A 67,607-nucleotide genomic window follows, 5' to 3' on the forward strand; every position below is an offset into this window, starting at 1 on the left:
TTAGAAGCTCCATTAGTTCCTCGAAGCCAGCTGCCGGGTTCAGATGGATGTCTGTGCTCGGGTGTTTGATGTCCATTCATCCATAGCCTCACATCTCTGCCTCTGTCTCGCAGCCTCGCCTGACGCTGGGCCTCATGGGGCTGGAGTGAGCGCAGCTGCCCCAAACTGTTAGATAAAGTTGTGCTTTACCATTCTTGCCCCTGCTGTTGCCACAGCACCGCTGCTGCTGCTGCTGCTGCTGCTGCTGCTGCTGCTGCTGCTGGTATCGCTGGTGATTCTGCAACCTTCCTCTGTTTTCTTGTCTTTTGCTTGTTCAAGACCAGCAGGAGTCTAATATTGTTAAATGTAAAATTACCAAATGTAGATGTGGGAGAGTTTGAAGGATGGGAGTTTACTGATGACAGCTCATGCCTTCTTCTGAGCTCTTATCATCTCCAGGTATTTCACAAATTACTGATAACGGTTTTTTTCTTCGTCATTTTTCTTCGCAGCCACTGTTCATCCTCCTCTTCATCATCGTCCTCCCTCCCCCTCTCCGGGACAACTCTGGGAATGGGCCAGCGCCTTGCCTGGGTGCATCTCTCCACCCGGTGGTGTGGCTGGCGTCGTGCGAGAGTGAGGAGGGCAGCAGTCAGGTCATAGAGCCGGCCCACCACCCCCTCTCTGCTCTCGCCACTTGCTCGCTCTCGAGTGACTTTTGACCTTTGACTCAGCCGTGACCCCGCCTTGACCTCCAGCCAGCCATGCCCTTCCGACTGAAGCTGCGACGCACGCGGCGCTACAATGTCCTGAGCAAAAACTACTTTGTGACACGGATCCGCCTGCTGGACAGCACTGTGATTGAATGCACTCTGTCGGTGGAGAGTACGGGACAGGAATGTCTGGAGGCGGTGGCCCAGCGGCTGGAGCTACGGGAGGTTAGTCCTTTAATGTGTGAGACTCTGAGATGTGTACACCAACTTTCCAGAGCATCTTTTTTTTTGTATTGATTCTTATATTTATGTCACAACACTGTGTATAATAGGTCATCAGCTATATAATTATTGGTTGGACTTATTTGTTTTGACACGGTGTTTGCCACGTGTATTCCCCCCCCCCCCCCCCCCCCCCCCACACACACACACACACCTCCTCATGTTGGTCCTCCTACCCTCCGTGGTCCCTCTCCCGCAGGGTCCTTGTTTGTCCCTAATGAAGCATGGCTCCCTCTGTCCCCTTTTCATTGCAGAAGAAAGAGATACTACTCGTCCACTTGTCCCAGTTCACTCCTCCTGTCCATTCTCTTTGTGCTTCGTCCTCCCTTTGTGTCCCGCATCGTTCTCTGCAGTGTCACTTGGGGTGTGATGGCCGGTGAAACTCAAAAGTTCAGATTGGGTCACAACTTTGAGGTCACCTTTTTGAATTATATGAGGGAAAGTATTTTTTGACTCAGCTAATCACTTTGCAGCTTTGTCTCTATTCAATAATTAGAATAGTTCATTAACATTTGAGAAAACATTACCTCTTGAAAGTTACACCCTTTAACACTATTTGTGATAGAGTTTTAAGATAAGCTGTGGGAGATGGCTCTGTATGAATCATAAACAACCACAGCCTCGTACGCCACTGTTTTTAATAACGGTTAAACCCTTCAGTGGATTCCACACTCCCACTCCGAGATGCAAACACAAGAAATCCTTTGTTTCCTTAATATTTCACCCCGCTGTCTTTTCTCACTCTTCTCAAATCAAAAGCAGAGTGCATGCGTTGCTTGCTCTTATCTGTTGTGTGTGAAACTTCGCTATGTCCGTGGATCACAGGCTCTACGTGTGCGTGAAGAGTCATTGATGTCAACGTGAATGCCGAAGTGTGCGTTACTGCCCACCGGAGGTGCAAGGAATGCAAGCGAGCGGAGCAGAGGGGCAGTGTAGTGCATACTCACACGGTGTTGTGGTATTTACCAGGTGTCAGTGATGTTATAAATAAGGCGCCGTGACACCTCAGGTTGAGCAGCTGTCGGCTGTGTGAATGCACCTGATCGGTGTGTGTCCATCCGGATTGGTTGGTTTTCATCTTCATTGATGTATTTCTGAAGCCCTCACGTGTTTCTGTGTCTGCTGGCGTGCAGTGGATGGTTGTTGAGACGTGTGCGTCCTGGTGCAGCTGGAGCTTGAAAGTTCCAATAAAAAGAGTCAAATGAAACAGGCGTGCGCAGCTCTTTGTGTAACACACAGACAAAAAAAGAAGAAAAATATATAGTTAGCGGGCAAATACTTCAAATTTGTTATTTGAATCGAATTTTTAGAGTAACTGATTTTGATCAATTTCAAAATTCTGGTTTATTCTTGGAGTGCAGGTATAACTCCCTATTAAAATTTCCTTCACTTTCAGTAGAATGGATCGAATGAATGACTTGATGAAAAGCAGGAATAGGTGCAGGTATTTCAGGTGCTTAAGAACTTTTTATTGACTAAATGTTCCCAAATGTATTTCCTATTCCTTTCCCACTTCTCTCTGTTTGTCCATTATTCACAATTCCACTCTCCTCCATCTTTTGTTTGTTTATGCAATCATTTACGTTTGCTTTTTATTTCTCCCACCATTCAAAAATATACACGTGAGGTTCATTGACGAGACGAGATTGTGTGAGTGTGAGACCGCTTGTCTCTCTGTTTGTCTTGTGATGCGACCTGTCCAGGGTGTAAGCTGGGATTGTCTCCACCCCACTATGACCCTGACCTTTTTTTTTCATCCGGGCCTCCCGGTGCACTGCACTCACCGTTTTCTCTATCTTTTCTCGCTCTGCCCTCGAAATCTAGACCCATTTTTTTGGGCTGTGGTTCCAAGGAAAGACCCAGACCCCGGCGCAGCGCTGGGTGGAACTGGAGAAGCCCCTCAAGAAGCAGCTGGACAAGTTCGGCAACGAGCCTCTTCTCTTCTTCGGGGTCATGTTCTATGTTCCCAATGTTTCCCGGCTAGAGCAAGAAGTCACCAGGTAAGGAGTCACAGTCAGTGTGTACAGTGAATTCACTTTATATAACATTTATTGAAAATTTTCAGCCATATTTTCTTGATACCTTTTAGGATGTTGAAATAGAAAAAAGTAGCCTCTGTTTATAGAGTACGTAAGGGTTGAGCTGTCAGTGGCAGCAAATCTTTTAAAAGAATAGTTCATCAGTCAGAGAAAAACTCCTCTTCTGATTGACGTCATCAGCAGCGGCCACTCTTCATATGTGCGCATGTGGATTTGCGGGGGTATCTGGGAGGAGGCCACACAGGGGTCAGTGTTCAGCGGACGGTCCCACACAGACTCGCACTCCGCTGGTCTGCCTCACACCGAGCCGCTGAATTTGTGGCTTCTGCCTCACTGGATGTAGGAAAAAGGTCGATCGCAGGTCACAGCTTGACGTTTTTGACGGCAAAGTTAGTTTTAGTGTGCGCGCATTTGTCAGCGTGTTAACCACTTAACCTGATGAATGTCAGGATTTCGGAGGGGGCAGGATGAGACATGAATGTCTGGGTTTAGAGTGGAGACAATGAAATAATCATGAGGTAGGTTTTTGGCTGAAGTTTTTTAGGTCTGCAGGTTTGTTATTCGGGAGCTGTGATCTGCTCCGGTAAAGGGATGGTATTCCAGGAATCCCCTGTGGGCTTTTATGGTGTGTGTGCATGAGGGTTATAGGGTTGAGGGGGTTATGATGGGGGGCTTAGAGGCAATTTAGGAAACAATGGTCGTCTCTTTTTCTTAAGCCCCCTCTCCTTCTCCTACAATCCCTGTACATGGTGTCACCCTTACTCCTTATTATCAAGAGCACTTCTCCTTATCTTTAGTCCCACGTTTTCGCTCTCTTTGTCAGTGTCCCTTCGTCCTCTGTCTCCTCTCTCTCCCTCCTTCTCTCCTTCTGTTAGTCAGGAATGTTGGCACGGCCGTCCAGCGTAGGAGGCGGACCACACATTCCTCCCAGCAGAAGTGCTGGGGGTAAAAGGGGTTGGGGGCGGGGGCGGGGGGGGATGTCTGGTTTACAAAACACACACACACACACACACACACACACACACACACACACACACACACACACACACACACACACACACACACACACACACACTCCCCCAGGAATCCTCTCCAAAGCCAGCTGCAGCCCTGTCAGAAGAGCGTGCTACAATACACCGCATTGTAAGAACACATACGTTCCCCGAGGCAGATCTTTGTCTTTTCTTCCGCACGTCGAGCTGAAAACAATCTCTCTAACATTTTTAATTTTTTTTTCTAAGGAGTTCAAAACATTTTTTATTACCCATTACCACCCATCTGGGGTTTCACTCAATTCATAATCTCACCTATAGTCTGGAAAACACGGTCAGGACGGACGCCGCTCATCTTTAAAATGTATGTGATTTATTGTCTGTGAGTTGATTTGGATCCCAGAGAGGTGGATCTTTCTTGTCTGATGGAGAGGGGGAAGGGAATGATGCGGAGGACTGATGAGTGAGGTGAAAGCAGACAAGTGGGAGCAGAGAAAGTAAAAGTTTGGCGGTCGGACTTGGTTTTGGTTTTGTACCTTCCTATGTTTGCGGTTTAAACGTCACGGCTGTGTGCCTTTGTGCTGGAAATTATACCTGTGTGAACACAGAAAAGACTTACGATGGTGTGAAACAGTGGAAGGTGATTATAAATGGTTACATTGTTAAAGAAAAAGGAAAGTCATTGAAAAAAATGGCTATATATATATATATATATATATATATATATATATATATATATATCATTTCATTGCTACTTACCTAAGAACATATGTCTTTATATTTAGCACTACTGAGATATGGTCTTTGCCATTCATCTAATTTAGCTTTAACTTATCACATTTTTCTTTTCATAATACCAGCATTTAGATACCAGCAGAATCCAGCAGAAATCCTCAGACAGCCCGGTGAATCATAATCAATTATAAGATCATAAAAGTGTAACTTTGTAGCCAGAAGCTTCGAGTTTATCTCTGACAAGTGAACGTATGGAGGAAGTAATGCGAGTTGGATGATGTGGTCTCGTCTTTTGAAGTTCAGCGTTTGACTGATATGTAACCTGATGCCGGCTCTCCTTTTCTTTGCGTCCATCCATTCATCTGCTTCTCCTTCCTCTTTTCGTCCTCGGGGGGGGGGGGGGGGGGGGGTGCAATTGTGGTGCATCTCAACAGATTAAAAATGCAAAGTTTATGACATCCTGCTTTCTTGTGATCTTTAAATGTGAAGATAAAGTGTTTCACATTTTATTTGTTTTTCATCAGAAATTTAAGGCAGAAAGCCTTTTTTTCTTTCTTATCTTAGAAATAGGTTACGAGAGTGAGATTCATTTGTTCACTTTTTTGGTTGAGCGTACCAACGGTCGACTATCTGGCCATACATTTGTAAGTAAACATTCAGTACCTGCGCTCGCCACATCTCGCAGAAGGAGTAAAGAGAGGAGCTTGTGTGTGGCTGGAACCTTCTGTTCGCCGTGTGTGGCTGATGTGAAGGAGGGGAAAAGTGGCTCCGAGGGGGAAAGTGAGGAGCCTAAATGGCAAGCTGTTGACCGGAGCAAGGCCAGCTGGCCTCAGCAGCCCCCGAGGCTAAGAGCAGCAACAGCCTTGAAATTCTAGCTTTGTTCAGCTAGTTATCGCCAACACACACACACACACACACACACACACACACACACACACACACACACACACACACACACACACACACACACACACACACACACACACACACGTGCACACACAGCTGTACTCAGTTGTGCCCCTTGCTGATTCAACACATTTCAAAGTGAAATCCTCCTGCCTCCCACACTAACCGTCTGGACCCACCATCCCGTGGGCTGAGGGGGTGGTTAGGGTCATACCACATACACACACACACACACACACACACACACACACACACACACACACACACACACACACACACACACACACACACACACACACACACACACACACACACACACACACACACACACACACACACACATACACAGACACACACTCACACATTCTCACATCCATGCACATATGCTCACAGGCTTGATGTCCCGGCCACTTGGACATCTGGCAGCATGTCTTGAGCGGGGTTTGGACATGCGTGGGCATATAAAGGGGCCCTTTGTGCCTGTGAGGCAGCCTCGACTGCCCTGCTATGGTGGAAGGCACATAAACTCCCCGCAAGGAAAGCGCCACCTCACGTCTCAGTTTGTGTCATGTGTTTTTGTAGCACCTTCCGTCAAAGCATTGCCATGCCATCCGGACATACGTGCCTCTTCTTTGCGCTCGAATATGTGCAGGCAGGCCACATAAAAAGAAGTAAAACAGGAGGATATATTTTCACCCAATAGCATGACAGCCCTTTACCCTCAAAGCGTATAGGTTTTTTTTTCTATTAAGTTCCTTTTTCATCAGAAAATCTGATTTATCAAACGCACTGTATTCAAGGTTAAATTCATAGGATTTTCCTTGTTCAGGCACGTCTCTACCAGGCTGCATATTTGTCTTATTACAGTATAATAATGTGACTGTTCCAGATGGTTCGGAGGTTTGCTCAGAGCATTACGTTTTCTTTTTTTTTCTGATGAGACAGTTTCAATGATATTGTTGAGAATTTAGGCTATTGTTACAGAAGAACCGTTTTTTTCTTCTTGTGGTATTACTGGATCAAAATGAGAAGTTTCGAATTATGACGTGTCCTACCTCAATCACACGAGTAGTTTTGCAATTTGGGAAAAAGAGGAGTCTCATAAACTCCACATGACTTTTCATTTTCTCCATTTAATCTAAAATAACTTCCTCTAATTCCCAATCTCAGAGCAGCCATTAGCAGGTGACTAATGATCACCGTGATGACTAATTCGGGTTTGGTTGGTGTCACGCCTAAAGAAACTTTCCACCAACCGTGGGCAGAGAAATAGATGTAATCATTAAGTAGGTCATGTAAACTAAAGATGGCAAAGATTATTTTTAGAAAATGAAACAAAAACAAATTCCTTACATTTAGAAAAACACTTGACTTTATCATCCCTACAAGTGTTAATCAATACTCTAAACGCAGAATTGCCTAAAGTAGCAACATGAGAAAATAGATGCAAAGACTTGAGGATTGATACGCTTAAAACACTTGGGTCTGAGATGTTTTTAGAGCAGTTTTCTACGCCTGTGGATGTGGTAATTGTGTTCAGAGGTCGAAGAAGTTTGTGTTGTGGGTCAAAACCCAACAATGTTGGGAACTGCTTGTCTATAAGTTGTGTTTGTGGCTTTTTTTATGTAACGTGAACGCTCCCGTGAGACGCACTTTGAGACTGCCTTCTACCCTCACGCTTTTCACTAGTTCGGTGTTATTTCAGCAGTTGACCATCCGCTTCACCACTTCTGGCCTCGCACATGTATAAACACCAGCATGGTAATGCATTGAAACGTAGAATGGGAACCAACCGCTGACAAGCTCAACATTTCCCCGGACCCCATACGGAGATTGCTGGGAAAACATGGAGTGTTTGTAAAAACAAAGTCCACAATCATTTGATGGGTTTTTGTGTCCCGTGAGGCTCCTCCCTTCGCCTCAGACCGCATCAGGCCCCGCCCCTTCGCTGCAAGACTTGGTGGTTGGGGTTGGCTAATTAGAGGGTTGCCACGGGAACGGAATGGCAGCTTAGCCAACGGGTGTAATGACAGGGTGAGGGAGGAGGGCGGGGTCAGATTATAGGCCCGGGGAGTACGCTGAGAGGAGCTCAAAAAAGAAAAGAACGTGAAGAAGTTGGGGGAGAGAGACAATGTGAAGGAGAGTATGAAACATGGAAGATGTGGAGCGGTAATGGAGGGAATGAAATTTGGAGTATTTGCGAGTGTAGGTGCCTTAAAGTAGGAGTGAATGACTAAGCATGTAAATGTTTCCACATTGATGTCTGGTTATTTTGGCATGGATTCCGAGTCTTTTGGACTCTGTGTTGGCTTATGTGTGAGTGGACGTCAGAAGAGGTTTCTCACAGCTCACATTGGGAAGACTGGGTCTGTGGTCGCCATGGCAGCAAACAGGAAACGGTGTGCGAGTTTCTTTTGCAGCTGAGCCCGGTCACCCTGACAGTTCCCTCCTTCCTCCTGTGTGGCCACTCACATTCTCCAAAAAGACAAACATCCAGCTGGACCACAGCTAAAAGTGGACAAAAGGCAGCTTGGAAACTTTAGGAGCTCGGCGTATTTCAGCGCCTCGGTTTTTGGGACCGTTCACCACATTTTGTTAGGTTCTGTAAATGGGCTGAACAATCTGAGCAGTGTCATCGTATCGGCTTACACTTGGTGAAACCTCCGCTGGCCAAAACCACAGTGAAATAAGTCCCAGTTTACTGCACATTCACACAGCAAATTATATTGCTCCTCTTGTGTCCTGCTTGTGTTGATTCAACCTAAGATTAAACTTAGTCCGTGGTGCGTCAGCCGCATGTAACATGATTTGTTTTCGCTCAAAATTCAAGAGACTAGTAAAGTCATATTGTTTAGCCTCTGTTGGTATACGTTTGGCATTCCACTCGAGTTAAAAATGAGTCACTGCTATTGCAAATAGAGGTGATTCACTCATTCCTCACTCCTGCAACAGGCTTCTCTGGCATTGTTTTCAGCACTAATGCTGTTGCCAATACTGTCTTGACGCACTCTTTCTGCTGCACAGACCAGAAGCAGAGAACTACTTCTCCTCTGCGATGTCTCAGTGGATGTTTGCAATCTTTCAGTTGCTAATGTTCGATGCCTCCGGCGCAGCCCTCCCCACTGTCTTCAGATAAATGTGTCAAACTTAAACCCCCTAATGTTTTCCAAGTCGATTCCGCATAACCGGTGTTCAGAGACAGTGAGGCGAGCTGGAAAAATAACCTTAACCGCCAACCAAAACTGGTGAGTTTTGCAAAAGCTAAGCGTGCCTGTTCCACCACCCACTTAGTCAGATGTTTTGTGGTTTAGCTTCTTGAAAGAATGCACAAAAATACAGTTTGATATGCAGAAGGAAACTGTACGGCCGTGTCGCAGCTCCGCGAGGCTTTGAACTAAGTGCCAGCATTTGCTAATTAGTGCAAAGTACAACTGTGACTGAAAGAAATGTCATTTATCTTGCAACTTGAAGCGGTGTGTTGTGTGTTAGATGTTGGTGCAACGAGGAAAATGAAGCTAAAGGGGCGACCGAACTCCGGTTTGGATATGGGCCAAGACACCATACTACAGACTGAGGAAAAAGGGAGTTATTGATGAGACGATATTTCACGGATGAGCAGAGAGAATTAACAACACGCCGCCGGTATGCAGCAGGATGTTGACAGTAACTTAACAGCTATCGAGGACAGGTGGGAAAGCGCGATGAATTTATGACCTCCGTGCAAACATCTTGTGTCGTTTTAGGTATCGTCGGACATGTCGTACCACACATGGTACTGACAGTTGTCCTCTGCCATTTTGAAGTGTATGAACAGAAATTCACACTATAATAAATGTTATACGAAGCACACGGTGCCTGCATGGTTTGTGACAGGTTTCTGGATGATGGTGTTTATTATCAGCGGGAAAAGAATTTATGTCATTAAACTTGTGTTAATGTTTCCACGATGTAAAGTGAAATAAACCTGCACATGCTGTCACACTGCTCTGCATATTGCAGAATGTTTAAAATGGCAACAATCTTTTTTTGTCCTAACCCAGTGAATGAGTGAGGGAGGGAGGGAATGTGTTTTATGATAACATGTAATTGTGAATCAGATATTTACTCTGTGTATTCTGTGTATTTCTGCTTGTCTGATGTATCTTGGTGTTGTATGTACTGTTGTCTCCTCTTTTACCCTCTGAAAAGCCCTTCCAGGGACGAGAGTTGCAAATTAGTGTCACGCTATATACTCTATGTGCAACACAACAGATTTTTTCTATGTATATTGCACTGTCCCTGATAAATAAATAAATTGAAATTGAAATTGAAATTGAATTCATAACAAATAAAATCTTGTGACAATATTGTATCTGAAATGAATTATTTCATGTAAATGAATTTATTTTCTCTGTTATTTATTGGGTATCAACACTTATCGTTTTCCAACAGGTATTATTATAGAGGAAATCTCACAATGACTTTAAAGTATCACGATAATGTCATCTTGTGATTTAATATTATTGACCTGTGGTTATTCTCACCTGTGCAAGGTAACTGTTAGTCTTCGCTTTAACCTGACCTGTTTGTCTTTCTTGCACGCTTGCTGTCTTGGCAGGTATCAGTATTACCTTCAGGTGAAGAAGGAAGTGTTGGATGGACGTCTCCACTGCACCGTGGAGCAGGGAATCAGACTAGCTGGCCTAGCAGTACAAGGTGAGACACGCGCACACACGTGAACAAACATCCCATGGGAATACTCAACCAAAGAGAGACAGCACACGAGAGGAGTGAGCATAAACTCACACTTTCCCGGGTCATCTTGACTCCACTACCTTATATGGCTGCATACCAACGGGAGAACCCAGTCCACTCCAGTTCCTCTGGTATCAGTCCTAACACATGCACATACACACACATTCACACACACATCCTCTCCTGCTTGTTCCTGGGTGCTGTCTGTGTCATGGGGAGAATGTAAACAGACAGTTAGCTTATCGCCAGCTCCAAGGTTAGGCTTAACAGCATCAGGAAGACGCTTATCTGTCGGGAGGCAAGAATCCTCCACCAGACCTCCTTTTGTCCGACAAGCAGCCGAGCGGTACTTATGTACTTGGTACAAGTCCTATCTGGGCAATTGGGCATGTAATGGAGCTAATTGTGAGCGTGGGGCCTTGAAGACATTTCTTTTATTAAATATGGAACAATTCGACGTATTTCTGAGCAGTTACACCAAAACAACAGGGAGCATTACTTTCTTTCTTTTTTTTTTTTAATCTATTTACTTCAGTGTTTATTGGTCCAAGTAACAAACTGATTGAAGATTGGCTTTCCCAACAATAAGGCGATCACAAATGGGTTCTATCTTTGCTCTCTCACTTTACACTGCTGGTGAATTTCGGTGCATGTTCTCTCTCTGCAGTTTCCTCTGAGTACTCCCACAGTCCAAAACACATGTCTTTGAGAGTAATTGGTGACTCTAAATTTCCTGTGTCTGTGTGTGTCCGTGCGCACGCGTGCGTCTTTGTGTGTCTTTGCCCAATAATGGAATAGCGCTGCCTTCGCCCATATTGAGCAGGGTCTAGAAGGTAAAGCGATATATTAGACGAATGGATGAATTGGTACTATTTCCTATTAGCTTTAAAATTAGCTATGCATTTACATGAAAATCTTTTTTACAATTCAATGGTGGAACACAGCAATCATTAACATTATGACCATCGACTTCAAAGGTCATTGAGACACATGGGAGTTAAAAGCTGCCCCCATAGTGAGCCGATCCAACAGAAGAGCTGACGTAGAATCAACTGAAGCAGATGTTATTGCTGGTAGATTAGTAGTAGAGCCCATACTTTCACCTTTCGGAACAGGTTTGCTTTAAAAATGGGTGAATGCAGCTCCAATATTTCAGTTGTGGAGTATTTAGTTTCTAAAATTTCACAATGGCTACAATATAGAAAATATTGCACTTTTTTTTTTTTTTCTTCAAATTCTTTGTCTAATTGTTTGTACACGTTTGTGTTTCTCAGCCGATTTTGGAGACTTCACTCAGTTCCTGTCTCAGGACTTCCTCAGGGAGTACGTGCTCTTCCCCGTGGTAAGCCCTCGAATCTCGGCTCTTCAAATTTGAGTTGTGCGTCTGGCTCTGTGTTTGTGAGCGTCTCCATGTATGTGCTGCCTGAAGGCACACATTCCTGTGTCATTTGCGTACCTCCTCCCTCCGCATACCTGCCTGACAGGCAGCAGATAGAACCAACAGGTAAACATCTCTGGCAGAGATTAAAATCAAGCGGATACAAAGCATATCACATAACTCTTAACTGTTTTTATTCAGAGTTACGTGACGTTCTTTAGTCTTCAACAGGTGTCTATTCAGTTTCAATTCTCATTTAGGTGTATTTAATTTTTCTAGCTCTCGTCTTCATCTTTCACTTATCTGTCTTGTTTTTCTTTCCGTCTCTCAGAACTGGCCTAATGGAGACGAAGTGTTGGAAGACTGGACCCAGAAAGTTGCTGAGGAGCACAAAAGTCACTGGTACTGCCGGCTAAATCGTACACACGCTTGTGAATGTGCAAATGAAAGCGAGAGCCACAGTACCAGGCACTGCGTCTGTCTGTTCTTTCCAGTCGAATGCAGGCCGCTGAGGCAGAACTGCTGTACATTAAGGAGGTGGAGAAACTGGACGGCTTCGGCCAGGAAAGCTTTTCTGCTAAGGTAGATCCATCACGTCATCCTCAACCTCATCACAACTCCCACAGTTTGATTTGTAGACTTTACTGCAGGGGCGGGCAATTCATTTTCCCGAAGCAGGGCACATAAAAAAAAACAGGACTACTGTGGAGGGCTGAGGCAAAGGCACTACACCATGCTGCTTTGTAACATTTGTGCCTCTCAAGTTCTTGTTTTTCTTTGTCTGTTTTGTCTGATAATGGTTCCATTGTAATCTTTCTACACGGTGAAGGTGGGTGACGACGTGCCCGCCGGCATGAACTATTCATATGGAAAACATAAAGCTGCAATTTCCCAAATAAAGACAAGGCAGTTGTATTACATGCTTAATGTCCATTGTGTGGATACAGGGAATCCATCTGCTATCCATCTGCTGAATTTCTTGTAATGCTGACAGAAAGAAATTCATGCAATTTCTATTTTTGCAACTTCTCTAACATATATCTTCCATACAAAACACAATTTCAATGTACTGGAGAAAATGGAATGAAAGAAAATAAAGACAGCAGGATCTCTTTTGTGTGGAGGGTGGAGTAACTCACAAATATAAAGCTCCAAATAGAGGTCCAAGGATGCGTCTAATGACGTAGTTTACAAGCTGTCATTCCTCTATTGGACTTTATGGTTGGAAGCTGCATCGAGCTGGGAAACCGATGAAAGGAGAAGGGATTGGGTGGCAAATTGCTTTCTTCATAAATCAGATCAGTTGTTTAAGTTACACAGATAGAATATTAGACTATTGTACGTGATGCATTACAATGTTTCTTTTTCCAAATGGATTAATATATTTAATAGCCGTGTTTCGCTTGAAGTCACTTGACAGGCTAAAAATATACTGTGGTGTTTCCATACTACCCCCCTCTGATCTTTTTTTTTTCCCCACAAAATTTACCCTGACCCTGATTTTTTTTTCTCTTCCATCCCACAGGACAACTACACCAATGATCTTTTTATTGGTGTGTCTTTCATTGGAGTGTTTGCAAAACACAGAAATGGCAGATCCATCATGCACCACAAGTAGGCTTCTACTCACTGTAGTGAGGCAAATCCAAGCAAATCAATACAAGTGAAACAACTGAGCCACGGCCGAGGAAATGTTTTAATCTTGTTTACATTTTTGTGTGTTTCCGTGCGTGTGACAGGTGGAAGGACATCGGTACCATAGCACACAACAAATCTGCCATCACAGTGGAGATAACGAGCAGAGACGACACCATCATTTTTCACATGGTGAGTGTTTAGTCTGCATGTGGTGGCTGCAGACGCCCACACTCGCGTGCTTGATACAAGGTTTATGGTGGGAAGTCAAATCCTTAGGTATTCCAACAATGAGACAAACAGATTCAGACTTGAGTTTACTATGATTGCCGCTGCTGTGTTACTTTAAAATGCGCTCGTCTTTCCCTCTCTGTGTATTTGCATCCACAGGAGGATATGGAAATGGCCAAGTATGTTGCTCGTCTTTTCACGGCCAGACACAAGTTCTACAAACAGAACAAGATCTGTGTGGAGTAAGTCTCAAGGCCGCACGGCAAGGCCACACGGCAAGGCCATCAGGACACCAATACGTAGATTCTATGTCAATTAGTTTTGCACATTTTAAGGAAATAATATGACAATGAGACAAATTGTTTGTCCGCAAAGCAACGACTGAGAGTTTGTGTCCCATATTAACTTACTGTGTTTTCACTTTTTCAGGCCCACTCACTCACCTGCGCCGATTCGGAGGCGACCCACCTGGACCCATCGCCTGTCTCTGGTACAGCTGGAATCATTTATTTGTGGTTTCACACTAGTTTTCCATTATTGCTGGAGAAAAAGAGACTTTGGGAGGGAACACAAAAACAGCCAGAGTTACAGATGTGATCCCAGTGGAGGCAGCTTCCAGTTGTACCATGCAGCCTTTGGTTTTAACATGCGTTGGCGGCGTGGCAGGCGTTGTTGGAAAGTTTTTGCAAGGGTGTTTCTTGGTCTGATTTCCGGTGCGACAAAGAAGGCAGTGATTTGTGTGTCTCCCTCCCTGCTGGCCAGACAATGGCTTGGCTAAATGAGGTACAATAGACGTTCAGTGAGTCCACTGAAGTGCTCAGATGACTGGACTGACGGCCACGGGGCCGCTTCCTTTCATCTGTTTTGTAAATGTGACAATAAATGCAGGAGGCGTATTAACTTTACACTATAATGTAAATATCTTAAGAAATCAAGTTATTGATCTACAGTTTTACATTTCTCCTGTATTGCTATTAATTCTCATTGTCTTTGTACGTTCAGCCACGGCCCCAGTCCTGTAACTTCCAGTCCGCGCATTCGCAGTACGGAGAACATTATCAGGACACCCAGAGCTCTCAAGGTACGAGTAAAACCGATTCACACGGTCACATTCAGATTCAGTTTCCCACTCTCCTTCTGAATACTTTAACCACAGCTGCAGATTTTTCTCCCTGACAATAACTTAAACACTCGAGTTCAGCTAATTGTGTCTTTCCCATCAGGCGTGTGACTCACTGCCCGTTTGCATTTTAACAATCTCCCGACCAATTAGAGCTCTACATTCGGGGTGCAGAGTGGTGACCTCATTTCTGCCTCACTCTTTCATTGACTTGTTCACACACTCAGAGCCCCCGCTCATGTCGGCTTGACAATAAAAGGGAGCAAGTGGAAAAAAAACGTTTTTGGGTGTGCTGCGTTGCGTGGGTGTGAGCTCATGCTGGAGTGTGACCTCAGGCATCGCACTCCGCCGCGTTTGAGATTATGTACGTTCGCCTCCATGAGCGCTGGAGATAGTTCTCACACAAGATAATACGCTCCCCAGTGAGATCGACACAAGTTTCTCAAAGATGCTTCATTAAAACAGGGAGCAGCAGTGATCATTTTTAACGCCTTGAGGGGTGTCACAAAGAGTTTCCTATGGATTTCTAACAGTTTGAAAAAAGTTGCTCAACAGAACTATAAAACATAACTTCATTGCACCTCCTTTCTTTCCATTTAATGTAATTACATCATATTTTTTTTAAATGGTCTTCACCATGATGGCCATTGTGTGGTAACATAAAGCAAATAATGAAGGGGTGTCAAATACATTAGGACCAACGACACTGATCGCAGTAAGATGTAACAGTGAAAGCTTCCACACTGTGACGATGAGCAAGTCTTGCGCTTGACAATCGACAGGCTTTTGCCAACAATGTTTGAAACAGATTCTGTGTGAGTGCCATTAAAAAATACACAGGGTTTGTGGAAAAGTCAATTGAAATTCGCAGCTGTCATTGTTCAACATAAACATGTGCCGCTTCTACATGGACAAAATCGAAGAAAAATATGACACAAAATACTGAAATTGGTAAAAACGCAGGGCATAAATAATTTAAAGGTGCTTTAAATTTTTGATGACTCTTCTTTTTACATTCTCCATCCTTCTGTGGCTCTATAGACAGCATCTTCCATGACGACCCTTACTACAAGTCAGAGACCAGCCTGGATCGCTGCCAGGTGGATTTTACCTTCCGAAACGGCACAGTGCCCAATGGCAGCATGTACAGCAGCCCCAGCCTCAGCTCCCTCAATCGTTCACAGACTTTCATCCCACCTTCACCCATGTCCTCCAACCTCAGCATCCCGGGCAGTGAGCTCATGCGCCCCGACTACATCCCCAGCCACCGCCACAGCGCCATCATCGCTCCATCCTACCGCCCCACGCCCGAGTACGACGCTGTCATGCGGCAGAAGCGACGGATGCTCCCTGCTCACCATGACCTCCACAGCCAATCGCTGCGCAGTCTGAACATTAGCAACGCATGCGCTTACCGCCAGCCCGAGGCTCTGGTGTACAGCCAGCCAGAGATGAGGGAGAGGGGCCCTTACCACGGCCTTGGCCCAAGCCCTGGACCTTACACTCCACAGGTAGAGGTGGATGATCATTCTATCAGTTTCTGCCATTACATTATGTGTGACTAACTTATTTGTTTTATTTCTATCTATCTTGCAGATCAGTTACAGTAAGCCAGTGTCCCACGGCCCCCATCAGGGATTACCTGCCAGCAGCCAGGGCCACTGTCATTCACCCTGTGTCAATGGAGGCGGGGGCAGCGGTGGAGGTGTAGGAAGCTCCATCTCTCACACTGTCAGCACACCAGAGCTGGCGAACACCAAACAGCAGGGGGCAAATCTGGGAAACTACGCAGCTACAGCTAATATGCTGAGGAACCACATGTCCCGCCCTCCTCCGCCTTACCCTTCTAGCTCCTTCCGCCCAGCCACTAGCACACCCGACCTGGCCAGCCACCGCCATCGCTGCATCGGGGGCAGCAGTCCCGAGCTGGTTACTCGCATGGTGCAGCTCTCGGTGAAGACCTTCCAGCCGGACAGCTCGGCTGTGGTGCACCAGTCCCTGCAGGAGGTTAGTGAACCATTAACTGCAGCCGCAAAGCACCGCTCCACCCTCGGGAAGAGACACAGCATGGAAGTGATCAGCAGCATGAGGGGCGGAGGAGGGGCGATGGAGGGCTTAGTTATGAAGGGTATTAATGCTCCTCTTCATCGGAGGAATACTCTCAGAGAACACGTGATGCCATCACAGCCTCAGCCCACTTCTCAGCCTCAGCCACAAGCACCTCAGTCACAACCCCAACCCCAACCTCCACCTCCGCAGCCCAAGGAGATGCCCAAGCAGATGCCTGCCCAGAGCACACCTGAGGTTTCTGTGACACCACCTGCAGCAGTGGCATACCAGCATCAAAAGACTCTTTCTAATGCCACCATGCTCATACACAGCAGCGAGAGTGAAGAAGAGGAGGAGGAGGAAGAGGAGAGGCCCGAACTAGATGTTCAAATCCCTGGTCTCAACGAGGACATCAGCATCAGCGCTCAGCTCCAGGCCGCTCTGGCCAAACTGCCCAACAAACCCCCCCCAGAGTACCCCGGACCCCCCAGACCTCCTGGCAATGCTCAGATGCGCTCCCACACCCACAGTCACAACCACCACCACAGTCAAGGACCACACGGCAGCCAGGGACCAATGGACCCAACCCAGGCCCATGGCTGCACTGTCAGCACGGGGCAGAGCCAGAGTGCCGGAGGACCCGGGGTTTGTGGGAATAGTGGTGGTGGTGGTGGTACAGGGAGTAGTGGTGGGACACTGACCCGAGGGGATCAGAGCGGGGTCAATGGGGCTGTTTTGGGCCCTTCCATTTCAGAACCGGACCTCACCAGCGTGAAGGAGAGAGTGAGGAAGGAGCCCGTCAAAGAGCGGCCGGTGTCGGAGATGTTCTCCTTAGAGGACAGCATAGTGGAGAGGGAAATAGCTCAGAGGGTAAGAGAGTCCTTCATTTTCCTACATTCAATGACCTTTAATCATATAATGGGACTTTTTTTTTTTTTTTTTTTTTTTAATCATACCTACATGTTTGTTATTTTCTTCAATGACATTATATCTACCAGCAGGTTTCGACTAAACTTAAAAATCATCTGTCTATGATAAAAAAAAAAAAAAAATCCTTATTAAACTTGTATTCTTTTAAATTGAGCAGGTGTTTTTTGGTTTAGTAAAATAATTCAGTCACATTGACTGAGAATATGTTTGGGCAGCATTTTTCTATTTAACATCACGTCTTGCACGAATTAATAAGATTACAACTGAGTGCATTAAACAGACAGCTCGTGCTGGACAGTCTCATGGTGAGGTGAGAGAGAAGGTTGAGACGTTTGGTCCTTATGGAGTAGAGATGATAGAGGTGAAGGCAGAAGGATACTGACTATAGGGCTGCCTGTAACGTTCATATTCAGTGTGGGAGATAACTTAAATGCGAGTGACGTGAGGAAGGCTGAGGATATTTACTATATATTATTCATTTCTTAACTATAAGTGATTCAGCATAAATTCTTCTGTGAAGACTTACAGGTGTAATAAACACCATACTGGTACTGGTTTGCATGCTATAGTCTATTGTTTGCGAGCTACTTTTATCGCTCCTGATTAACAGTAATCTGGGGTTCAGGACCTAAGAGGGTAGCACTAGGCTCCGAGTTCCCCCAGGCAGCTGAAAACCTGACAAATCCCCCAGATTATTCTTTGGGTTGGGTGTTTTTGTGTCGGTTGGCTTCCTGTTAAGATGCAAACATTTCGGTACAATTCCAGGACTTCTCACGGTCCATGATTGACGGTTAAGTTTTTGAAGTGTGATTTCAGTTCATGGACCTACACAAATGTGCCAGGTCCAAAGCCCGTTTTCCCCCTGGTTTTGTCTTATATCGAGAGGGTACCTCCTTTGACATCCCAAGCTGTTGTTTTGCCTGCCCAACAGGGCAGAAGGAGGCAGAAAGGGGAAGGGCGGAGCTGTCCTGGAGGTTTAATTGCATCAGAGATTAGGAGAGGTAATCCTTGGAGGCAGGACGGACTGTGCAATGTGGGTCAGAGTGAGAAAAAGGTCCAGGATGACAGAAAGGGTGTACATTCTGTAAAGAGAAGGACACTGAGGAGGTAGGTGGGAATAAAAAGGGGGAAGTAGGAATTTTTATTTTTTTTAAATGAGCGAGGACGGACAAAAGCGGGATTGAAGGCAGTGCGATAGATAAGTCTTTGTTAATAGGCTTTGTCGCGTGGGCTTGTTATTTCACACCTGTGGACCCATTACTGGGGAGGGGGGTGGAATAAAGTTTACCCTTCAAACAAGACACACACACACAAACACAAACACACCTGCACAACAAATTCTCCCCTCCCACTTTTGCCTGCGCGCACTGTGCTCAGGCCGTGGCGGGTCAGTCAGTCTTGCCATGCTGCCAGTAGCTGTAACCGTGACACCAGGATGTTCCTCTTTCTTGAAGACGCTGGAGAGACAGAAGATGTCTGTGGACTCCATGAAGAGACCGTTGATGATGGCCGCCCTCAACGGCCTCTACGTGGCTCGGATGCCCGTCCCTGAGAGTCCGGCGGAGGAAGGCGCCAAGGCAGCTACTGACGAAAGGGTAAGATGCCTCAACAGAGTTTATAAGATTTCAGAACTTTCAGCTTTGGTTCAGGATGGATTCTTTGTGAGATTGAACAACTGGTCTACTTATACAGCCATGACCCTATATTACTGTAGGTAGTTTTTTTTGCCTCTAACACAAGATGCAAGATACATGAGATTGTTCAATTTATATGAACAGTATTATCAACACATTGTGCAGATTTTGTAGATTTGGCATTTGTGCGTAAACAAAGAAAAAATAAGCCTTTTAAAGTGAATTTAACAAGTACTGAAAACTCTAAACACGAATATTGTGAGAAAATTCCATAAACAAATTACACGTTTGTAATTTTTTACAAATGGATGAAGTGAAAAGATCATTTTACCCCGATGGATGTCACCGTAAAGCTGACAAACCGCCTCTGATAATCACATTAAATGAATGAGTTCCATCTCCCAGGCTCGGTCTGTTTGCTCCCTTTTTGAGTGTGGAGGTGTGAAACTCAGCCTTTGTCCCGACTGTTGCTAAGCTAACGGGGGCAAACCCTAAGTGGGCTGTGGAACGTGTGGCATGGCGGTGCTTATCGCCTCTGAGCCCGCTGGTATGTTAAGAATGTGACCCATGAGAGAGCGAACGAACTGCAGAGAAAGAGGGGCCGAAAGAGGAGAAAAAAGAAAAAAAAAGAGAGAAAGAGAGACGGCTCTCTCAAACATGACTGGCCTAATAAACATGTACCCCCCCCCCCCCCCCCCTCCAGGGTGAATAGCACCACTGCTGCACATTGTGCTCTTTTACAGCTGCGTTGATGCACCGTAAATGATCAGAATTCCTCATTGGAGATGACGAGGAGTTAAACAATGTGCCGCCTAATTATCATGAGAATCTTTGGATTCCTGGGCTCTAAGTAGTCCGAGATATGGCGGAATGTAAATGAACACAAGTCCTTTGGATCCTGAAAAGGAAAAACCTCTGAATGCTGTGTTGCTTGGTAATCAATCTCCCCCTTATTTTGTCCTTCCGTCCTCTTTCTCCCTCCAGTGTAAGACCTTGGAGTTGAAGCTGGAGGAGGAGCGGGTCTTCACCGAGTACGAGCAGGTGCCCAAGAAGAGGGCCGACTGCGTGCTCACGACGGCAACGTTGCCCGAGAACACGGAGCGCAACCGCTTCCGCGACGTCGTCCCATACGAGGAGAACCGAGTGGAGCTGGTACCCAACAAGGAGAACAACACGGGCTACATCAATGCCTCGCATATAAAGGTGCGCCAAGGGAAACACATCATTCTTGATTTTTTATTTTATTTTACACATTATTTTAGCGAGGCAAACTCCAACCTTGATCTTGTTTAAAGAAAGTGGATCTGGCTGTTGGCTTGAACAGAAATTTTTTTTTTCCTTTACTCTTTTGAGGTTCGAAACCTGTGGCATCAGGAACGACATAAAAACTTTTGTCAAGTTAAACATAAGGGAACCAAAAGGTGTAATTCAATAATCTGCTAATCGAGTTCACACTGTGATAACTTCAGAGTTATCACACAAACTCAAATATTTTCAACCTTATTGGGTTTTTTTCTTTTATTACTTTACTTTATCAATCATAGAAATGAAACATTCAGGGTTTTTCCAGTATTTGAATATATTAGAAAATCTGATATTCACAATTTTTGACATGCACCTGTATAGAGATTTTCTATACTCTTATGTCAAACGTGGAAGTTTTCTTATACCTTGACAAGCTAAATGTTCTGTAATATAACTTGTTTTTTTTTGAACTGGAGTGATATTCATATCATGTTGTTAACCTTGCTTCATACGACAGATAATGGAAGTTTCGGATATGAGGAAAATACAAAGAAAAGAAAAAAACAACATAAGAATATTTACAAGTAATAAAAGTTGTATTTATTCACACATTGTTTCTTAAATTACATTTGCAGATTCAAGTTCATCCGGCGGTTAATCTGAGTTACAGTCTGAAACTGTTTTAGAACACCCACATCACATAAGCTAAATTGAAAGAGAGGGTGTAAACTGGATGCGTTCAGTTTTCCTCTGGCCTTTGTTGTGGTTGTTTCTATGCAGGCGAATGGCTTGAAGGAGAGGATGAAAGGCTGCTATTGAAGGCTGTTTGGGCCTTTAAGCTCCCAGAGCTCGTGGAATTCCCAAAGAATGTTGTCCAAACTCAAAACCCTCTTAAGCAACCTGAGTTGCTCTCACTGGCTCTCTGTTCATGCCTTCAGTTGCAAACAGTGTGTCTGTGTGTGTGTGTGTGTGTGTGTGTGTGTGTGTGTGTGTGTGTGTGTGTGTGTGTGTGTGTGTGTGTGTGTGTGTGTGTGTGTGTGTGTGTGTGTGTGTGTGTGTGTGTGTGTGTGCGACGGCGTGTGTGTACGTATGAGTTTCCACTTTGCCCGTGTGCCTAATTGCAGTCCGGTGTGCGAGTGTGATCGCCAGAGCGGCACGGAATCGCTGCGTATCGCGGCGTAACCCTCTTACTTTCCCTGTCATTTAAGGTAGCTGCCGCAGAACAAAAGGCCTTGTTTATTCTTCATCCGTCTCCTAATACAGCGTTTACGGTCACGAGGCGGCCCGAAGAATCAGCTGAGACGTGCTCATTATGTAATGTCTCTGAAGCTCGTGAGGTTGGAGTGAGTGGAAGGTGGAAAACGTTGCCGTGCTGTGTGAGGCCTCGTGGGTAACGACCAGGGAAAACTGAAGAAAAGCAGTAGAACAGATCGTGGAAAAATAAGCCCTGAAAATGAGGTGTTTGTACTGCCCTCTAGTGGCAGATGTCATTATTGTCAGCAAACGTCACGTGAGACAACCTAGAAACTATAAACTATTTATTGCATTTGCATTCATTTTTCACTGTCGTCAGTATTGTTGGTGAAGAAATCTGTTTGTTTACACATCTGTCGGCTGACTTTGCACAGCGGCCTCTATAATCTCCACTAATGGATTTATTATGCGTGTTTGTTTTCCCAGGTTATGATCAGAGGGGAGGAGTGGCACTACATTGCCACCCAGGGCCCGCTGGCCAACACCTGCGCTGACTTCTGGCAGATGGTGTGGGAGCAGGGGGTCAGCGTCATCGCCATGGTTACCGCCGAGGAGGTATACACGCATACCTGATCACACGCACGGCACAAACAGAAGTGTTTTTCTCTGTGGGCAACAGTTGGTTTTGTGAGATATGGAATGACAGGGAGGGTGCGTGTGTGTGTGTGTGTGTGTGTGTGTGTGTGTGTGTGTCTGTCTTTGTGCTTATGTGTTTATATGTTCCTCTTCTCTTTTTTTCCCTCAAATCATTTCTTTTTCACCCCTTCATCCAGGAGGGTGGGAGGTCCAAGAGCCACCGCTACTGGCCCAAGCTGGGCTCCAAACACAACTCGGCCACACATGGCAAGTTCAAGGTGACCACGAAATTCCGCACAGACTCGGGCTGCTACGCCACCACGGGGTTGAAGGTCAAACACCTGCTGTCTGGCCAGGAAAGAACGGTGTGGCATCTGCAGTACACGGACTGGCCCGAGCAGGGCTGTCCCGAATACGTGCTGGGATTTCTCTGTGAGTGACATGTCGTTAAAATTTAATGAAGAATTTATGTATGTTTTTAAGCATTACATGCAGGATTGGCACCATTCCTCACTCTGTCTCCCTGTAGCCTACCTAGAGGAGATCCAGTCGGTGAGGAGGCACACAAACTCCATGTTGGACACCTCGAAAAGCTTAAATCCACCTGTGGTGGTGCACTGTAGTGCTGGAGTGGGCCGAACCGGAGTGGTAATCCTGACTGAGCTCATGATCAGCTGCCTGGAGCACAATGAGGTGTGTGTGTGTGTGTGTGTGTGTGTGTGTGTGTGTGTGTGTGTGTGTGTGTGTGTGTGTGTGTGTGTGTGTGTGTGTAAAGCTGAGAGTTTTAATTCGCTGTTTAACATAATTTAGATGCTATCCGTATAATTACATTTAAAACAGTAAAAGGTGATAATTTACCAATGCTTTTACATATAAAGTCTACATAAATCCAGAGCCACTGTGTATTTAAAACGTGTATTTAAGAGGAAAGAATACTTAGCATATAATTTAACAGGCATACATGCACTTGTATGTATTTTCCAGAGAATAGATTCATTCTTTTTCATCGTTCACCTTCAAAAAGAAAGTGAACTAAATCACTACGTTAACATGGAACTAACATTTCCCCCGCTTTTTGATTCAAAGTGTGATCTTCTTCTATGAAGTACTATATTACCTGATGCTGACACCCGTCCCTCTCTTTCCTCTTCCTCTCAGCCGGTGGAGGTTCCCAACATGCTGTCGGAGCTGCGGCAGCAGAGGATGCTGATGGTGCAGACCATCTCTCAGTACCAGTTTGTCTATCAGGTCCTCATCCAGTTCCTCAAGAACTCCCGTCTCATTTGAACCCGGCTGCCTGACCTCTGACCTGACGCGACGGGGCACGACAGATAACAGCGGTACTTTACAATACCACGAGGGCTGTGCAGCAGTGGGACACGGCGCACTGTCGATGCAGCGATTCATGTCACGTTTACTATGCGAGAGTTTATGTTGACGCAAATTCTAGTGATTTCTTTTGGAACAAAATCACCTGAAGGGAGGAGAGGATTTGTGTAGGCCTGTACAGAAATCAACTTTTTTTTTTTTGCAAATCAGTGTATTAACACACCACTCCCATTTTTATTGGTCCTTGTGTGCGGCCTCACCTGCAACTGTGAGTGCGTGTCTCCATGTCGCATGTTCTCAAGAATTCCTAAGAAGTTTCTTGAGGGGTAAAAATCTCACTTTCAGTTTTTAAACTTATTTCCTGCCTGCTACATTTGTCTTTTATATCTAGCTATTATTAGAAGTGGCATTATGCTGCATGAACAGTAGGTGGCAGCAGTATTATGACTATACTCCGTACTCTGAAAGAGTTTGCCAAACAAAAGTATTCTTTGAATTACTGTTCTAAAATGTTCCATTATTTTTCAACTGAGTATTGAATAATACAGCAAGTATTTACTTCAACATTGTAACAAATGTTTTTTGTTTCTTTTCCTTCTTTTATTTATTCCTTCAACGGCTGTGGTCACCTTTGCCAATGGCAAGCATGTCAATCTTCTGATCTTGTCTTAATTATTGTTTTTTTTTGGGGGGGGGGGGGGGGGGGGGGGGGTGTTCCTTGCAATTTTTGAATTTTCTTTCAAAAAAAAAAAAAGGTCAGGATCGAGACATTACTACTTAATTCCTGTTTTCACAAATACACTCAAACTCCGACACATAAATTCACAGTACGTTTTAGTAATTGTTTTGTAGTAACACAGCTTCTTGTGATCAGATTTATTACACCGGAGCATTTCAACATTATCAACGTGGTGGTCCGCACTACAGAAAACTCAATGGTAATGTCACTGTTTGTACAGGGAGCCAAACAAAAACAAAAGACAGTGCCGATTCACAGTAAACACTGTATCATTGTGCCTTATCGTAACTGCTGGGCTGATATGCCTTCACTTTGTTCTCTCGAGATCTCTGCTTGAATTTGATGATTTTTGTTTGTTTGTTTGTACCTCCAAAGATGAAATCTTTAAATCAGTATTTTTTTTTTTTTTTCTTAAGGGAAAAATGTCAACATGTTAGATCTTTAATCGAGCTCTCAGGTGGGGATTCAACAGGAGAACGCTGATGAGGTTTATTTCTAAAGGACAGAAGCAACAGAGTTTTACTTTCTTTTCTTTTTTTGTTGTAAGCAGTCTGGTGCAGATCCACTCGCCTGCTTGTGATGCCACCTTCCTGGATCCTGTTACATTCTTTGACATGTTACTTCAAATATACATTTCTACTTTGCTCAATCAAAATGTCAAACATATTCAACATAAATGTGTACATACAAGGCATGTGAAAAAAACATGGCTACAAGTTTTATATATTTTCTTTCCTTGACTTGGTACCCTTAAAATACCGCAACTTAATAAACTATGCATGCTTTTTTTTTTTTTTTTTTATATTTCAATGTATATATTCTCAGATAACTATAAGCTTTATGCTTTCTTTACATGTAAGTGTTTTGTTGCACTTATTTTCTTTCTCTGACAGTATTTTCTCACACAGCATTCCACTGTTTGTGTATATTTAATTCTTCCCCTTATGTTTTTTTTTTTTTTTTTTTTTTGCCAAAACACCCAAAACACCTTTCAAAGAATGTGTACATATTTTTTGTAAATGCATTTCAGTGCATGAAGTCTTTTGTTTTCTCTCCCCTGACATGTATGAAGCTGTTGTACTTGCTTATTATGCAATAAAGCCTTATTTTCTTTAAAACTCCGGCCTCGGGATAATTGAGTTACAAAATTGGTATCGCATGGAATTGAGAAGGTTTTCACTCACGGTATTGGAGATCCTAATTGGTATAGAGCCGTAACAAAAGGTGGCGATTCAAACAGCGGCCTGCCCGTCCATTGTGACACCCGCAGCAGCTTTAACAGGCACCCTCGTGGCGAGGCAGCTGTCCATCCTCCCTGTCAGGAACCTACTTGCAAAGACGCCCTGCGCAAACATTTGTAAACAACTCGACTGATGGATTACACAGGCCAGCTGACACGTCAAGCACTTCTAAAAATCACAAACTGATTCAAATTGTTCACGAGCCTCCCGAACAAGCTTGTGGTTAAGATGATCATAAAAGAATGACTGGTTTAAAAAAAAAAAAAAAAAAAAAGAAGCAAATTCCTTGTACATCACACTGGTGTAAAAACAAAAAGAAAGTTATTTTTACAAACCTCGGCACATAAACCAAGAATGCTCTTCAGCTTCACTTCAGGACTAAACAAGAAAAGGTGTCCTCCGCGCTATAAACTTCTTAATCGGGAGTGTATGCAGTCCCGTCGGGATGAGCAGTGTTTTTTTGTTGGGCTTCATTTTTGCTTGATTTCCTTTTGCAGTTCTTCAAGGTAGAAATGATCCTTGCCGTGAGCCACTTGCATTATAGACATTGCCTATGTGCACACAAGCAAAAATACTTGAGAACATTTCAGATCATGTAAACATGTGTCCTGTCTGAGCACTAAGTACAATGTTTTTTTTATTTCAGTGTCATGTGAAAGTAAATCATGGAAACCTTCTTGAGAGCACTGATGCCCGCCGAGCGCTTCTCCAGGTTCATGTACAGTCTGCCCAGCTTCAGGTACATTGAAGACACATTCAAGGAGTAAGGTGGGTACAGCTGGCTGCGTTGGACAGAGATTACACAGACTTAATTCTCTCAAATAACGTATGATATCACAACATAGCCAAACATATAGCATTTTAAACCCTTTGTTATCCCTTTTCTTCACATTTCTTTCAAGATACAACTAATACATGAAAGGCATCAATATAGTAAATAATTGTTTTAGAAACTGAGAGGAGTTATGAAAGTACACACTAGTGCTTTATATTACCTTAACTTGTGTTTACCCAAAAGCATCTCCTCGGAGTGCACCAGTACATTAAACCTACAGTATACCCAATTAGTCAGTCATACGGAGAGGACTGTCATTAGAATAACACATTAAATTGCACAATGCGCTCAATAGTGTATAAGATTTGGTACCAAAACCATTTGCAACAATTGACTTTTATTTTATTTGAGAACTTTTTTTGTTTTTGCCAGAAAAGGTCAAATACATCAGATTTTTATCTGTTTTCATTGTAGGTAAATGCTATGAGATTGTGTGTATATTAAATTGAAAAAACGATCTAGTATAATTCAAAAACACGGCTGGATTATAATGTTTATATTGTCATTGGTGTCCCTGAAAAGGTTAAACAAGAAACCCTAAACCACCTATGTGATGCTAAAACTGTTTCCTTTTCATTTCACTTCATCTGATCCGAGAAAATGTATAAAACTTGTGTGTTTTCATAATGTTTCTCGGTACCTGTAAGGTTTGATGATCTTCTCCCCATAACTGACGGCAAGATCTCCGTCCTGCAGGTAGAGACAGACCCCCATGGCCTGGTACATCATGTGGAGCATGTACACATTGGAATCTGCAAAGACGCTTCCCATCTGCTCCAGGCTCTGTTCACACATCTCCAGCAGCTCACCGGGAGGTACACACACAGAGTTAAGGCCGCACCGATACGAGGTGTGTGTTAAAATAACATCCTGAACTGTTTGCAGTCTGTTTGCTTCAGAAACAATAAACTAACACAGAAGTCTTTGATAATTATTCTGTCGGTTCCTGTTCTTAAAGATAAGTGAGGATGAACCGCACATTACAGGAGGTACGAGGGATTCACTGGAAAAGGATATTTTTGATATGTTTGCAGGCTCTGAACTCTCTGATAGTTTGCCTGGCGTAGCGCGTCATGTTGCTGATGACGTCCGGCTCAATGGGGTCACTCCGCTTGCGCACTTTTAACTTGATTTGATCCTACAGAGAGGGGAAAGGAGACACAGGGGAAAACTGAGCGACAAGAAAGGAGAAGCGATTATTACACAGAAACCTGTCCTAGATTCCTTTTTTGCTCTCGTTTAATGCCTCAGCTTAAAAATCCAAATTGTGTGTTAGGTTGGGTACCTAAAATGTTAAAATATCTCCTTGCCACAGTATATAACTTGAGGGATATAGTATTTCTCAAAGCCCAATAAAAACAAAACAGATAATTGGTACTCACTTTTGACTTGGATTTACACTCTTTGCAATTGCAGGTGAAGAAATAAGACTCTCTGAGCCGGTTATTGCGGTCCTCAGTTGGATAGAGGAGGTCTATGTAACTGATGAGCACCTAGAAGTAGAAATCACACACAAAGAAATTCATATTAAAGCTTTCTGGTAGGAAATCAATCTCTCATTTTCTCCGTCATGCCTTCAAGCTTTCTTTCTTTACATTCCAGTCACACTGTACCAGGGTCCACTTCCATCCACTCAAGGCATTTCTATTTTTTTTGCCTCATTCCGACCTGCAGCGACGTTTGCCCGACTTATCGAGCTGGATGTTATGTGGCCATCGTGACGAGGGGAAAGGTGAAATTATGTGGCATCCAGTTATAAAGTGAGACACACACTTGGTGTGCTTGGCCTTGATACACTCAGATGTTGCTCCAGGGATTGAAGGATCATTCAAAATAGATAAACAAGAAGCTAAATTATTTTGACTATTTAATGTTTTATTTTGGAGAGTTTTACCACCGGATGCCCTTCCTGACACACCCAGGGCAGTTGGTTGTTCCGGGTTTCACAGCAGTGACCAGTCTGCAGGGGAATTCAGTTACAAGCTCCCGACTCCGGCCTCCAATCCCTCTTTCCCCACTGCTGCATATGTTTTTAAAAAGACTGAACACTTGATATCTGTCGTTCTCTCTCACTGTTATGTCAGACTGATCACATCAGAAGGGAGCCGAATGTGATTACAACAGGTTTCACTATTTGTCCAAACAAAGCAGGTCCCTCCTACACACATGCTTTAAATAACATTTAAAAAAAAAAGAAGCAAAAAAACAAAACAAGTGAACAAGATCCAACCCCCTCTAATGGCAGCTGTCTCTTTTCCTCACTTCATCTCCAGGTTTCATGTCCCGCACAGCTCGAACCTCGGCCGAAGTCCCGTTATATGTGACTATGACGCTGGGGAGACAGCTGTGGTTTATTAGTGCCACACTGCAGGGAGAGAGAGAGAGAGAGAGAGAGAGAGAGAGCAGTCCTCTTTACCTTCCCCTTTCTCAATCTGAGTCAGACAGGCAGTAGCGAGCTCCATCACTGCTCACAATAATAACAAAACTTGTATTAGCAGCATGCACTGACTTCATTCAAAGGGCACTCTGGAAATATGTTTGTGACCTTGTTTTTACCTGGGTGGCAGACTGGGAATAGCTCGACAAAGAGCTGAGAGGGCAAATTCATTTTCACACAGCCATTTGTAAAACTGGATAGCCCTGGTATGGCAGGCAGCTGATTCTCTACCACTAAATGAAATACTGTCTTCTCGACCTAATAGTCAGGACCTTTAACCCTAACCCTAACTGTTACATGTTACTCTGAACACCAACTTTTAAAGCACAAACCAATGCTGCTAACTGCTATAAAGTTCCTGTTTGGATTTAATTTGTCTGTCTTTGTCGAGAATGTTTTTCATAGAACAATAAATAAAATCTTTCTTAGTATTCTTACAAGGACTAGTTGTTAAAAACCATCAAGAGATTTTAACAACTAGTCATAGTAAGAATACTAAGAAATGTATGCCTAAACTAAATGCACAGGTGTTAAAATAAGCACATAGATGAGAAATAAACACACTGACACGCTGAACACCATATAATCAAATGGGGATGAGTGTAAAGAGTAGAGTGCACTGTGAAGTATAGAGTACCTTGCTGTATTCCTCGTGCTTCTCCAAGCATCTCATAAATTGTGCTCATGTGGGTGCATGTGTGAATTTTCCTTCTTACTCTGGGTAGACGGCAGTACCCATGTGGGACAGTTCGTCATCCTCTATTGTGAAACCATTACAGGCGACCTGTTGAATCAGGCACACGTGAGAGTCAGACGTATAGGGAAGATTTGTGTGTGTGTGTGTGTGTGTGTGTGTGTGTGTGTGTGTGTGTGCGTGTGTGTGTGTGTGTGTGTGTGTGTGTGTGTGTGTGTGTGTGTGTGTGTGTGTGTGTGTGTGTGTGTGTGTGTGTGTGTGTGTGTGTGTGTGAGAGAAATACCTGGGAGAGGAGAATTTGCAGTTCTTTGTGCTCGGGCAACTCCAAATGCTTGGAGTAAAAGCGATATAGTGCAGCAATATCTCCCTCTCTTATCTGTTTCTGCTCATTATCTTCATCCTCCACATCTGTTACAAACAAAACGGAGGTGCATTAGGATTTGATTCGGTTATTCAAGTGTTAGTCTTCCTTGACATTGTAACCAGAGTAAGATGCAGTTTATTGCTTGGCGTGGAGATTGTTGTTATCGTGCTTAAGGTGAAAGATAAACTACAAGCTTTCTTCGCACAAGTAGCAAGAAATAAAAAGTTCCTGTTTACCAATCAAAGACTTTGTCTGTCTGTTTACCAAGTGGAGATCATCTACGTGATATCAACGTACTGCAGCTGTGGCTGTGGGATCTTAACATGCGTGCAGTACAGACCCTGAAGACGTGATTACGCACGTGACTGCATCTCCCCTACGAGCAGGATCCTCTCAGAGGCACAGCTTTCTTTCTGCATCTTCTGCAGAAAAGAAATGCGCGATGAAATGAAATGACCTTGCACACAGAGAAACACTGTGTGTACACGCGTTTCATTTCCTGTCCGACCTTCTTGGCGAGGATCCGGGCCACCAGGCGGGTCATGTCAGACGGGCACCAGTTGTCTCCAAAGGCAATCATTGCAGAACACTCTAGTTTGTGCATGACCCAGTCCGCTTTCTACACGCACACACACACACATACATTAATACTACAATGGAGATATGTGTCTCCATCTCTTCGGTCTATTGGCAGTCTATTTCCCAGGACAACAGAAGGCCAAACAGTTGGCGAGTCTGAAAGGGCACCACCAGCTGAAGCGTTAGGCAGCATGGAGGAGTGTCCACACCGAGTTAATCTGAGGCAACACTCGCTTGTTTACCGCCTCGAGATGCAAATCAGTCCCTTCCTTGAATCATTTAAACTTATGAAGAATATTTTTCAGTGGGCAATTTAAAAGGACAGACTTATTATCTATAATAGACAAAAAAAAAAAATGTTGTTCAATTTAAAACCTTAACACAGGGGTCTCAATCGCAAATGAGCTGAGGTCCGCTCACTGTGCTCGAGTAGTATAAAAAAAAAAAAAAAAGTGTTTTTTCCCCAAACATTAGAAAATGACAAACAGTTGGTGATGATCTTTTCCGTAATTGGTAAATATCTCCCTGAAACATGTCATTGAACTCACAAATAAAGAAACTGGTATCTTTTCGTGGCCAGACACCAAACAGCACTATGTGCTCATCTTTTTATTGGAAACAGGATTTTTAAGACAATATTTTCTCCTTATGCTATTTCTTCTTCTGCAGTTGATGAGTGTTTTCACATGTTATTGGCATTTTTTAAGAGGCTTGGAGTTTTGCACAAGAAATTGCTATGTTAATCATTGTGTGTGTGTATAATGTAAATCCTATCAGTCTCATCTCCCCGAACATTTAACAGCACATTTCTGTGCAGTAACATGAGGCTCAACTTATTATCTGTCTCTTAAGAGTTAACATATAGTCAACATATATGATTTGTACTCATAATTAATCAGTTCATGCACTAGTATACATGCAGCTGCTGTTGAAAAAGAAATTATCAGCAGAGATCCTCACAATAATGTTTACTTCCTGTGAGTTTGTTTTTTCTCTTCCTGCCTGTGGGGATCATACCTGACACTTCACATTGCAGTAGAATGCTTTCTTGCACTTCCCACATCTTGCCAAACCCTCCTTCCTGTAAACGACACAAAGTCAGTTATTGTAAAAAACTTTCCTAACAAACCTTCACTCATACTAGTACGATTGACACCTACGGACAGAGAGAACAATGCTCGTCCGTATTTATTGTGAGTACACAAGCATGAAGAAATCTGAAGGGATGAAAACGTATCTGCATATGGTAGTGTAAGGTCTGCATACAGACATTTAAACATCCAGGTTCATAATGGGATGCAGAAACAGCAGTTGCTCGAGGCCTGCTGTAACTGATAGCAATGAAGGGCTTCGAAACATTCTGTGGTATTAATAGAGCTGACCTTATGAGAGACCAGCTGTCTTTCGAACTAAGCGAAACAGTAAAGTCCAACAGTATGTTTCTGAGACCCGTCATTAGTTTTTATCACATTACGATCAAATCAAACTGAGTGGTCGCTGTAAGTGGCGGCATAACATGACAGGTGATTAACCAGCATATTGAATGCGCCACTGCCACCCTGACAGATACCACAATAATAAATCCAGCATCTTGAAGAGTGAGCACTGGTGTCTGTGAAGGTGGGAAGGTATCCAAAGACAGCACACAGTTGTTATTTCAGGGTGACACTTTGGTGTCATCTTATCCAGCTTTGGGTCGAATACATTTAATAATGCCTCATTTTAATCATAAAAGATATCTGGTAGTGAATCCATTTAAAACACAACCAGAAAAATTACTTTTTCAAGTGATTCTTAGTTCATTTGTTCATTGGAGACATATTGGATTACGAAATAGGCCTCTGAGATCTCTTGGGGCTGTCAAGGATAACTTACAAAAAAATAAGGCATATCACAAATAAGGTGACCTCAGTATAAATTATCCATGAGACCCTCACAGCTCCCTCCCAAGTTGGTGTGACTTGAGTGCTGGCCACTTTTTAAACTGCAGCTATGAGTGAATGGAGAAGACATCTCAGACAAACCTCAGCAAACGTGTGTCCGAGTTGAACTCATGCACGTGGAGCTACAGACAACTCTCCTCAGGATTACTACAAATCTGGTTTAATAAATAAAGGATCATATTTGAAAGAAATGGCTTTGGATTCATATTTCTGTACCTTCAAAATAAAAAAGCATGGGAAATGATCACATGAGGCTGGATATTGAAACACACCAAGTCAACGTGCGCCAGTGACCGTGCGTAAAGAGCGCACGTTTACCTGGTGAAGCAGTTCTCGCAGTAGCAGCCGCGCTCCTTCACCGACAGCACGTAGGAGTACGCCGGGCAGGACAACAGCAGCTCCCCGACTTTAAACGACCTGGTAACGCGGAGACCTCGTCCCTTTTCAGGACTGTCGAACCTCTCCAGTCCCTGGATGCTTCCCGTCATTGCTCCTGCTTCACCGGGCCGCCAAGAGCGAAAGAGTCCGAGGACGGAGAGGAGAAGTGGGATGTGGCCGCACAAGTGTTTAGTGTCTGGGCGTCAACTTTCCATTAATAGTCCACAGCAGCACCCCAAGCTACAGGAAGGTGGGCACTGATATTATTTTTCATTTCTTCAAACGGAAGGTAAATCCATCAAAAGCACCCAAAGTGTCTGAGACTTTTACACCTGGTCAAATATGTTCAGTGAAATGGGTTATATGGCGGGTTCTAATAGCAACACCCACAAATTCAGTTTGTTTCATTCAGTAGATTCCTCTTGAGTGGGTCAGACTGGTTCAATAGCCCTATAATAATCTTTAATCTTAAACTTTAAAGTTTTTCTTTATTGTGGTGCAAAGTATACGTAATAAAAATGCCTATATTTTCACAAATTCAAACAATTACCGTACTGCAATCTCATTATTAAGCCAACTTTAATGGGACCTTCTAGCGCAAAATACAGTGAAGCATTCAAACGTTTGTTCTATACCTGTTTGCTATTCTTAGGAAATTAGTAAATATTTTCATTGAACTTTTGTATAACTTTACATGTTATGCATTCACATGGCTCTATGGTCAGTTCTACACCTTAAAGTACTTAGCTCTATGCAGAACAACAGTACAGTATACTCCGGTTGAACCTTTCTATAGATCTGTTTTTAACATGGTGAAATAGAGACTCACACCACAATGGTGGCGTTCCCCTTAAACATCTAGACATTTTATTTTTCATTAAGTGTGACCACAAGCTACATTCATGATGCATAACCAGTTTAGGTGCCTTGAAAACTATTTATGTCCACATTTTGTTACATTACACCCACAAACTTGGATGCCATTCATTAAGATTGTATATGATAGAACAACATGAAATAGAGTGTAAACACTGACCATAACGTCCCCACCAAGAGGCATGGTGGAGGCAGCATCATGCTGCAGAGAAGCTGGTCAAAGTTAATAAGAGGATGGGAGAAGATGAGAGGCAGGACAACAACCTGAAACATACAACCACAAATACAACCGGATGGTATCAATCAAAGCATGATCATGTGTTGGAATAACTCAGTCCAAGTCCAGACCGAAATCTCAGTGGAAATCTGTGGCAGGACCTTAAGGTTGATTTTCACAGATGTTCTCACTGAATTTGAACTATTTTCCAAAGAATAATATGAATATTAACAATATTTGAGCCTCTAATGGTAGACACATATTGTAAAAAAAACTGGTAACTGGAATTGCTGCTAAAGGACCACAAAATATAGACTGAGAAGACAGAAATACAAATGCACGCCACACTTTTTTATTTTATATAGAATTCTGAAAACTGGTATGATTGATTTTTCAACACACTGTAGTTCCATAACATTCTAAGCTTTGATATGAATGATTTAAAATTTTAGATCTGTCAATTGTTTGAGAAATAATGACGCTTTTGGGAAAACTCTCCTCTAAAATAGTCATATTTCCAATAATAATTGTAACTGTAAATGTTACAGCAGGTAAGTTGTCCAGAGTTTACCTCGCCTTTGCCCATAGTGAGCTGGAATCAGCTTCAGTCCCGTCTGGACCTAAATTGGATAAAGCTGCTTAAGAGTTATACAGATTGAAAGATGGATCAAGGGCCGACACGTGGAAGAAATTAAAATCATTTTAAATTAACTGGTTACAATAATATTGAAAATACAACCATAGCAAATGTTTTGAACATCACAAACACTTGGATGTAAAGAAAGATGAACTTAAAATGCATTAAGGGCAGTTTTTAAAAACACCACATCACATTATGTTGTTTATGTTCATTGCAGGTTGGAAGAACTTCTGCAATTCTACATTTCTAGCTGCCGACTGGCTTTATCATCCAACACGGACGATCAGTTTGAGACAGGTAAGGCAGAATCTCACCTCTGTCCACATGGCAGAGCATCAAGGAAAGTACAAAACAAATATCAATAAAACCACTGCAAATGTTTTCTTTCATTCCAGTCAGCTTTCACAATCAAACTGGTCGTATCTGCATATCCCCTGTTCAAATAGCGAGGAGACTCACCAGAAGAACTCAACCTGACCCCAGATTGCACAATTCCCACGCAGACAGCTCTGAGCTTGTAAATCAGGAGCATTTAGTTTGTCACAAATATGTTTATAGACACCTTTCATATAAGTACTCACTTTTCAAAGAAACATTGTTGTATTTTGTGTGTGTTGATAAAACCCGACGTCAAGAGGAAGCAAGTGAATCGACCTCTTTGCTTTGGGCACCGGTTTTTTTTCACAGTGTTCAAAGATTTGATGGAAGATGTTACGAAATATGTTCTTTATTGAGTTTCCCTTTTTTTTTTTTTTTTAAAGAGACAGGGAACCTTAACTCAGCCTCATGACTGAGTCTGATAGGAAATACAGTGCCAACAGAATTTTGACAGACACAAAATTGTTTTTTTTTACTTTTTGCATCGTCCATGTTTAGGAATTTAAGAGGATGTAATGTCTCCTCTTTGATCATCCCTGCAACTTTTATAATCAAAAGAGCCATTTTCACAATTTTCCACCAAATAAAACTTGTCTTGAGCCGCAAAACATGCTAATGATCTGAAATAAAGAAAAAAAACTAGAAGAATAGCTATACCTACGAAAAACATGGTTGCATTAATTATTATATTTTTAACTGTTGTGTACCTGAGTATCCTGAGCATGAGATATAAATTAAAGATAGGTGAAGGCTGTTTTAAGTCCTGTTTGATTTACTTTTGGGATCATATTCCATCAGATTTTCTTCATGGACAGACATGAGGTTATCACCTCAAATATGAGGAACTTTAATCAAATAACGATTAGATTTTGTAATGAAAACGCTGAAGGTCCCCTCTGATAGTGTTGCAGTACTTCTGCCGCAGTTCAATAAGGCCATCTGGTGGTAAAGGCTTTAAACGGTTGACGCTCGCTCTGAGGTGCAGGATAAAACTAATTATTCAGCTGTCTTTTGATTCATCAATGAAGTCATACAACATAAATTCTTTTCTTTTGGAAATTTCAACAGCACTGATTCTAATCACTCAATGCTCCATGTATGATGTAGAATCAATGATAAGAGTTGTGAGGTTGTTAGAAAGACCCCTCAGGTTGTAACCCGGAGTGTGGTTTTGTCACATTGTGCCATCATGTGGGTATTTACTGTAAGTGCATCCGTTCCAGGCCTCCTTCATGCAGGGTCACATTTCACAAGTCACCTTAGGCACTGACAGTTTATTATAATATCGGTTCACGTTGCCGAGCGAGCTCCTGTGGGGCGACTCCTGATCTCCCCTCGCAGATGTGTGCAGCGACGGCTCGGATCTTGAGTAAATTGAAATATTTTATAATCAATTGTGGAAACGCGTCACACATAAATTCACACGCACGCACACGGACGCACGGAAGCACGGAAGCACAAAACACTGTAAAGATTTGCCCCCTCATCTGTATCGGAAGGCTTTATCCAACCTTGCCCTAGTTTACCCCGATTTATTATAATTCCATTTTTCCAGTCTTTCAATCTAAAGATTTGTTCCTCCTCGTTTTTTAATAATGTGCAAGCAAGGCAGACATGTCCCTGGGAGATTATGTGGTAGTCTCTGGCGTCTCGTCTTGATTACATCAGAGGAACCTGATTTGATTTGGAAGAAACCCTCTTGTTGCGGCGCGCGATCTCTTTAGACCTCCCTGTTGTGCTGATTTCTTGCTTTGTCACAGGGGATGATCTTGATGAATATGATCTGAAAAGAGAGGGAGGCAGCGAGGGATTAGGTGAAAGGATTATAATTTCCAGTGATGAGAAATAATAAGAAACAATAAATCCTAAGTAGATTTAGTTCTCAAGAAAACCCTGTTAGGCTAAATCAAAAGGTAAGAGGCAGGACAGCGGCCTTTGACCTGACCTGTTTGCTCTGAGATGCAGTCAATTCTTGTTTTTGTCTCACAAATTTACTAAAACTTAACTGATGATCAAGACACTGATTTAAACCTGAACGTATGCCATGTTTACTTTTTGTACGGGCAGAGTTTTAATCATGTTAAGAACAGATGAAAGAGATTTCCTGTCATAGAAAAATGATAATGTAATACAGCCAGTCTGCAGGATGAAGCCCAATGCTTCATTTCATGGGTTTTCTTTTGGTCCTCAAGTAAAAATATATACTCAGTTTGACCTACTCAGCTCTAAAATAATGAAGCTGCTGCTTTTCTTTGTCGTATGCACATAAGCACTTATTTTCATTAGGGTTGAAAACAAGAAATATATATATTAAAAGAATGTTTCATTAAGAATATATTGACAGGATATGAACATGTCAAGTGCAAAAGATGCAATAAACGACACCAATGAACCTCATTCAAATACTAGTGTGGTTGATATAGTTTGTGTGCAGCTCACACACCTTATAAACATATGAGAAAAACTACGGTGGTCAAGAGACGAGCAAGAGGCTCTGGAGTAAATCTGTGGTTCATTCGTCTATTCTGGCTCCTGAAGGATTCTATTGTTGCTGTTTAACCAATTCTGTGGAAGACGACAAACTCCTGGAGTAGAAACTGGTTTTGAACTAATGAAATCACAGAATACTGCTAGAAATATTCTATTTTATGTCTATTGATATTAAAACTTGTATAAGAAAACCAATATTTATTTATTTTTACCATGTCAACACCATGTCAAATTATATCAGATTATATAGATTATTAGCAGATTACAATTCATGAATTCTTTGTGCTTGGATTTTTAATGTATTTTAAAATCAATGATAATAAAATAAAATGAAATGGAACTTTTTTCGGAGTTCATTTAAATGCTTTTTTTTTTTTATTCCCTTAATTATCATTATAACCCCTCTGGATAATATTTTGGCAGTGTAGTACAAAACAACAAACAAAAGCTTGATGTTACATAATAGTATATTAGTGTATGGTGCGACTGAATGTTGGCCTGTACGTTAATTTAACATTGTTATGTGCAAATTTTTATATTATTTCTTTTCTTCAAAGTCTCCTTGATAGGTTAAGAAAATAAAACAAACAAAACAAAAACATTACAATTCTATATGTTTGGAATACAACGCTTAAAACGCGTGACACATTCACATATAGAGACTTTGCAGACTTGAGCTGAGTTGTTCCTGATGTTAACTCATTCGTGGTCGGCAGTGTCTGCTCCTGTATTTCAATCAGCTTAAGTTGAAGAAAAAATCCAGAGCGATCACTGTAACCAGAACTTTTGCCATCTCAAAAATCTATCGCCACATTGTCAGAGAGCTTGTTCCCCTATCCAGTCTTTGACGATGAGACTCTATGGGCTGTGACCTCAAAAGACACGATATGTATAACGTACGGCCACGCTGCTGATGGATATATGGAGTACATTGGAGACCTCATAAAACAGCAGCTGCTAATGCCTCTGTGCTATGAGGTCGTCGACGAGGGTTGAGTGTGAAATCCAGTGTGGTTAAAGACCTTTCCCACTTTTGGTCTTGTCGTTGCCGTGGACCGCCGCCTCCTCACCTCGTATTCATGACCTTGTCATCGCAAGCTGTTCCCATCCTGCTGCGCTAAGTAGGGGTCAACAGCAGGACACGGCCTCGGAGCTGGACAGTGCCGCGTGTTTGCATCAAGAGAAGAGAGTGGGGACAGTGTTTCAGGAGTGGATAAATGCCAAGACCCTTATGTAATTGTCCTTATATCCCTCCTGAGGGGAACTGAGGCAATATAAAGTAATTCCACATTCTTCCTGTTGAACTCAGTGACTGAAGCAGTGTCATCCCGCCTCGCCCCTCGTCAGCCTGTTAGGGAGCCAAGCCTTAAGCCTTAACCCCCCCCCCTTGTCTCCACTCCTGACTTGGGGGAATGCAATGCCTGCCTGCCTACTCGGTCGTCTTAGCCCTGTGGGCTTTGCAGGCGCGGAGCCTCGTCTCCCACTGTTTATTCATGTGTCTTTGCTTTGGCTCGGGCCCTGTGCTGTAGGCCACCGTGGGCTGAGTGGGGTCCGCTGCCCTGTGTCACCCACCTAAGCTCTGCTTTCACTGGAGGGCTTAGCGCCTCACCCCCGCGGCTGCTTTATGAGCAGACAGCTGGGCTAATCTGTCTCCCTCTTCCCGTCGCTGTCTTCCTCTTTCTTTCTTCTTCTGTCTTGCTTTGTGGCTCCTTTTGGCTCCTTTTGGTCGTCTGTTGTCTAATTTAGTCTCACGCCTTTCAAACACACTGACACTGTTTTTGTTTCTAAACACGCGTGTACGCGCGCGCACACACACACACACGCGTACACACTCAGATTTAACATTTGCTGACACAACATTTCTTATGAGTTTTTTTTTTTTTTTGCACTGTGCACCTGCTGCACTGCCACACCTGTGGCTGGGTGACCTAAACTGATCCCAGACCAGTGTCTCGTCGATCTCCATTACAAGTCGTAACCTCTGAGTTTAAGGAATTTAAAGACCCTGAACTTGAACAAATACTGTATATCTTTCATTTGCATACAAACGGCAAATTGTACATTATGAAGTTAGGAGAACAAAAACAAATTGCTCTGGCAATATGTTTAGCATAGCTTAATGATTCTTAAAATGTTTTAAGTGTACAAATATGATTATAGCTTTTTACAAATTCAAATTTGTAGATTTCAAACTTAAATATTATTGAATTTGTATTCTAACATGTTATTCATGGTTTCCTCAACTTGTTCTATCTATCCACCTGTTTTATAAACTCACCGTCCCACAGTTTAGTAGATTCACCTGTTCAACTATCCATTAAGGCAAATAGCCAATCGGCCGATCACATGTTAGCACCGCAATGTGTTTAGGGAAGAAACATGATTGACGTTATCAAGAACATGTAATAGTTGTTGGTACCAGATAAGGTGGTCTGACCAACTCAAAAACTGCTGATCTAACGGCACAACAAACTCTTGAGTTTGTAGAAAATAGTCAGAAAAAGACCGAATATCCAGTTCTTAATGCTAAAATACCTTGTTGATGCCACAGGTCAGATGACAGAGCAGATGGGTTCAAGACGATAAAAGGCAACAGCATTTCAAATAACAACTTATTACATCCAAAGTGTGCAGACGATGGTCTCTGACCACACAACATGTGGAACCTTTGACATGATGGGAAACGGCAGCAGAAGACCACAGCGGGTGAAACTCCTGTCAGACCAGACCAGGAAACTGAGGTTATAGTTCACTATTGGCTCGGCAAAAGAATAAATGTTTCCCGGTCTGAATATTTATTTCTGCTGCAACATTCGTGTGAGAATTTGTCATAATTTTCTGAAAACAAAAGGTCAAGGTCGGTCGTTGCAATGCTTGTCTAACGAAGTAGCTGGTGATTGTATATTTCACTTAGTATTGATAGTTTAGTTATTGTAGCTGTCATGTCACATGCATGGTTTACTTGTTTTTTTTGTTTTTTTTACTGTATCAATGTTGTTACTGTTTGTTAGCCTTTAATTCTACTATTACTAAATTACTACTTAATTGTATTACTCAGTCCCTGGTGGGACATGTTGAACTCTGCACAAACAATGTCATTGAAGAAAAACAAAACAAACAAGGAATTCTTGATTTGTGATTAAAATGGAGATATTTTTTCATGTCTTGGGAAAAATGTTTCTTGGGATGTGGAAAAATAGAAATTATTAGGAAAAAATATGCAATTATTAAATCAAGAAAGAAAACCCCTCACTATTCATTGATATATATTCATTTTCACATCTAGACAGCCATAGACTTGACTGTGTTTTATCGGGTGATCCTCTTTGTTGTGGTTTTCTGTTTAATGTTACTGCTACTAATTACTCATTTGTGATTGTTAATGTTTGACAGGGATATATCACCATTTATATTCAGAATAATTCCTTGTCGTTGAATATTCTCTAAGGTGGCGCCGATAAAGTGTCTAAATGAACTTGACTTTAGTTTAACCTGTTGTCATCAACTGTTACAGTCATTTCTCCACATTACAGAAAGTACATCAACTCTGCTTTTCTCGCATCAATTCTCCCTCCCTCTCTCTCTCTTTCTCTCTCCTCCATTCTTCTCCCCTCTTCCTCTTCTTCTCCTTCCTCCTCCTTTTAACCTCCTTCTTCACTCCCCTGTCCCCCTTCATCCGTCCTGCTAAACTTAGAAGTGACAACAGTTGCAGGGTGACAGCAAGAGCTAAATAAGACCAGAACAATAGCCCCCCCCACCCCCCCTCTTCTCCTCCTTTACCCCCCCTCCTTCATCTCCCCCTTTAATAGACTGCCATTGTTCTCTGCCTCCACTGCTGCTCTTTCAGGGAGTTTGTTAGCTATGCTAATGAAGGTTGGGCTTGTGCGGGTTTAGCGGATGGGGATTTGATGCTCTTTAACTGGGCACTTTTAGAAAGGAGAGGCGATCATAAGTGGGCGGCTATTTACCACCAGTCAAATGTCACAAGCGTGTGGATGTGACACAGACGTGGAGGTACAGAAGGGAGCTGTTACATTTCCCAAACACTTTCTGAATTCCTGACAGCCATTATAGTGAAGGAGAAAGTTCTTTGAACGGCTGCTCAAGAAGGTGTAATGCTGCCCCTCTAATGCGCGTCGTGCTGTATGTGTCACCGTGCCAGAGTCCTTGCAGGAAAAGAGTTTAGTAAGACAAGATGCTTAGACTAAAGTTAAGTATAGTGCAGTCAGTCATCCAATCAGTCAGTAAGTCTGAAAATAGCCCGGCCGATGGCTCCTTTGAGCTTTCCTCTAAGAGGAATTCTCTTTCTCCTTGGTGTATTAATAGTGCCTGTGCATTGTTTCCTACAGCACCACTGCTGCAATCAAAGGAAGTTGCCCTGCCAAGTATACAGATATTTTCCTTTGTCCCTATGTTTAGCCGGCATGTAAGAGTCAGATATGTGTGTTTGTGTGTGTGAGTGTGTGTGCAACTGTGCACAGATGAAGGTGCTGAGGCGGGTCTATGACCAAGTGTGCATGTTCGTGGGGATTATGTCAGGATGTCTGTGTGTTTATGTTTGTTATCATCTACGTATGGTGATACATCCTTGAATTGTTTGTTTGTCAGTATGAGTGTGTTTGTATGCTTGAAGACTGTGTGACCTTTACTTTAAGAAGTCTTTCGTCTCTTCTAACACTGAATGTATTGGGAAGCTGTTTGGTGGAACACACTTTGATATGAGGTACAACTCGCTACCGCTGTGTCAATTAAGGCTGCAACAATTCATTGGTCTGGATAATAAAGTCGGTGTAAAGTGAAAACACTGATCTGTATCATCAGGCGTTTATGTTGAGATTCCTATTATACATGTGTCACCACATTCATCGGAGGAGCCGTTCACACAGTGGCAGCCGCCTCTCGCCGGGCCAGACATTGAAGTGGTTAGTCACTTAACACATCATTCAAAAATCCAAAAACAAATATTGGGATTCACATTTGGAGGGTTCAGGTCCCCAAGTGTGTGAGTGCTTGTAATTCAGACTTGGAAAACGCTCTCCCACAAAAGTAAAGTAAAATACTTTCACATGTTTAGGTACCAAAACGAGGACATTATGATTAGATTAATGAATGTTCTATAGATTCTATAACTGCTTATGATGAATATTAATATTAATCAATATTTAATAATTGGTGTTTTTAATAGAAACCATTACATGGTGTTGTTTTCTGTGACCCTTTATATTAAGTGTAAATAATGCTCCTTACCAAAATACAACTTCAAGTTTTTTGAAGTACCAGGAGCAATCAGTGAATGCAGAGTTTGCATATTTTCTCTCTTTGTGGGTTTAATTTTATGAAAAAGAAATAGCCTTTTTTTGCTTTTTAACATTTATGTAAAAAAACAAAACATTGACAAAGTAACTGAATATCATACCAAAATTCTAGTAATTTAGATTCATCCTGAAAATGTGTCCATGAATTCATCGGATTTGACTCATCGCAGTTGGAAGTTTGTATAGTTTGATTGTGTATGAGTTGAACAAGTCACATGAATAAAGGCTAAGTCATAGTGACATAAACCTTTGTAGATTGGGGAGCAAAGATTTGGAAAGGAACACATCCAGAAATCTTCTTATAATATAATAGTATATAAATAATAAATAATATAGTGCTTACAAAAACTGTGTAACCATATTAAAATAACAGTTTGCAATAAAATGAATGAATCACTTAGGTTTTTTTTATCCAAAATATAAAGCGACTAGAGTGAAAACGTTCTCACAGCTTGCCGGACGTTGGCCTGACTCTGGTCTGGTCTGATGAGAAAACAAAACTCAGAATCTTGGAGCAAAACCCCAAACACTCTCTCCAACGAGTGCGAGACAACATTCAAACATATCCTGACATGCCTTCGCACAGGTCAGTCATTCAACACACACACACACACACACACACACACACACACACACACACACACACACACACACACACACACACACACACACACACACACACACACACACACACACACACACACACACACACACACACACACACACACACACACACTGAGGCAGGTTGGTTGTCCAGTGGCCAAGTGGTGGCGTTGAGGCATCATCAGTCACTTGGAGTCTGTCACTGACTCACCAAGGGCACAATGGAATTAGAGAGATTCTCTGCAATGTGACAGCTTGCTCTGGCTAAATGGTGTAATAATCTACCCCTCCTCTCACAAACCTCCAGCAGCACATACACACACACTCGCGCGCCCCCACCCCTCCCCCCCTCCTCCTCCCATTTGCCCTCCCCATACCAACTGGCACAGATAACATTGTCTTAAGCTATAAAAAAAGATTTTTTCCCCTCCCTCCATTGCGGTAATTATTGAATTAATGCAGATGGAGAGAGACATCTGCATGTTAAAGTGTTGGCCTCTCTCTTATGCACAGCAGATGTTCCCCTGTCATTTACTCAAATTACGCTGCTTAGATACAGGAGAGAGGGAGAGAGAGGATACAGAAGGGAGTGTGAAAGAGCGAGAGAGAGAAAGTTACTCGCCAAGGCGACATTGTCTTACAGCCCTGCGAGTGTCAGCTACCAAATTCATGTAACATCTGTCCTTCAACTAAACGCCTACTTCTTTCCCCCAAGGTAATCCTCAGTGAGTTATACATATTTGCTAAATGTTTTATCATAAAGGTGTGGCAAATGTATTTAAAAGGACATTTTGTGCAGAAAGGCCATTCAGAGTGCTTTCTCTAAAGTGTTCACATGTGGCAACATTCAGAAGCAAAGTTGAATCAGTCTCTAGGTATAATTCAACATTGGAAGCATTTTTGGGGGGGAAATCTTAAAATCATCATGAAGGTTATGATAAGTATGTCAATTTAACATCCACTATTTCACAGTGGTGTCGCTACTGTCGCTGAGGGATGCAGGAGCCGTTCCTTTCTTTTTGGATTATTGCAAACCACCCGGCAAAGAAGCAGAATTTAAAGTCGCCTCTAATCAAATGCGGGAACGCCAAATACCCTTTTCATTCCGCAAATAATCATCCAGTATCATGTTCGAAGTATTATTTTAACGTAAATATTAACATTGATAGCTTAACCCAGCTGTTGACCTCGTGACCCTCGTTGCTGGTGACGACCTTACAGTGAAGCTGAGACTTAAGGGACAACATCCTCTTGAAGATTATAAGTCGATTATTTGAAGCAGTGGCGAGACATGGAAAGAGTGCATGCACGAGTGTGTTCCCATAAGTGTGTGCGGGTGTGTGTCCCTGATGACAGATAACCAGGGGACCTTCTCCTTAGGATTATATTCCAGGTTGGTTCGGCCTCATCTCTCTGGATTATGTTGATAAAAACATTCTTGTATTATATTTTCTGTGCTTATTGTATTAATACTCTCAGGCAGTTTCCAGAAAAAGCTCTGTCCCATGCCTGCTTTAAGATAATCTTCTTCCACTTGAGCTTTTAAAATGTTTTGGGTGGTTAGCTGTCTTTGTAGTACCTATTCTCTTCAATTCTTGGGGGTATATTTACTCTTGCTCGGTCAATTACATACCTTATAAATATAGGAATATATATCTCCAACAAATATGTGGGGATTCAGGTAGTGCCTGACTTTGTCCTGGAGAAAGGCTGTGTGATATCACACTGTTGTTCTGTTGTAGTTGACGAGTCTCTCCTAAAGTACACAGCACATCAGGGCATGTTGCTTTTCACATGCAGCTAAATTGTAAACTGCTGCAGTCCAGCCCGGGGAAGATGGAATACTGATTCTCCTAAATAAGCTGAGGAATGACTTTTCGTGGCTAAGTTAATTAGTAGCAAGGGAATACGTCAGTAGCAATCACAATTTGAAAGCCAGTACTTACACAAGATGCACAGATGGAACTCCCTTACAGCAAATTCATAAAAACTATTATAGCTACATATGGAGAAATTGCTCAACAGCAAACTGGGATCAAGCAGCTTAAGACGCAGAATGTCATTAATACCAATCAGACTTTAGCTTGTATCTTCTGTGACTTACTAAGGATGATTCAAAACAGTCGATCAAATCAAGGCAAGACTTGCTTTGGTCAAAGTAAGTCACAAAAATAAGTCAGCGTTTCGTGGTCTGATGGTACCTGATGAAATCAATTGCTTTACACTGCTTTATTCTGTTTTATTATTATACATAATACTTTATTCGCTTATTGACGATTCACAACACAGAAATGCTTTCCGACAATAGTTTTGGTACAAAAGGACACCTTCATTTTTTTCAGCTCAGATTTTGCATAAACAATGGACTGCCCACTCTCACATGTTCAGATGCAACTTTATTTTCCTAAGAAGTGTTCTATGAATCAGCCCGTCCACGCACACTCGAACACATGCAATCCCTACCTCTCTACAAAACCCAACAATCCGCCGGAGTCTGTACAACTTCTTTCTGTTCTCAAACCAAAAGCCTTAAAGCCATCAGATGCTTTTTCGTTATCATTGCCAGTTATCACTCTTAGCGGCCTCTGATAAGACTTTACTTTCTGACCCAGATGTTAAGGAGTTCAATTTATCAGATGCACCAAAAGAGCGGATGGGGAGGTGGAGGGATGAGTGAGCCTCGAAAATACCCCCAGGCCTGAGAGACGAGACGTAATATGCCTTTTTTTTTTTCCCGCCTGGTGTTGTTTCTGAAGCGGCGTTAGTGCAGTAAGGAGCTCAGCGTCTAAAGAGGCTTTGGTATAGGCAGAAAGATGGGCCATATTACTGCGAGGCTAGAAGCCTGCTTGATTAATGGGCCAGGATAATCACCTCATCAAATCACTCTCACTTATTAAATCTTGTTTAATATCGTAATGAGGGCCCTCCCGAGCTGCTTTGGTAAATTCCCCACCCCTATCCAGCTCTCCATTGCTCTTGCTCTTCCTCTTCTCCCTTTCCATTTTAACATGAATGTCCCTCTGTCCCTGTGTGCCTCTCTTTCTGCCGTTGTCTTTCACTTTCTCTAAATTCCCTTGTCTTTTTTCCAATTTCCTTTGAAATTCGTTACTTGAAGCATGTCTTGTATTTCTCACCTCGTGTCTTTATTTCTAAGTAACACAGCAGCACTACAAATAATGTCGCAGGGCGGAATCACTCTATCCACAGCCTCAGTCTATTCATTTAATCTTCCTTATTCATGATGGATGATGTGCTCGATTGTATGATCATAAATCAGTGTATGTGTAGGTCAGGACCCGCCTGAAGAGTGTTGCCACTTCCCAAGGCTTTTGCACACTAGAGTTTATGGAAACACTTCAGGTGAGGTAATATCTCTCCTGTCTCCTCCTGCATGATTTGTGATCTCTGTCTGTAGTATCACGACATTCGTGGGGTTACTTCTGCATGGCATTTATGTGTGCGGGGTTTCTGGAATGAGCTTACATCTCCTTCACTTGACCTCTGGGCTAGACAATGTGCCTCAGAAGAAAACAACATGCCATTGTCTTATTTATGGTCTTCCATGTGTCACTCTGCACAATCTTGGTAGCACAGCTGTCACCCTGAGCTTCATCCAAGGAAAGAATAAAAAAACATTTTCTCCTCCCCTCTTTTGCCCTGAGCTTCTCTCTTGTGAATTATAGGCATCTTTCAGTAGCCACCCCTTTCCACTATCCTCATCTCGAAGTTGGACCCTAGCCTTTGTCATCTCTGAAGGCAGGCATGCAACAACTGGCTCAAGGTGACCAGTTCAGGCTTGAGAGAGAGGTTATGGCTGCATCTTCCCCTCGAGTGCCTCCCATTTTTTGCCTTTATTGTTGGGGAGCAGCTGTTGTGTACCTGGACCCCATGAGTGGCGCCTATGCTGGGTATCTTGGCAGCCAGACTCCCTCGGCTTTGGATACCAGAGTGAATCAATTCTTAAAGATGAGTGTCTGCCTACCATGTCACATGGACGGGCCCAGAGTGAAGGGCTTAGGGGGGCTCTGGAACTGGAATGCTCTTTGATGGAGGGGCTGAAGAATTAGGAGGGAGGGGAGGAAAGGAAAATATGAAGGGGGATATGGTCCTATTGTTATGCCAAGTAATGCCCTTGACGGAGTTAGAGGGGTATTGTTTTTATGTCCATGAACTCTTTTGAACTTGGACTTACAGGTGATGGCCTTGCAAGGGCGATGGACGTCTTAGCATCTTTGCTATTATAATAAATGCAGAGAGAAACATGGCTGTCACATTTCACTCCGTGGTTCCTACTGCGTGATGAACGTTTCTCAGATAGGTGGCATGTGCGAGCAGCTTAGCATCAAGCAGCTATGTGAACGTGCAAAGGTTGGCCAATTATCCTGTAGCTGTTATAGCGACTCTGTCATTGGACCCATCGGACTAAACTCATTGAGAAGATTGACAACAGCTGAGCAGTACTTTGATGACCTACCTGGATCACGAGCCTAACCTGTCTGATGTCCACTGAGAAACCTGAGAAAGTGAAGATCATAGAGGATGACAAAAATGGATTGGTACGTAAGCTAACCTCCCTCCCTCCCACGCTCTCACGCTTTCTCTTTTTCTTTCTTCTTACACCCCTTTGGAAAACAATACCCTTTGGACCACCCCCTCCCTACCTTTCTACCTTGGAAAAAGCAGGTTTATTAATAGTTCAGAGGAGGGTGCTTGGGGCAAGCTGCACGAGAAGGTTAAGGATGAGGAGAGTTTGTAATCTGGGCTCAGCAGCCATAGCAGCAGCAGTAGCAGTAGCAGTGTCTTTTTTGGAAAAAGAGACTCATGGTCATCCCATGTCCATATCCATTTCATGACAAATGAAATACCACAGGCCCTGGCCAGAAACAATGGCTTGTTTGGCTGGCTGGATGCCGCTGTTGTGATGATGTTGGTGGTGGTGGTGGTGGAGCAGAGTGGTTTAGGGAGGAGGGGGCATGAAGCTAAGACTGGCTTCCAACCCCTGCAGCTGTCCCGGTTGTCACTCCTTGTCTTAAGGCTCACTCCTGGCTCAACGCTCCAGCCCATGGATCAAGAGGATGTGTGCTGGCACATTCGTGTGTGTGTACGTGCATGCATCCCGAACCCCGAGAGATCCCTACGAGGCGATTCTCAGTACTCAGCAGCGTCTGAAAAATGGCTCCAGACACAAAAGGCACGTTGAACAGTGTTAAGACCCCTTCGGTATGGAGCAGACCCCAGGCATGAGGTCATCAGCCTTGCTTTAGCAGCCTTTGTCCTGATGCATGATTGACAGGAGGGGTGGTTATCAAAGACAATTGCAGGATCAGTTACAGCTATGGATGCCACTCAAGATACAGCAGATCTCAAATAAAAGTAGATGGGGGATATATGAGCAAAACAATATGTGTAATAGTTAACTAGGTGAGGATATATGGTGACATTTCAACTTGGTAATGGCTTCTCACCTTGACTCTGTGGGCCTTGCCTTATTAACGTGACTCCTGAAGTCTGTGAATCTTTTAATCTGCGTCGATAACAGGTGATAAACTTTAATGCGCAGCTAATATTCCGCAAGCAATCCTGTGTCTGTGATACAAAGAAAATGACAAATCTCCTACTATCTGTCTATTCCTCTCTCTCTCTCTCCCTTTCCCTCCCTCTCTCTCTCTTCCCCCTTATGTCTCAGAGATTAGCCTTTGCTCAAACACCTCCTGTTCATCTAAGTAATTAAAACATTAGAATTACTGGATTATAAACTGCTTTCCATTTAATCCAGCACTCGATGCTCCCGTCATCTTGCCAAATGGGTCAAAAGGAAATATAATGGGCCTCTGTGATTTCTGATTCAGGGATCTGGAAGTGGCAAAGGATGCCAATAATGGCCATTAAAAGAGGTGTGTGTGTGTGTGTGTGTGTGTGTGTGTGTGTGTGTGTGTGTGTGTGTGTGTGTGTGTGTGTGTGTGTGTGTGTGTGAGAGAGAGAGAGAGAGCGAGCGAGAGAGAGAGAGAGAGAGAGAGAGAAAGCAGACTGGCTTTGCCCTGAGTGCCATCTGTCTTGGACCCACTAGACCTAGTTAAGACTGGAGGAAGCCAAACCAGTTCAGTTGTTCTGTCTCTACTGTGAATTTGTGCGCGCACACACACACACACACACACACACACACACACACACACACACACACACACACACACACACACACACACACACACACACACACACACACACACACACACACACACACACACACACACACACACACAGACACACACACACACACACACACACATATTTTCTGTGACCTCTTCTCATTAGGTGAAATAAAATCATACTTTTGGACAAAACATGTCAAATGAAATTTATTTACTTTAACCATCATGTATGTAGTCTTCTGGAAAGTCAATGTTTCTGTGTGTGTGTGTGTGTGTGTGTGTGTGTGTGTGTGTGTGTGTGTGTGTGTGTGTGTGTGTGTGCATGCGTGCACTTCACAGCACCTTGAACAGGTGTTTGCCCTTGGGGCCCCCCACTACACCTTAAACGCCTCGACAGGTGTCCTGATATCATTTATATATCATTTTTCCATTGTCTGCCTTCAGCACATGTTCTCACATGTGCACACGTTCACAATCCATCCACCACTTTCATTCACTTGTAAGGGCAGTGCCTCCCTACTCACTTTGTCCCAGCTGACATTTCTTGGCAGTGAATACGAAGGTGCGCTGTTGGGATTCACAGCTGCTCTCCCCTCACCTGGACTGTCTACACTAATTTGGAGCATCATATGGGCATGGCGTGTACCTGAGTTTACGTGGTGTACTTGTTGGTGAAGGTGGTGTCCCCCACAGCGTGCCTCTTTCCGTGCCTGTATGTTTTGTGTGTGCGTTCTGTATGGTTTGTGTTCCTCGCAACAAGGGATCCAAGTTGACACAGTGACAGTTCCTCGCGGAGCGACAGAGGGGCCCTGCCATCCAACAACAGAGGCTTTGTCACTCTGCTCCTCTTGGCTTGTTATGGCCTTCCTTCTCTCTCTCTTTTCCTAGCTTCTCTCCCACTTTTTTAGTGAGCCCATTTTCTTGTCTGAAGTCTTAATTTGGGGCGCTGGCCAGTGGGGGAGAGGGAAGCGAGTGGAACCAAGGGAGCAGAGAACAGAGGGGGAGAGAGGAGAGGAGGTGCAAAGTGGCGATGGCTGCAGACGGACGGCCCTTTGTTCCTTCTTTCCCAGGCTCCTCTCTTGAGCCTCCGAGGCTCCAGTTGCGTTGGAGCCTTCCAGGGAGAGAGGGAAAGAGGCTGGGTGGAAAAAGAGGGCACAATGATCTGTCCAACTGGAATCTTCCAATTACACAAAACAAATGTACACACACATGTGAGAGAAGGAGACAAAAAAAAAAAAAGACAGGACGATGAATAAAGAGTGGGCGAAGAATGAGCAGGAGTGCACAAAAACAAAAAAATGCAGGATGAGAGACGTATTACAAATGACTCACAATGAGTGTGACCTGCACATTCTGACCACTAGGGGTCCCCATTAGTGATGCCAAATGTGGGCAATCCAGAGTTAATCCCCCACTGTGCCAGTGGCTCTGAAGCACACCAGAGTGTTGCTCTACCCACAGTAGAGGAAATCCAGTGTTAAATTACCAACACATGCAGAATGAATCCATAAATCTGTGCACTGTGGAAATCTGTTTCACGATTTCGGATCGAGCCCAAACCGATCTGTTTGAAGCATTTGATTGTAGATTCAGCGTATAACAGATGAGCAGATAAATGAGTTGCATTCATATCGACAGATTCACCCCTCCGTCTGAAAAAAAATTCATTCCACAGTTTTAGTTTCAAGCCCACAGTCATTTTGCAGGAGGTGTAGGTGTCAACAGTTTAAACGGTGGACAGCTCATTTTAGTTGTTGGTAGGTGGATTGCACAGAGAAGAAATCGAAATGAGGTCCTTATGTTTTCTTCGTCACAAAGGTTCCCCTACACGAAGAGTTACATCAGCTTTTGTGTGGTGGTATTCAACAAAAAAAACAACAACACTTTTTTTTTATTTTTTTATTTTTTATGTTCTTGGGTTAGTGTGCTGTAAATCCCCCATTGTGGACAAGCTGTGGAATCCAATTGTAAACTCCAGGTTTGATAAAAGCTCAAAGCAAATCTTCTCTCCTCACCAAAAAAAAAACATGCTTTAATTGGAAAATGTTCTTGAACCTGAGAGAGTGTGATAACAAGTGAAGGGAGGAGGGGATTGGAGAGGGACCTTGGGGACCATGTCAACGTTTTGTGTGCCGGAGCAGGGACAAACATTGGGCAAACATTGGGAAAGGCTGGCAGCCTTTGAGATAGTGGGCCGTTGATCTAAGACTGAGGAGCTAAAGTCCACTATCTCCACTGTGATACAGCAGCCAAGGTCTTGCTGACACACAGAACAAACATGGATACCTGAAGACAATGACCTCTGAACCCCTCAGTGGGAGAGGTGGAAAAAAACAGGAAGTGGTGAAAGTGACTCCGGTGGCTTCCTCCCCGCAGGCCAAGAATGAATCAGGTGGAATGATTGTGAGTACACGGGTCGTTGTACATGAAAAGTGCACACACACACACACACACACACACACACACACACACACACACACACACACACACACACACACACACACACACACACACACACACACACACACACACACACACACACACACACACACACACACACACACACACACACACACACACACTGCTTGAGAGTGGGAAGCACAGATGTGGTGTGTGTGCGTGTGTTTGTGCGCGCGCGCGCGTGTGTGTGTGTGTGTGTGTGTGTGTGTGTGTGTGTGTGTGTGTGTGTGTGTGTGTGCGAGATGGAGGAAGCGAGAGAGTGAGTCTTCAGATGTAGCGACAGATGGTATTTGATTACAGAGCAGACGGTCGGTGTTGTACAAAGATGCTGTCTCAGCCCAACCTAAGGAGCTGTAGCCTCCGGTTAAGGCAAGTGGAGGGAGGCAGGCAGAGGACGAGAGGGAAAAGAAACACGGGGAGAGTGGGGGGAGAAAAGAGGAATAAAAGCAAGCAAGCAAGAAAGACACAAAAGGAGCAACTCCAAAAATGAGCATCAAAGCAAAAAGAGTGAAAAGCAGTCAGGCAAGAACAAAAGGAAGAAAAGAAATGGCGTAACGGGCAGGCGTAGAGGAAAGTACAAGAGAGGTCACGATGAGAAAACGGCAAAATGACGCAGAGAGAACACACCGTTCCCCTTTGAAAACGGTCTTGAGGTTTTTTTGTAAATGAATCCCAAGCTCACCTTCAGATAGAATAACCATATGGATATGTGAAGTATGAGAATATGTCAAACAGGTTCTTCATTAAAAACAAAATTATAAAACTATTTGTGGGCAGCTGTGGATTTGACTTTCAAAGAGCATCACATGTTAGAGTTATATTAGAATTGTATGCCTGTAGAATAATCAGTTTTTGTTAGATTAGAAGTTGAATAGTCCAATTAATTATTCTACCTTGATGATTAAATGAAAAAAAGAAATGTGCTGGATCTATTTTTTGTCAGATCTTTATCGTATGTGTTAGCTATGAGATGCCGTTACAGAATTCATATATTCTATTTGGGTGTAAAAATATTACTTGAAAATATTTTCCGTTGAGCTTTTCTATAGGCCACATTTGTGCCATTTTTTTTTTTTTAAATCTGAAAACTCGTTTGATTTGCTAAATCCAACCACTTCAGCCCCATTAGAGGAAATCTCTATTTACTTCTGCTGTTAGTTTACAAGATAATTTTATCGCGTGCGTAGATGTTTGTGTCCCCCAGCAGACACACTGTTGGATTTAGCCTGATGAGGCGGCCTCTGCAGTCGTCTCCCGAGCCTGTAGAGGAACTCGGATGAGAGGATGGCGCTTTTCAGCCAAATCCCTCATTAGTGCATCGACTCACTCAGAGCGAAGCCACTGCTGAGTTCTTCAAACAGAACAATTAATGCATATGCTGTAGTAAGCGATGCTCAGAATGTGAACGATGTCCTACAATAGGTAGGAAATATATCTCCTACCTGTATTGGGAAATACAGGAAATATCAAGACAATACTGCACTCACACACACACACACCTGCACACACACTTTCGGCAAAGTGACAAAAATGAACCACACGCAACCAACAATGTCCACTCTCTGTTTCATTTTTATTTTTGTAATTTTTTATTCATTTTGCACAAGCTTGCATATATACTGCACATACATTCAGTTCATAGAGGGTGAAGGCACGAAAGGCAATTTGACTACTGGTTGTTTTTGGGCTGGGCCAAAGCAATACAGGGAGGGAGGGAATCTCAAGAGAAAAATATAAAACTGATTCAAACTAGTTTCAGCTTTCTAGTCCACCCTCTGCCCTCTCAAACACAACAGATTTTTTTGAATTTTTTTTTTGTCCCCCATAACTGTCCGGTTTCGTTTAGCTGCCGAGATCTCCCTTCATAATTTCTGTCAAACGAGTGTGCAAGATCACTAATTTAAAAAAAAAAAAAAAAAAAAAAAAAATTGTCTTTTAAGTAAATGAGGATGAAATCTTTTAAGTTGGGTCTACTTATTCAAATGCAGTACAGCCTTCTCTGTTTGAAAAACAAAATGAAACAACATCAAATAAATTAGGATAAATTAAACCAATAAATTACACAAAATTTGCAAGACAAATAGACACCAATAACAGAAAAAAAAAAAAAAAAGCAGCCATGTCGTGAGATTTACTTCAACAACCTGTATATCTATTCAGACTGTATTCGAAACATGGCTGGTCAGTTGGAATTACTGCACTAGAATTGAATAATAATGTCATACAAAAAGCATCAACAAAACACTATTTACATAACATATTGCTAAGTTATACAAAGGCAGTATTTACCACTGTAAGTCCACGTCATTGATATTTACAATAAAAGAGGAGCAATAATAATAATAATAACAATAATAATAAAAAAGGAATTACTACTGAAAGCATCGAGAAACAAAAACCTCTTTCAAACAGGTCAGAAAACAGATCAGAGGAAATTATCGCAACACACACGCACACACCAAACACATGTTGCCAACGCTTAATGAGAATCATTTACATGTCAGGATGGTACTCCCAGGGGTGGGGGAGGGGCCACAGTGTTGAGAATTGTGTCACTCGCTGGTTCACAGGTTCTCATAATCGGTCTTTTCTCTCACACAGACACACACACACACACACACACACACACACACACACACACACACACACACACACACACACACACACACACACACACACACACACACACACACACACACACACACACGCACACACACACACACACACACACACACACAGACTGAGCAAAGCAGACATAAATTCCATAAAAGTCCAAACAATTTCCAGTCATTAAACCCAGTTTAAAAAAAAAAAAAAAAAAAGGGACACGAATTTGTCTTATTTTTCGGTCTGCAGACTCTTTTTTAATTTAAAGTGTCGCTGTACATCATGTTCCCTTTCCATGGCACGAGTCTTCTGATGACAATGAGTCCCCGTCCCGTCTCTCAGATCTAGAGCTACGTTGGCGTTGGCCTGCCTTTGTGTTTGGAAGAGACCGCAGATTGCCAATGGGCCGCTCTGTGACATCACCATTACCCCGCCGCTAGGCTAATGCGTCGCTCTGTCGCAAGAAATTAAAGAAATGGATGCTGGTGCAACTTCATGGGCACTGCCGATTGGAAACATGCAATGTTAAAGACATGTCAGGGGAGAAAATATAACAACTCTCCTCCACTGAAGGGTCCCATTGGAGAGTGGGTCACGTTCCTATTTATTTGATCTTTTTACGCACCCCTCTCTAGCATTCCGAGTGAACTGTACATCGATTCTGTGTTTCATCCTGACAGCAGTTATGGTAGCAACAACAATATCCCATACTCTGAAAATCCCAAGTATATATTTTTCTGATCTCAAGAAGACGTCCATTCAGCGCAATACAAAAAGGTAAAGAAATCAAAATGAAAACGGCTCACGAAACCTGCTAAAAAAAAAAAAAAAAAAAAAAAACTACCACTATTGCTCCTAATCTACCAACAAGTCACTTATTAAGAGTACAGATTTTTAACAAAATCGTCACTAAAAATACCCTCGAGATTTGTTTTATGAAACAATTTCTAACAGTGCCTTTCCAAGAACTTTCACAACTGTATATATTTTTTTTTCCCATAGAGTTTTATTTTACAATTAATAAAAAAAGGCTATATATGTATTTCAATAATCCTAAAAATCAAACAAGCGCAAAAAAAAAAAAAGAGGAAAAACTCGACAAAAATATTTTAAACGTGGTGTCTAGGTCTTTTTTTTTTTCTGCACATAAGTCCTCATCATCCTGAATGAATCTTTGTAGGTGCAGGGATTCTTTAACTTTAGGGTGGAGTCGCAGGAAGAAGGAGGGCGGGGAGCGATAATAATCTGTGCATCAGATAAAAGTGTCCTTTCCTTTCGCCTTTGTCTGTGGCGCTTTAGAGCCCTTGGCTGTTGCTTTGAGACTTTGAGACATGCCGGGCCTAGCCCACCGTTCGGTGAGAAATGTGTGTGCGATTCACCGGATCTTAAGAAGAAGAAGAAGAACACCGTCCGGGGGAGGAGGAGGGGATGGGGTGGGGTGGGGGTGGGGGGGACATAATGAAGGGAGTAGCTCTCCGTCTTTCTCTGCCTCCTTTTGTCAGGCGCTTTGTCTCGCTCAGACGAGTCAGCAGGTTAAGCAACCTGGCCCTTTTGATCTTTTGTGACACGCTAAGCTAATGTCGCCAAGGTGAGATCAACGAGGCTCGCACGCACCACAGAACGTACAGCCGTCCACTCAATGCTTCAAACTTACCTCATCAAAAGGGCAACTCATACCAACTGCTTGTTAAAAGTCTTAAAAGCCTGAGAGGGTGGATGAAAGTCATTGTGATTAAAAAATGTTTTTTTTAAAAAGCAACACGCACACGCACACGCACACACTCGCACGCATACACACGCGCACACACTGGATGTACACGTACAGCTCATGTGGAAAAATCTGGGATTAGAATCTCAGGAAAAAGTGAAAGGAATGCCATTTAACAATCTGGGCACAGTGGCTTCGACAGATTCACACTTTGGGTCTCAAAAGCTGCCAGTGTGGGACGGCAGGACCGAGCGGAGGGCTTCAGGTGCATGTTTCTCTCGCTCTGTGCCTTTGTCCCTGCTCTTTGTAGTGCTGAGAGCTCCTCCATCTACCCCTGGGGTGAGTGCTCACCTCCGACCTCGTATTGTTGCATTGAGAGAGGAGCTCGCTCACTCACAGTCAGGTGAACATGGAGGGAAGGAGATGGTGTGTGCGTGTGTGCGTGTGTGTGTGTGTGTGTGTGTGTGTGTGTGTGTGTGTGTGTGTGTGTATATTATATGCGGGGGAAGTTCCTCTTGGAGCTGAATTAATGAACTTTTCGTTTAAAGTTGACTTACTCTGTGTGGCGTTTCTGTTCATGTGTATCCAGTCGTCTTTATATTCAAGTATCAAATATTATTGTAGTTTATTCATAATGCCATTTACGCCGTGTATCAGCTGACCAGAGTTTGAAAGCCGTACACAGAGTGACTTCATTTAAGGTAAACAAAAAAAACAAACAATAAATGTTGTCTAAAGGAGGAAAAATATATGGTGCTGATAGAGAAGCGAATGCTCTTTTAGAGGAAGCAGTTAGTCATCAAAGGTGGAGCAGCAATGGAAATCCAACTGTTTGAAAAACAGCTATCACAAAACTAAAATAAACACTTTGTCTTAATAGTGTATATATCTGCATTTTTACTTTGTCATTGCAGCCTATTTCCCCCTCATCATCTCTGGTACAATCTTGTGTTGGGTGAGCTTGTCACTTGAGGTAAATAGAAATTCCAAATCCAGCAAAGTTGCCCCAACTGTCACAAGAAAACAAACAAAAAAAAACAAAATCAAAGTTCTCTTCAATAATGGTCAAACTCGACGACGTTAGCAGAGAGGAAAAGTGGGGGAATTGGGATAAAATATGAGAATCTAAAATCTTTTGGAATAATATTAATAGCAATAATTTATTTTCATTTTTTTTCTTTTTTTTTTTTTCTCGGCATCAAGGGACAAACAGATCTTGAAGTGCCAAGCAGTACTTCAGCAAGCAGTAATGACAAATAAAGTAATGGATAACAACAATAAGAATAGTAAGCAAAATAATAATGTACACCCAATGAACACAATGCCCCACTTGCAGGGAAAACACACTTCAAAAAAATGGTAGAGCTCAGTAGCTATTTGAAACTGGTCCAATTCCCACAGAGTAATGCCGACCAGTACCGTGAGTTCAGTTTTAGTTCAGTCAGTAACCTCACTAGGCCTTGTTTCTGTGTGTGTGTGTGTGTGTGTGTGTGTGTGTGTGTGTGTGTGTGTGTGTGTGTGTGTGTGTGTGTGTGTGTGTGTGTGCGTGTATCTGCAGACACATCAAGTCTGTGGGGCACCCACTTTAGCAGGAACAGTTCATTTGGGTACCCTCTGGATTGGAAGGGGACCCGTGGGTGCCACGATAGTCTGCCTATGTTCTTAGTGGTGTAAATGGACACTTGAGAACTCCTTCCGCACACAGAGGACTTCAGTTAGTGTTGATCAGAAAAGCAGGCCAAACCCGACGAAGGTTCACACGGTCCAAAAAAAAAAAAAAAAAAACACCCAGTAAGATTAGAGTCTCTTCAGTTCAGGTTCAGAATAATAGAAAAACAAAACATAGAATAACCATCATAATATAGGAACAACAACACAATAGCTAAGTCTTTTAGGAACTGCCACAGCGGCTTCAAATTGGGAATGCTACTCCATAACTTTCATACATTTAAAAAAAAATAAAAATAGAGAAAGTAAAGTTGGAGGGAAAAAAAAACAAAACAAAAAAAGAATATCATTTTTGAAATTCTATAAATTCAGAGAAAACAAACAAAAGCGCAAAAGCGGTGAGCAAGGAGGAGGAGAGATTTACTCGTGTAGAAGCTCTTGGAGACAATTAGGGGACTTGAAGACGTCGGGGACCTCACTGTCCAGTTTGCAGATGACCTTGTAAATGGCCTTCTTCCAGGAGGGGTCCACGTCCTTTCCAGCCACGATGGCGTTGAAAAACTCTCTCAGTGTGACCTCAGCCACCTCCAGGAAGCGATCGGGGACCTTCGTGGGGCAAAGAGAAGATGAAAATATTTAATCATGGCTGTGAGTTTTCAGGTTTCTCCTCATTTCAAACATAAACGGCTGCAGAGTGAAAGGAACAACTTGATTCTTTGTAATTACACATTTAATTCCACATTATTCTCACGTATGGAACAAAATAGTGTTTTGCATCTGTTAGAAGAAATGATGTAAGGCTCAATGGTTTCATTTTGGTAACACACAACAAACAAAACCGTCTCATATGACAACACCCTGCTAGACCTACATTCACCTCAACTGAAACTGATGTGACTGACTGTGTTCCTAATATCACTAGAACCACTGGAGAATTTCCAGTTTAATATCGAAGTAGATTTTCTTTAGATTATGTGCTGATTGTTACAAAGTGTTTTACATAAATTTAGAAAATTTGCTTTCAGTTTTGAGCAATGCCTAAAATCGCCTCCTCCGAATACCCCTCCCTTTCGATGCTGCGCCGTGGCTGAAATGTCCTTAAATCTGTCTACTCCTCAGGTGTTCATATTTCCACAGTCGATCTGAAACAATTAATCTGTCTATCAAGTGTCTACTTCCGTTAAAGCTGACTGCGGTGTCAGCCTGAGAAAATCCACTTCTTTTGAACTCTCAGGTTTCTCACACCTCCCGCTTCCCCTCCCGACAGCATGGCGAGCGTGACATGTTTATGAGTCCCACTGTAAATCTGTGACCAAACAAGAGAGCGGAGCTGACCGAGGAGCGGCGGAAAGGTGCTGGCGAAAGAGGAAGTACTAAATGCTTTGGGAACGGGGAGACACGCCGCCTCTTTAGTGTCCCTGACAGCAGCGCTCACCGACACCATGGAGATGATTAGTCTGGCAAAGATCTGTGACACCTTCCCCCAAGCCAACACTCTGTCACACACACACACACACACACACACACACACACACACACACACACACACACACACACACACACACACACACACACACACACACACACACACACACACACACACACACACACACACACCAGCGCGCCGATGCAGGCGTGAGCACACACACCAGCACACACACCTCCTTGTGCCAAGGAGATGACACATCCTGTGACAGAGCTCTACATAATGCTCGCTTTACACACACACACACACACACACACACACACACACACACACACACACACACACACACACACACACACACACACACACACACACACACACACACACACACACACACACACACACACACACACACACACACACACACACACACACACCCCAGCCACTCTGGTGTATTTGGCTGAGTGTCTTTCCTCAACTCGAAGCTCCAGGGCGACGCAGCCTTCAGGGGTCACCTGCTTGGATAATGCTGACTGTCTCCCTGCCCGCCTCCCTCGATGCGCATGCACACAAACACATATTGCCACACACACACACGCACACACATATACGGCAGCAGCTTGCCCAAATGCCTGACAGTGCGCACTCCACTCCTCTCTTCCAGTGTCCTGCAGATACTCATCAGGAGTGTCAGGACACAGCAAGGTTAGTGGCCACTGGAACACACACACACACACATACACACACACCGATGGACATGTACACTCACACACAGTCAGGCCTCCTCGCACATCCACATACACACTGCTACACACGTGGGACAGCCACACCGCCCCCCTTGAGGTGATGAATGGAGGCTAAGATGCCTGTGTGTCTGGTGTGTGTGCATATCTCTGACCACTGCTGGAGTGAAAAGGTGAGTCGTGAATAAGGAGCTTGTACACTGTGTGTACGTGGGTGTTCAACACACACACACACACACACACACACACACACACACACACACACACACACACACACACACACACACACACACACACACACACACACACACACACACACACACACACACACACACACACACACACACACACACACACACACACACACACACTAACCCAATTCCCCAACTATTGAATTCCTATTTGGTGGGCTAGATGGGGATATAATTTATTGTTTGTGCTGTTTGTGGTTTGTGAAATACTGACACAATGACCCTGATGTGAGGGCAACTTTGTGTGTGTGCAATGCATCGTCAGTGTGTGTGTGTGTCTGTGTGTGTACACTTCTCCCGATAGACCGGGCCAACAGGCCGGCGTAGCGCAGCGCCCTGGCTGTTAGATGCAGGGAGTGCCGCATTACTAAGAATATTCCTGCATGGAATTTCTCCTGACGTTTTGACTATAAAAGGACAGCAAAACGCTGACTGCAAGGAGAAAGCAATGTCAAGGAGAAAAGGGTATTGGTATTTCAGATCCTCTTGACTGAGAGAGCGAGAGAGTGAGAATAGGAGGGGGGGAGAGAGAGAGATGGTGAGAGAAGGAGGGGCTGAGAAGAGTCTAAGGAGAGAGAGTAAGGCAAGAGAACACGGGGAGTTATTCTTGTCCCACAAGCCTTTGTTTTTGCAAGTACATGTGAGTCGTGTGTCCCTGTGTGTGTGTGTGTGCGACCTGTCCCCTGACCAGCAATGAGCCTTAACTGTTTGCAGCCCTCCCTCCTCTCCCTTGCCCCCCCTTCACTCCCCCTTCTTCATCTCTCTCTCGTTGTCTCTCTAGGGTCAGCTGTTGGGCCTTTGTTCCAGAGGCATTGTGGGGGATTATCCAGTGTGGCCGTTCATTCGCTCGGCTGTCCAGTAAATGGGGCCAATCGCGTGGCTCACAATCCTTCATACATATTTCATAGGGCTTTTTAACAACTTCTCAGCAGAGCCCAAAATTAAAGGACAGATGTACAAAGAGGGGAGGAGAGAGGGAAGGATGGAAAGCGGCAGCAAAGCGGCAGAAAGATAGGGATGGAGAGTTCTGCTTATATGAGGCCTTGGAAAGACAGACGAGGTGATTGTGATTGGGACAGATTTGAAAAATGCTGTTTTATCTTCATTTCTGATGTAAAATAATTTGAATTTACTGGTTTGCATTCTGAGAAAAATAAAAATGTTTTGTAAACGGTAGCAAATATAGTTTTAATGAGGTTTCTGTGATCAGTGATTTCAGTAATCTGTTCAGTGGATAACAAGACGATGAGAAACAGACAACAGAAATGTGTGCACGGGGTAAGGAGCTCATGAAAACAACAAAAGCCCAAAAGCTTTCATGAATAATAGGATATTACTGTTGCTCTCACCCTGTGTGACACATTATGAAAAGAGGAAGATTGGGAAGGGGAAAATGAGATAAGCAGCGTTTTTCTAACCTTTGCGCTGTACTGCGCTTTGGCTAAATTCCAATTGTGCATGAAGAACAACAAGAAAGAAAATGAAAAGAAGAAAGCAGGTCTGATACCAATGAGACAGTTAATCACTTCTTTTTTTTTAAACCTGACTTCCCTCTCTCCCCCCCCCCACAACTCTCTACCCCATTCTCTCCATCCCTCTCTCGTGACAGGTTGCTTTGAGACAGAAGGATAAGCTCTTTTTCAGAGAGGGGGAATCGGATTTCCTGCTTTTTGATGAGATAATAAAATATGACGGAGGACAATAGGAGCCTGTGGACTGCTTGCTGGGAGCTATTCAGTCCAGCGGCAGCCGCCCCCCCCATCTTAAGACTGCTTAGACAAACGTTTAAAAAGGTAGCCAGAGGCCCAGGCCTTCAAATAAAGGCTACTGTTACACACACCGTGTGTGTGTGTGTGTGTGTGTGTGTGTGTGTGTGTGTGTCTTTGCATTCGTTTCGGTGAAGCCTGAGAAATCTCTTCTCTTTCGGTGACACAGGGTTGGCTGTTTGTTTGACCAGCGCGTTTCTCCCCGTTGCTTTTGGGAACTGTCAGGAGATGTATTGCACCTTCTATTTGCTCAGTGTTAGCCAAACAAGACAAGACCCTGGAAGATAAGGCTGTGTGTGTCTAAGTGAGTGCGCGTGCTAGCAAGCTGTTGCCTTGAAGGATGAAATGCAGGGACACAACATAAGCCCCGACTGCTGGTCAGGTTAATTCCTAACCCCAACCCAGCCTGGGAATACCAACACTTCCCAGGCTTCTCAATCACTGTATTGGTGTGTATCTCTGTCAATTAGCGATGTTATAGATTTTGTAAATGCCACCGACAAACTTGTCTGATGCGCATTCTGTCTTTTAAAGATTCCTGCACTTTGGGAAAATTCAAATTCTTCAAACTGTGAAGCTCGAGTTTAAAAAGACGTGTTGAAACTGAAGTTGAAGGGCCCGTGACATTTCCATGAGTAAAGCCAGAGCTATCCGAATCTCGAACACTCACACATGGACCCCTGTGCCTCACATATCTGCTCCAATCAATAATCTACAAAGGCCTTGATAAGCCCTTGGTCCACACTGTCACTTTAGGCAAACACAACCCATGTCCCCTCTCTTCCTACCGCTCACCACGCTCGTCCCCAACCCCCTCGAACACTGATAAGACTGTGCCACGGCTGAAGAGTCCAACAAACTCATGAAAGAAAAGGAAAAGTAATACCAGAGGTTTGGTTCAATAATTCTCTGTTATTCTTTTTTTTTGTTTTCAATTTTCACAACCATAATCACTTTTCTTTTTTTCAATGTCTCAAGTCTCCTTTGAGTGGTAGCCTGTGGTGAGAAGACTGCTGTGACGGGAAATGGGCCTCAAAGCTGAGCAAACATCAGCCACCCTCACTCCACTGATAGCCTTGAGAACATGGAGCCTTGAGGGGCTGCCGTGAGCGTACGTGTGTGTATATCTAGCTGTCTGCTGTGTCTGCGTGTGCAGGAGCATTAGCGTCACATGGGCTCTTCTCAAGGTGCACCTTGGCTGGGGAGTCAAGGACAGGACAGGGTCAAAGACACTGATGAAGTCGCTCTCCTATTCCATTGCAACCCTGGCTTGTCCGGACCCCCACCCTAAGACTCATATATAGAGAATTCTCATCATCTTGATATCATCTCTTTCCATCCCAAGTCCTCTGCTCTGTTTATATTAAATTGGGGGTTGTGCTAAGGCTGCCATAGAAATGATAATCTGGACACTAAATGACAGCAAACAGCAGGAAACCCCAAAATCACAGCTCGGCTGGCTCTTGTTTAGAGACCGAGAAATTCATTGCCTCCGATTATATGGTGAACATAGGCTGAGAGAACCCAATCGCAAATGGTGGGGGGGGTCATAAAGCGTTGTCGCAGGGGCCTCTGGAGGTCAGAAAGTCAGCTCGGTTCTGAGGGGCTGAGAGCGCAGGAGGCAGAAGGGAAAGAAAGGAGAGAGGGTGTCTGGAAGATAGGAAGGGACATCTGGAGAGGAGGAGAACAGAGGGAGGGAGGGAGGGGGGGAGGGAGGGAGGGAGGGAGAGAGGGGTGTCGGTGGCTGGGCAAACAATGCAGGATGGAGAGCAAGGAGCTGAAGCGAAGGAGGCAGTCTGGAGGATGGACGGAAGGAGACGGTGGACGGGCCAGTGAGGAAACGGGATGGCAAAAGAAGAAAGGAAAAATAAACTGCAGATTAAATTGAAGGAGAGGGGGTTTGGCTGTGTGTGTGTGTGTGTGTGTGTGTGTGTGTGTGTGTGTGTGTGTGTGTGTGTGTATATAAGAGAATAGGGGGGTTGCTTTGACACATCTGCAGCTCTGATGCACGCCCTGGTCATTTTGGCATGCGTCCCTTTGCAACGCTTCATTAGTCTCACACACACACACACACACACACGCACAGACACACACACACACACACACACACACGGAGACCAAAATGGTCCAGAAATAATGACATAATCAGCAGCTGTGCCACAGAGCAGGCTGCCCCTCACAAGGTGACCAGGGACAGAAGGAGGAGGGGGAAGAAGGACAGGAGAGAAGAAGGGAGGAGGAGCAGGAGGATGATGAGGAGGAGGGTGTACTGCTAGAAAAGCAAGCACAGCCGAGTGTGACGAGATGATCTGTGTGTGTTTGTGTGTGTGAGAGCAGGTGAGGAAAGGAGAGAGGGGATCATGTAGTTCTTTATGTTTAAGTGATTCCTTGCAACCCCCTGTTGCCCCAGGCTCTACACACAGGGTCCGGTCATTTAATCAGCACACTGAATGAATTTCTAAATCGCACATGTACACACACGCACGCACGCTTGCTCGCACACACACACACACACACATACACACACACATACACACATACACACACGCACACACACATTGAAGAAAAGACCTGTCAGGCTACGTCAAACGGGGTCCTTAATAGCCCCCGGCTATTCATTGAGAAGCAGATGATCGCACACTTTTCCCCCTCTAACTCTTCTGACTAAGAGCATTAAAAAGCCATAAGACAAGTTGGAAATGACACTCGAGCACTGGAAAGGTCCGGGGTAATGTCTTCAGATTTGTCAAGATCCTTTGTAGATACGTTTGCTTTTGCCAGCAGATACCAAGGGACCATCTGGGTATAGCAGTCTTGTGGATGTTGCTGCCAGTCTCTCAGTAAAAGGTTAGCTGCTCCACAAATACACTGCATTTCCTCTTTTTAGTGTTATCTTGCCTCACAGCGGCACACTCCAGGACACGCTGCCAACAGATTTTTGAGGAACTTCTTCTTTTGATAGAATGTATTTTCAAAGAAATCTGACAGTTTTATCAGTTTTACGTTTGCATATTTTGGACATTTTTGAAACACAATAACCTTAATTTATTTGGTCTGTGCAGCAGTTCTCAGTCCAAAATCTCTAAACCTATGCAGATAAATCAGAGACTATTAAATCACAGTTTCAGTGAAATTACGAATGTAACATTGTTCTGTTAACTCTATGTGTGACCAAACATATAATCCATGATTTGGTCTTTTAAACAGAAAATATGAAGGCTTAAGAAAGGTTTTCCGACACTCCAGTCATCATTACTGCTGTACTTGTAAAAAATGAGCTATTTCCGCTGTTAGTACTTGCAGGTGCTCACACACACACACTCACTGAGTGTTTGTGCATATGAATGATTGTTTGCCCGTGTGCTTCTACTTATTAGTTGCTGATCGCGTGCAGATGTTAGGCGCAGGCATGATAAATGAACGTGTGCAGTCAGGGAGTTTTGTTGCGCTGAGATCTTAATGAAAGCGAAATAAAACGACAGGAGACGCAAGGGGGAAGAGCAGGCCGAGGGGAGCTGTGTGTGCGCTGTTGACATAGACCCACTGGCAAATTGTATTGTATCGGTTGTATTTTTGGCAGGTCTGAACCTAAATCTATACTGCCAGCTTTTCATCTCGCGCCTTCTTTCTGCTGCCGCTTTGTGTCTTCAATCGCTTTTCAAAGGGAACCCTAGAGCCCTTCAGTAGAAGCACCACACCTGTGTGTGTGTGTGTGTGTGTGTCTGTGTTTGTATGCGTGCGTGTGCGTGTGTGTGTGTGTGTGCGTATGTGTGCTTGCTTGCTGATGTTCATACATGTTTATGCCCGTGTCTTTGCCTGTGCGACTAGTGCAGGGGCCGTGACCTTTTCACCTCCTATTCCCTGAGGTCAAACCCAGGTCAAAGACACACCCCTCCCTACACACACACACACACACACACACACACACACACACACACACACACACACACACACACACACACACACACACACACTCAGAAATGCACCGGGTACTGTGTGGCAGAAAAAAAGGACAGAGAATGAAGGAGTGTAAGGAAAAGCAGCAGCAGCAGGAGGAGGAGGAGGAGAAAACAGACATTAGCTTCTCTGGGTGGAGAACAAATGGAGCCCCGAGAGGGACGTGAAGAGGAGGAACGAGGGAGTGAGGGGGGAAGGAGAGGTGAAGCACACAATGCTATGGGGCACGGCAGTTGGACAGACAGCATCTGCTCTCAGCTCTCTGTGGCTCTTGTAATGGATGGAGAGTTGGAGAGACACTGAGAGCATGAGAGGGAAGGAGGGAGACGGCAGGAGAAAAAGTTGGAGGAGCAGATAATCAGGGGAAACTAAGAGAAGAAAAAGAGGAGAGGATGATGGCTGTGTGAGGAGTTTTGAAAGTTTTCTGTTTATATTTTGGTGAAAAAAACAAACACAATGAATAAGGTCCTGAGATGGATGTCATCAATTCGAATATGGGGATGACAGACGGATGGACAGACAAAAGAGGAAGACAGACAAAAGCAGTGACACATCTTTGCAATAGGAGAAAGAGCAGCTGATAAGGGAGGACACATGATACACACAGACGGAGGCTTCTCACCGCTTCTGCTGGTACCTCCCTCTCACATAGAGATCATAGGGACTTCCTCTTTAAATGCTGTGATGTGTGTACGTGTGTGTGTGTACGTGTGTGTGTGTGTGTGTGTGTGTGTGTGTGTGTGTGTGTGTGTGTGTGTGTGTGTGTGTGTGTGTGTGTGTGTGTGTGTGTGTGTGTGTGTGTGTGTGTGTGTGTGTGTGTCCTCTATGGGAGGAGTGGTCACTGACAGAGAAAACTTGGCCTGGTCAGGCCTTATGGAAATCTGAGAGTTTCCCAGAGCCATCATAAAACTGCCTCTTTATGAGACCCCCCCCCCCCCCCCCCTCTCTCTCTCTCTAGCTCCCACTTTCACCCCCCCCCCCCCCCCCCCCTCCCCAATCTGCCTCGAACCCATTACCAGGTCACACACATTCCTGTCTTATGAAAGATGATGTGTGTTGTCATTGGGGGTTCAAAGACAGACAGAGGGGGCTGTGGAGTAAAAAAAAAAAAAAAAGGACACGAAGTGAGAATTTTCACTTGAGTCCTCACATGAAAGCATTTCTTGCTCAAAGTCAAGGCTTTGGGAGGCCGGGTGTGTTTCGGAAGACTTTGATGACGATGGACAGAGTGAATGAGAGGTGGAGAAGAAAGAGGAGAAGAGAGGGGATCAGGAGGGGGGCCGAGAAAAGAGGAAAGTAGAGCCGGGGTCTAGGTAATTAACGGCAAGCTCTTTAATTACTGCTGCTGTTCATTGTGCCAGAAGGAATGTGACAATTATGCC

The 67,607-nt window shown here is 43.6% G+C and overlaps 3 protein-coding genes across 3 annotated transcripts in view; 1 reads left to right on the top strand and 2 right to left on the bottom strand.

The window, feature by feature from the left end:
- The first annotated feature begins 625 nt into the window (after nt 1–625).
- LOC308126643 (tyrosine-protein phosphatase non-receptor type 14-like) lies at nt 626–24,502 on the top strand. The gene is made up of 19 exons (XM_080491177.1): nt 626–917; nt 2,799–2,974; nt 10,244–10,341; nt 11,655–11,722; nt 12,090–12,160; nt 12,253–12,340; nt 13,284–13,372; nt 13,498–13,585; nt 13,784–13,866; nt 14,054–14,114; nt 14,627–14,705; nt 15,786–16,255; nt 16,341–17,663; nt 19,178–19,318; nt 20,342–20,560; nt 22,283–22,411; nt 22,630–22,864; nt 22,962–23,125; nt 23,591–24,502. Exons 1-19 carry the CDS (start codon nt 744–746, stop codon nt 23,717–23,719), a joined length of 3,885 nt encoding a protein of 1,294 aa, XP_080347303.1. The 5' UTR covers nt 626–743; the 3' UTR covers nt 23,720–24,502.
- Nucleotides 24,503–24,913: 411 nt separating this feature from the next.
- LOC308126644 (N-lysine methyltransferase SMYD2-B-like) lies at nt 24,914–33,152 on the bottom strand. The gene is made up of 12 exons (XM_080491178.1): nt 32,912–33,152; nt 31,668–31,731; nt 30,580–30,690; nt 30,433–30,493; nt 29,991–30,115; nt 29,730–29,797; nt 28,839–28,941; nt 27,959–28,069; nt 27,594–27,714; nt 27,217–27,391; nt 26,415–26,523; nt 24,914–26,292 (listed from the first exon to the last, which is right to left on the bottom strand). The coding sequence occupies exons 1-12, from the start codon at nt 33,079–33,081 to the stop codon at nt 26,212–26,214; spliced, it is 1,299 nt and encodes a 432-aa protein (XP_080347304.1). The 5' UTR covers nt 33,082–33,152; the 3' UTR covers nt 24,914–26,211.
- Nucleotides 33,153–57,605: 24,453 nt separating this feature from the next.
- Nucleotides 57,606–67,607, bottom strand: part of prox1a (prospero homeobox 1a) — a 28,891-nt gene continuing 18,889 nt past the window's right edge. Inside the window, exon 5 of the mRNA XM_080490880.1 lies at nt 57,606–58,688. Coding sequence (XP_080347006.1) covers nt 58,503–58,688 — 186 coding nt within the window. The 3' untranslated portion in view covers nt 57,606–58,502. The remainder of the gene's footprint in view (nt 58,689–67,607) is intronic.

This window comes from Lipophrys pholis (assembly GCF_963383615.2).
Source record: "Lipophrys pholis genome assembly, chromosome: 21".
In the NCBI taxonomy this organism is placed as follows: domain Eukaryota; kingdom Metazoa; phylum Chordata; class Actinopteri; order Blenniiformes; family Blenniidae; genus Lipophrys; species Lipophrys pholis.

What these genes read in the sequence shown, in the direction of transcription:
- LOC308126644 (XM_080491178.1), bottom strand. Translation starts at nt 33,081, where the DNA reads ATGACGGGAAGCATCCAGGGACTGGAGAGGTTCGACAGTCCTGAAAAG. An exon ending in CCCGGATCCTCGCCAAGAAG is followed by an intron (nt 30,494 to 30,579) that starts GTCGGACAGGAA and finishes TCTTTTCTGCAG; the next exon opens with AAGATGCAGAAAGAAAGCTG. An exon ending in AGCCTGCAAACATATCAAAA is followed by an intron (nt 27,392 to 27,593) that starts ATATCCTTTTCC and finishes CTGTGTGTGTAC; the next exon opens with CTCCCGGTGAGCTGCTGGAG.
- LOC308126643 (XM_080491177.1), top strand. Translation starts at nt 744, where the DNA reads ATGCCCTTCCGACTGAAGCTGCGACGCACGCGGCGCTACAATGTCCTG. An exon ending in AGATCCATCATGCACCACAA is followed by an intron (nt 13,373 to 13,497) that starts GTAGGCTTCTAC and finishes TGCGTGTGACAG; the next exon opens with GTGGAAGGACATCGGTACCA. An exon ending in ATACGTGCTGGGATTTCTCT is followed by an intron (nt 22,865 to 22,961) that starts GTGAGTGACATG and finishes GTCTCCCTGTAG; the next exon opens with CCTACCTAGAGGAGATCCAG.